The sequence below is a fragment of the Neomonachus schauinslandi genome, chromosome 6 (genome assembly GCF_002201575.2).
Source record: "Neomonachus schauinslandi chromosome 6, ASM220157v2, whole genome shotgun sequence".
Classification (NCBI taxonomy): Eukaryota; Metazoa; Chordata; class Mammalia; order Carnivora; family Phocidae; genus Neomonachus; species Neomonachus schauinslandi.
Window position 1 is genome coordinate 97,547,500 of NC_058408.1, and position 72,089 is coordinate 97,619,588.

A 72,089-nucleotide genomic window follows, 5' to 3' on the forward strand; every position below is an offset into this window, starting at 1 on the left:
TTGAGTCACCCAGGCACTCCCAAAGATTTTTTTTTTTTTTAAGATTTTATATATTTGACAGAGAGAGACACAGCGAGAGAGGGAACACAAGCAGGGGGAGCGGGAGAGGGAGAAGCAGGCTTCCCGCTGAGCAGGGAGCCTGATGCAGGGCTCGATCCCAGGACCCTGGGAACATGACCCGAGCTGAAGGCAGACGCTTAACGACTGAGCCACCCAGGCGCCCCGCAAAGATTTTTTTTTAAGATTTATTTATTAATTTGAGAGAGAGAGAGAGCACAAGTGGGAGGGGCAGGAGGAGGGACAGAGAATCCTCAAGCAGACACCAAGCTGAGCACAGAGCCCGATGTGGGGCTGGATCTCACAACCCTGAGATCACAACCTGAGCCAAAACCGAGAGTCAGACACTTAACCGACTGTGCCACCTAGGTGCCCCTAAAGATTTTATTTTTTTAAGTAATCTCTATGCCCAATGTCGCGCTCAAACTCAAAACCCACACAAGATTTGCATGCTCCACTGACTGAGCCAGGCAGCTACCCCTGAATTTTTTTTTAAGGAAGCTCTATGCCCAGCCAGGTACCCCTAAATGAAATTGCTTTTAAATTGTTTTCCAGGGGTGCTTGGTTGTCTCAGTCCATAGGGCATGCGACTCTTGATCTCAGGGCGGTGAGTTCAAGTCCCACCTTGTGTGTAGAGATTACTTAAAAATAAAATCTTTAAAAAAATAATAAATTGTTTTCCAATTGCTTCCTGATAGTGCATAAAAGTTTATATTTTTAGGGGCACCCGGCTGGCTCAGTTGGTGGAGCATGAGACTCTTGATCTTGTGGTTGTGAGTTCAAGCCCCACATTGGATGAAGAGATTACTTAAAAATAAAATCTTTGACCAGGAGGGTGGGGGGCAGTTACAAATAAAAATGAAAATAAAATCTTTCTTTTTTTTTTTTTAAGATTTTATTTATTTGTCAGAGAGAGAGAGGGAGAGAGAGAACAAGCAGGGGGAGTGGCAGGCAGAGGGAGAAGCAGGCTCCCCGCGGAGGAAGGAGCCTGATTCGGAACTCTATCCCAGGACTCTGGGATCATGACCTGAGCTGAAGGCAGACGCTTAACCAACTGAGCCACCCAGGCATCCCGAAAATAAAATTTTTTTTAAAAGTGTATATTTTTATATTTACTTTATATTCTGAGATATAAATTCACTTATAAGGCGCCTGGGTGGCTCAGTCGTTAACCGTCTGCTTTCAGGCTCAGGTCATGATCCCGGCGTCTTGGGATCGAGCCCCGCATCGGGCTCCCTGCTCTGCAGGAAGCCTGCTTCTCCCTCTCCCACTCCCCCTGCTTGTGTTCCCTCTCTCACTGTGTCTCTCTCCGTCAAATAAATAAATAAAATCTTTAATAAATAAATAAATAAATTCACTTATAATTTCTCATAGTTATGATATAGGTCCATTAAGGCTTTCTATGTAAATAATCATGTCATCTGCAACTAGAGGGAGTTTTACTTCTTCCTTTCTGATCTTTATGCTCTTTATTTCATTTTCTTACCTATGTTCACTGGTTAAATACAAGTTGTGACACTGGGCATCCTTACCTTGTACCTGATCTTAGGGGGAAAGCATTCAATATTTCACCATTAAGTATGATGCTAGCTGTTGGGGGTTTTTTTATTTAATTTAATTTATTTATTTGAGAGAGAGAGAGAGCACATGAGAGGGGGAGGGCCAGAGGGAGAAGCAGACTCCCCGCTGAGCAGGGAGCCCGATGCGGGACTCGATCCCGGGACTCCAGGATCATGACCTGAGCCGAAGGCAGTTGCTTAACCAACTGAGCCACCCAGGCGCCCTAGCTGTTGGGTTTTCATGGATAACTGTTATGGTTATCTAATACTATATAAAAACAAAAACAAACTTCCCAAACTTAGTGGCTTAAAACAACAATAATTTCTTTTTAGCTTGTGAAATTTCAATTTGAGCAGAGCTCTGTGGGGAAAGCTTGTTTCTGTTCCACAAAGCATCAGCTGGGAGCTGAAGAATCCGCTTTGAAGGTGGCTTACTCGAATGGCTGGTAAGTTGATGCTGGCTGTCAGTTCCTCTACAGAGGCTGCTTGGCTTCCTCATAGCATGGTGACTGGATTCCAAGGGCAAGCATTCCTAAAGACCAGATGGAAGCCATCTCAGCACTATGAGGTAACCTCAAAAGTCACATAGCATCACTTCCACTGTAGTCTTAGGTCCACCCAGCCAGATTTAGGAGGTGAACATAGTCTCTACCTCTTGATGGGCTGTTAATGACACATGAGAAGAGCATGTGAGATGGGACGTATTGTTGGAAAATGTAATCTGACAAAATGCCCCCTTATCAGATTGAGGAAGGTCTCTTCTGTTCTAACGTGATTAGTTTTTATAATAAATCAATGGTGAATTTTCCAAGTACTTTTTCTGCATCTATTGAAGGATTTTCTCCTTTATGCTGTTATTATTGGAAATTACACTATTGACTTTAGATTGTTAAACCATTTGGCAATCCTAGGATAAATTCAACTTGGTTATGCTATAATAAACTTTTTATGTATCACTGGGTTTAATTTGTCAATATGTTGCCTACTTTATTTTTTATTTAAAAAAAATTTTTTTTAAAGATTTTATTTATTTATTTGAGAGAGAGAGAATGAGAGAGAGCACATGAGAGGGGGGAGGGTCAGAGGGAGAAGCAGACTCCCTGCCGAGCAGGGAGCCCGATGCGGGACTCGATCCAGGGACTCCAGGATCATGACCTGAGCCGAAGGCAGTCGCTTAACCAACTGAGCCACCCAGGCACCCTATTTTTAAAAATTTTTAAGTAATCTCTACACCCAACTTATGACCCTGGAATCAAGAGTTGCATGCTCTACCAGCTGAGCCAGCCAGGTGCCTTGATTTGCTAATATCTTGTTAAGAATTTCTCCATCTTTGCTTTTGAAAGATACTGTCTGGGGCACCTGGGTGACTCAGTTGGTTAAGCGTCGGACTCTTTAATTTCAGCTCAGGTCTTGATCTCAGGGTTGTGAGTTCAAACCTTATGCTGGGCTCCACACTGGGCATGGAGCCTACTTAAAGATACTTGGTTTGTGACTTTATTTTCTTGTAACAACTTTTTCAGGTTTGGATATCAGTGGGTTTTCTTTAAGATTTTATTTATTTATTTGATAAAGAGAGAGAGCACAAGCAGGGGGAGTGGCAGGCAAAGGGAGAGGGAGAAGCAAGCTCCCCACAGACCAGCAGGAGCCTGATGTAGGACTTGATCCCAGCACCCTGGGACCATGACCTGAGCTGAAGGCAGTCGCTTAACCAACTGAGCCACCCGGGGGCCCTGGATATCAGAGTTATACTGGCATGATGAGTTAGGGAATGCTGTCTTATAATTTCTGAGAGTTTATAGATTATTTTTTTCTTAGATGTTCATTAGAATTCACATCTGAGCCTGGAGTTTCTTTTTCTTTTTTTTTTTTAAGATTTTATTTTTTTAAGTAATCTCTACACCCAATGTGGGGCTTGAACCCACAACCCCAAAATCAAGAGTCTCACATGCCACCGACTGAGCCAGCCAGGTGCCCTGAGCCTGGAGTTTCTTTATGGAAGAATTTCTGATAAATTCAATTTCTTTAATTGGCTATGCAGATTTTATTTCATCTATGGTAGTTTTGATTGTAATTTTCAAGGCATCTGTCCATTTCACCTGTTGTTAAATTCCTTGGAAAAGAATTATTAGAAATTCCTTATTATCTTTTCAATATTTGTAGTGATGTCCTCTTTTTAATTCTTGACATTAGTAATTTATGTTCTTTCTTTTTTAGCGATATTAGTAATTTATGTTCTTTCTTTTTTAGCTATCAGTCTAGCTAGGAGCTTATCAATTAGTTGATCTTTTCAAAGAAGCAATTTTGGGGTTTGTTATTTTCTCTATGGCCTTAAATTTTGTTGATTTCTGTTTTAACTGCAAGCTTTGTTGACAAAGTAGAGCAAATTTTGTAAAAACATAATCAGACAATTTTATTCCCCTGCTGAAAACCTTCAAGCATTTCCATTGCATTTAGGATAAAAGACAAAAGTATTACAATATCCTGTAGAGCCCTCCATGACCTTGCCTTTTGTCTACTTCTCCCACCCCATTTGTTGCTACTACCTCACTCACAATATTTCACTTGCAGTGGACTTTTGACAATTCCTACGGCAAGCCAAGCTTTTTCCTGAGACTATTCTCTTCACCTGGGCCATTCTTCCCCTACAACTTTGCATGGCTATTTCCTTTTTATCCTTCATGTGTCAGTTTAAAGTATAGAATATCAAAGAAACTTTTCCCTGACTATTCTAAAGTAGCTCTCTGATCCCTACATCCCACAATTATTCCATATCATGTGATCTATTTACTTACTTAATAAGCACTTTCTGTAAATTATCATTTTTGATTAGTTTATGTTTATTGACATGTCCAAATTTATTTGATGTTAGCATTTCATCTGAATAGGATACTACTGTGTTGAAGTACAGCATCATGGCGAGTTAGGCTGTAGATTCAGACTGGCTGAATTTGAATTCTAGATCCACCACTTATTGTGTGAATTTGGGCAAGTTATTTGATCTGCCTGAACCTCCATTTTTCTACCTGTAAAAAAGGGGTATTAAATAGTAGCTATCTTATAATTGTTGTAGAGATACAGTTAAGGCATCAAAAGTGCATAAAACAAACCATGGAATATAGTAAGTCCTCAGGAAATACACATGACTTTTTGTCATTGATTTCTAGAGCCTAACACAGTGTCTGTTATTCAAAGAATGGATGTGAGGAATTGTGTAAAGTGTGCAGTTGTTACTCAAGTGTGTCAGCTATCATTGGCCCAAGTCCTCAAGGCAATGCATTACTCATATAATACAGGCTTTATTATTTGCCATTCACCTTGGCTCAAATTAGCAACAAGACATTTCTATGAAACAAGCCGAATGAATTTCTTTTCAAATTGCTCTTCCCATGGACTGTTTGTGCCTTATTTCTCCCTACTGAACATAAAGTCTCCAAAAACAGGGACTGAGCCATCCTTCTTCAGTAAACATCCCTGAGCACCTATTATGGTGCCACACCGTGCTCCTTATAGGGGATGAAGGCATAGCTCTGTCCTTGAGAGAACCAACTTGGGGGCACATAGGTAAACAGGCAGTTGCCATAAAGTGTAGTACATACTCTATTAGAGAAATACCTGAAGTTAGATGCTGTAGGACATCCATATCAGACTGAAAGTACAGCTAACAGACCTCCCAAGGTAAGCTCTCCATAATGCTGATATAATGCCTGACACACAATGGGTGCTGAATAAATGGATGTTGAATACCCAGAGGAGGAATAGGGTAAGATGTAATTATATATACCCGTTAACTTTTCTTTTCTTTTTTTTTTTTTTAAAGATTTTATTTATTTATTTGAGAGAGAGGATGAGAGGAGAGAGAGAGAGCACATGAGAGGGGGGAGGGTCAGAGGGAGAAGCGGACTCCCTGCTGAGCAGGGAGCCCGATGCGGGACTCGATCCCAGGACTCCAGGATCATGACCTGAGCCGAAGGCAGTCGCTCAACCAACTGAGCCACCCAGGCGCCCGACCCGTTAACTTTTCTAACTCCATACCCTTGAGAGCTAGGAGTGGTACCTCACTTATCAATCGCTGGACCAGATCACCGTCCCATTCTATAGATCAAAGGGCTATTCCCACAAAAGGCAGGAAGACTAACAATGGAAATCAAAACAGAAATAATCAATCTTCAGTGGAAGATAACCTGGCAAGATACACTTTGGGTCATTATTCTGAAATAAATCAGATATAAATATAGTTATTATTTTAAATATTCTTCTGTTCTGACTACTTATGTTTAGCATTTGTGCTTCAATAATGTGAATATTTTTTAATAATGTAAATAGTTAAAAAAGAGAAATAATGGCCAAAATATGAATAAAATTTATTTTTAATATCCTATGTATTCTATAACAGACAAAGAATGCAAATTTTTATTTAAAAAAATATTCGCAGTCCTCTTTTATTGATAACATAACTGAGATACTTATTTCATACATTTAAATTATCTTGAGATTTGATAACAATATTTAGCTACAAGGTAGCCCAGAAATGAAGATATACAAAATAGTTTTAAGAACACATGTATTTCTACCTGTGGGTACACTTACAAATCATACAAAGATACATATTTATTTTAAAATAAAGACTTTGAAAATGAAACCAGTTCATCTAATTTTTACCAAGGTATAACAAAAAATCTTTTATGCAAACAAAATTAAAATTGAAGCAGAAATAACACCTTCAGCTTAGTTTTCTAATACATCAATTAGATGGTAACTAGACTTATTATGGTGATTATTTTGCAGTAAATACAAATATTGAATCATTACATTGTGCACCTGAAACTAATATATTGTTATATGTCAATTTTACCTCAATAAAAAAAATTATAAAGTTAGAACAATTAAAATAGTTTGCATTGATCAAGAAGAATCACATCAATTCTACAAATCACTATTTCTGAGGACAGAACTATAATTGTTCCCTTCCCATTTCTGTCATGCTTACAATAAAAGATAAAAAGTATTCTAAACACAATAAATGGACTTCTTATATTTTAAACCATTTTAATATAAAGAATAGCAATTAAATCGTGTCTTACGTTTCTAAAGGTTATATTGCACTAAAATTATTTTACATGGAAGAACTAGTTGATGTATCATGACAAAATACCTTCAAAACATTCTTTGACATTCACATCTATATTAATGGATATTTCACAGTCCACTTAAATAAATTTTCTAGTGTATACCAAATCACCTAACAAAAACAAATCTATAAGGCTAACTGTTTTGAGAGCAAAGATATTCAGTATTTATTATTACTGCCTTTGGGAAATACATTGACTTTTAAAAACAAATTTAAGTCAGTGATAGTACCTAGTACCTAGTAATAACATATGAGCAATACCTGAAAATTCTTCATTTATTGTTGAGTTTCTACAAGGCTAATTTTTAAATACAACATTTATTTTATTTAAAAACAAAAAGAAAAAGTGTCAGTCCTTTTATGCAGTGGAGCAGAATTATGAGAAGAGATAATAAGAATAATCTTCAATGCTGGCACCTAACCTACATGTTTTTAAGTTTTTTTTTTAATTTTTAGTAATGTCTATATCCAAAGTGGGGCTTGAACTTATGACCCCAAGATTAAGAGCATGCTCTTCTGGGTGGGCTAGCCAGGTGCACCCCCCCCAAGCTATGTTTTATATAACTTAAAAATTCAGTTTTCATCATTCTGCTGCAATATAACCAAGCCTATAACCAATGTTAGAGTCTTTGAAAATCATGATTATAATTAAAGCTTGGAATTAAAGCATGATAAAGCTAATGGCAACCTCCTGAATCCCATTTTAAGCTAGTTCTACTTCCAAATAACACTTTAAAACAGTTTCAAATAACCTAACTGATTAGCCAGCATCAGCTTAGGAATTTTTTTCAATGTTCTAAGGTATAACTTTTGGCATCAAAAAGCACAAGTAAGCACTTTTGATTTGTGATGAATAAAAAAAAAATCAAGTACTAAAAAACCAGCGGTTCCTGTGACAAGGCAAATATCCCCTTCAAGTAATGTTCCTCCCAAAATTAAAGTAACATTTTATTTCTCCCTCTGAGATATTATTAAGCAAAAGAAATCATGATTTTCTTTAGTTGAGGTGAAAAAACTGCTTCATAAGTTCGTATGTTGTAAAAGCCACTGCTTGAGAGGGAACACAGCGAATGTAATTAAGAGATAAACCACGATACAATCCTCTTCTAATTCCGTGCTGTCCATAGACATACTTCATAGTCTCCCACATGGTACTGAAAGACAACAGTTAAACGATGGCACTGTTATACCCACTCAAGAAGAGACAATTTCAGGATCCATAACAGAATTTTTTTAAAGATTTTATTTATTTATTTGAGACAGAGAGACATAGTACAAGTAGGGGGAGGGTCAGAGGGACAAGCAGACTCCCCACTGAGCACGATGCCCAGATGGACACAGGGCTCAATCCCAGAACCCAGAGATCATGACCTGAGTGAAGTCAGATGCTTGACCCACTGAACCACCCAGGCGCCACCATAATAGCATTTTTAAAAGAAGCCAAAATGCCATCTTGAATAGCTTTTGGAAGGCAAGTGTAAAAACAAGCTGAAAATTCACAATAAAGCAGCAATTCACTCCAAACAAGTACAAGCATTATGCACCTAATTGCCAGGTTCATTAGTACAATCTATTTTGTTTGGACTATGCCTGTAACATTTACTAGCAACACTATCTCATAATAATACCTGGACTACGGGTAAGACCGCAGTCCTATCTCCCTACTTAATTTAAACATTACATTTCCTAAAGAAAATGAACAATGACAAATAGAGAACTTACAGGCACTTTTCATATTCTGGGAGAACAGTTCCTAACTGCATTCGCCGACGAGTTACATCAAATGGGTAGCTAAAAGAAGAAAAAGGCAGAAGGACTTAAAAATGATTTTTAGTGTTCTACGCAACAATTATTTAATACAAAGCCCTATATATTATTTCCTTAGAAAAGAATGTGTTCCTATACCTTTATTGTTTTGTCGAATCTGGGAGTCACTATATAAGCACATGAATAAATTAAATAGCAATACAAAGGTCTTGCTTTTGCTTATGTGGTTCCATTGGGTTAGATAATTCTTCTCTCTCATCATTACAATATAGAGTTCTATTCATTCCGCAAGACCAAATTAAATGCCACTTTCTGAAGATTCAAACTGGGTATTTTTCATTATTGGAACCTAAGACAGGGTTTGTCAACTTTGGCACTATTAACATTCTTAGTTGTGGGGGTAATTCTTAGTTGTGGGGGTCTATCCTGTGCACTGTGGGATGTTTTTTAAGTGCATCCCTGGCCTCTACCCACTACATGCCAGTAGCATACCCTCAGCTGTGACAATCAAAATTGTCATTAAATAAATGTCCACTGGAGGCAAAATCACCCCCAGTTGAGAACCACTACTCTAAGAGTATTCAGTAAGTCCCCCTGTATACAGTAGACTAACAAAAATTTTTCTTTAAGGGCATAAACCAACAATATACATATTGCATTTAGAAGACAGAGAAAATTCTATGTAAAAAAAATTACCTAAAATGAAATATACAAAAGTAATCTCTTTTAGGAGTGGGACCCCAGGTGATTTTTTTAAAGTACTTTTATTTTGCTAATATTGACTACTTGTATTAGGTCTTATGCTAAACAATTTACATAAACTATCGCACTCCATCTTCACAACTGCATGAAGTAGGTACTATTATCCCAACATTAATAAATTGAATCTTAGAGACATTCTCCAGTGTGACAAGCTGCTTTCTACTTTCTTATTCAAAGATCTCCATGGTACATAATATATACCTAAATGATATATGACAAAAATAATGATATACTTTTATATATGTTTATATTTGCAATGAAATGTTATAATTGAAAAGAAACCATGTTTTTTAAACCGAACAGCTTAAGAAATAACATTAACCAATCACTGAAGCTCCATATGCATTTCAATAGCATCTCCAGGAATTATTTTTTAAGGAGCGTGGTAAGAGGAAGAAACTTTATGAGAATTAAGGGACAAAAACCTCAACCTGAAGGATTTGGTTTCCAAGCAGGAAAAGATGTATGTGAGTACAAGGAATTGGTTAGTAGAAAGGAGAGAACGTAAGAAGACCAGGTACAAGGAGTAGAACAAGGGAAATAATAGTAAGAAAGAAAAAGCACGCTAGGCAGTGTTCTATAGTGAAACATGGTAAGACCGAGTGATACTTGGAAATGTACAATATGAAAATTGATTCTGAGGTATTACCAGGGCTAGAAGATTAATGGTTATCAGTAACAAATAGGAAAGCTAGGAGCTGAGGATTGTCACCAAGAGGAAGACAAGAAAGTAGTATCTGAACTATGGAGTTTGCACTGATGGCAGAAGTCCAAGTAGAAACATCCAAGAACTTGCTAGAGAAGTAATGGAGAGTCAGCAATGAAGATTTAAATAGAATTTGTTATCTGTGCAGAAGTGACCATTGAAACCATAAAGATAGATGAGCTATCCTAGATATTTATGGGAAGAGCAGAGGACTAAGGTCAGGCTGGGCCTTTAACAAATCAGCATGAATAGGTAGGAAGAGGAGGATATGAATCAGCAAAACACCTGAAAAGGGAAGGCCAGAAAGGTTGACTGCCAAGAGAGGGTACTGTTACAAAAACCCAGAACTAGGACAATTGGAAGGAAGCAAAAGAACTGAGAGGGAGCCTTTGGATTTGGTAAGAGTCTATAGGTGTAGAATACAGTTTAAAAAAAGAAGTGGGAAAGATTTTAAGGATCTAAATTGGAAGTGAGTAGTAAAGAAAAAAGGCAGTAAAAGCAAGAAGAGAACCAGGTAGCTACAGGGTGATCATGTTTCTGCAAATGAGCAAGGTTCCAGAGTCAGGTTTCCAAAAGTAAACCATACACCTTTTCTTTTTAACCTTCAACCTCCTATGATCTGCTTCCACACACACCTGCTTTCGCAAAAGTGACTTTTTTTTTTTTTTAAGATTTTATTCATTTATTCATGAGAGACAGAGAGAGAGAGAGAGAAGCAGAGGGAGAAGCAGGCTCCCAAGGAGCAGGGAGCCCGATGTGGGACTCGATCCCAGGACCCTGGGACTATGACCTGAGACGAAGGCAGACGCTCAACCATCTGAGCCACCCAGGCGCCCGCAAAAGTGACTCTTAATTGTAAAATCCAATGAACACTTTATGTTTCGGTACTTATCTTACTTTGACTTTTCTTTTCCATGGGATACTTTTTTGTCTTTGTGACACTACTACTTCCTGTTTTTCAGGATACTCCTCAGTCACAGAAAGCTTTTCTTCTTCTTCCTGAGAAGTTCCTGCTTCTTAGTGTTCCAGCCTCTTTTGATTTCATCTACTCAATCTCTCTTGGGCTGGGGAATTCTTGGAAATCACCTTTCCAATTACAATATAGTAATACCTTTATCTATATTCCCACTACAACTTCTATTAATATATAATTCCATTGTATTGCTACTGTCTTAATAAGAATATAGGCTTTTTGAGGCAATAACTTTGTTTTTCCTTCAGCAAATGTCCCAAAGCCTAGTACACTGTCTGGCACAAAGGTGGCCTTCAAGATTTAGTGCAAGAGAAGTGCCTCCTTATACACACACAAACACACACAAATGGTTCAAATTTCAGAAACTCATAAAGGCAAATTCATGAGAAAATATGGGTGAACACCATACTTTTTTTTTTTTTTTTTAAGATTTTATCTATTTATTTGACAGAGAGAGACACAGCGAGAGAGGGGATACAAGCAGGGGGAGTGGGAGAGGGAGAAGCAGGCCTCCTGTTGAGCAGGGAGCGCGACGTGGGGCTCGATCCCAGGACCTGGGGATCATGACCTGAGCCAAAGGCAGACACCCAACGACTGAGCCACCCAGGCGCCCCATATTTTTTTTTAAACATTTCCTTTTTTTTTTAAGATTTTATTTATTTATTTGATCGAGAGAGAGAAGGCACAAGAAGGCAGAGCAGCAGGCAGAGGGAGAGGGAGAAGCAGGCTCCCCGATGAGCAGGGAGCCCGATGCGGGGCTCAATCCCAAGACCCTGGGATCATGACCTGAGCCGAAGGCAGACACTTAACTGACTGAGCCACCCAGGTGCCCAGGGTAAAGACCATACACAGTAATTCTTTCTAGCTTGCTGTCTTTTTTTCATTCTTTCATTTAAAAAAATTTTTTTAAAGATTTTATTTTATTTTTTTTAATTTTTTTATTTTTTAAAGATTTTATTTATTTATTTGACAGAGAGAGACACAGCGAGAGAGAGAGCACAAGCAGGGGGAGTGGGAGAGGGAGAAGCAGGCTTCCCGCCGAGCAGGGAGCCCGATGCGGGGCTCGATCCCAGGACCCTGGGATCATGACCTGAGCTGAAGGCAGACACTTAACGACTGAGCCACCCAGGCGCCCCTAAAGATTTTAAGTAATCTCTATTACTTAGAGATAATGTGGGTCTTGAACTTACAACTCTGAGATCAAGAGTCGCATGCTATACGGACTGAGCCAGCCAAGCACCCATCTTTCTTTCTTTTAAATGAATCCACAGGAATTTGGATGGGTTCAAACTAATTTGGTCAATTTGGCACCTAATTATTTATAAAATGCTTAAAGTGCTACATCTGGAAAAATGTATTCAATTACTGCTTATATTTTGCAAGGTATCTTGTGTTTTAATAATCTATTAGAAAAACTAAAATGATTAATGCTGAAAATCAAGATTGAGAAACTGCAATTTGATTGAATTAAGTTAATGAAGAAACTTACGATATTGTCTGTGCTATTGCTCCAGCAACACCACCACAAAGTAAGTTTATGTGGGTTTTCAGAACTAAGACATTAGGGTTGTCTGATGAAGGTCTGCCAAGAAGGGTAGGAGCATGGGAAAGCCCAACACTCTTTAAGGTACCAAAGGTAAAAAACGAAACACCTGAAATACAAAATACAGATTCACCACTATGCTTAACATTACATTAACCATGAAAAGACACCATTCTTCATAATAAACAATTAACTCAAGGAACAAACGATACATTTCCTGATTTCTGATGTTTGGCTTATTCTATAAGAAAAAGGTTTAATTAATGTTTATAAATAACCTAAAGATGACAAAATAACCATCTATAAAAATTATAGCTGTGGTTTTCATACACTTATACTTCAGTTTACTGAATAAAGGCAGTAGTTGAGTATAAATGCCACCTTATATATTAATAGAATTAAGTAGTTTTCTAAGGTTTCACATGAGTAAAACTTAAATTCATGATTAATAATTACAAGTAAATATGACAACTGATATTCACAATAACAATGACAGTGGTAAGATAAAAGCAAAAACTTTAGGAGTGACAAAGAATTGTTATTTTAACTCAGTGTCTAATTTTGTCTTCAAGGAAGAGTTGTGACCATGAGAGAAATGTTCATATTGGATCACAAGACACGTGAAATCTAATAAATATTATCAATAACATGCACTTGGTGCTTGCTGAACATTTACATGATTTTATAATTGACCCATTAAAGTCTCACATTAACAAAATAAAAAATAGAATTCAAGCAATCCTATCAACTAAACATTACTCAAGATAACTTGATATCTGGGGCGCCTGGGTGGCTCAGTTGTTGGGCATCTGCCTTTGGCTCGGGTCACGGTCCCAGGGTCCTGGGATCGAGCCCCGCATCGGGCTCCCTGCTCAGCGGCGAGCCTGCTTCTCCCTCTCCCACTCCCCCTGCTTGTGTTCCCTCTCTCGCTGTGTCTCTCTCTGTCAAAATAAATAAATGAAGTCTTTAAAAAAAAAAAAAGATAACTTGATATCTACTAAATTTTAAAAAATATTTAAAATATACATGATGCTTAACAAGAAATGAGCACTAACAAAAATTCAGTCTAGGAGAATACCTCAATATATGCATTTATTCATTTTTTTTTTAAAGATTTTATTTATTTATTTGACAGAGAGAGACACAGCAAGAAAGGGAACGCAAGCAGGGGGAATGGGAGAGGGAGAAGCAGGCTTTCCGCGGAGCAGGGGCCCGATGCAGGGCTCAATCCCAGGACCCTGGGATCATGACTTGAGCCGAAGGCAGACGCTTAACGACTGAGCCACCCAGGCGCCCCTATTCATTTTTTTTTAAAGATTTATTTATTTATTTGTCAGAGAGAGAGAGAGCGCACAAACAGGGGGAGCAGGAGACAGAGGGAGAAGCAGGCTCCCTGCTGTGCAAGGAGCCTGATGCGGGACTCAATCCCAGGACCCTGGGATCACGACCTGAGCCAAAGGCAGACACTTAACTGACTGAGCCACCCAGGCGTCCCTGCATTTATTCTTTATACAGAATTCTTATTATAGTATTTTGAATTGATGGTATACAATTTTAGAATATTCATATACTTTTATATTTGGGAAATCTATTTTAAAGACTTAATCTAACATCTGAAAAAGCTCACAATGAGGAAATTCATAGCAAGTTAAATATAAGTTGAAAAAATTAGAAATATATAAATGATGTGGAATAGTATTCAGTGAAATATGATGCAACTAATAAGGACATTTGTGAAGAGTATTCAAATATATGAAAAATGTTTGGGAAATGGGGGAAAATGAAGAAACAAAATTATATATACACTATAATTAGGTTAAAATATATTTTAAAAACAAAAAATTTAAAGAAGAAAATAGAGCAAAAAATTTTAAAGTTCTGCTTCCAACACAGCAATCTAGGTATTCTTTTTTTTTTTTTAAGATTTTATTTATTTATTTGACAGAGAGAGACACAGTGAGAGAGAGAACACAAGCAGGGGGAGTGGGAGAGGGAGAAGCAGGCTTCCTGCAGAGCAGGGAGCCCGATGCGGGGCTCGATCCCAGGACCCTGGGATCATGACTTGAGCCGAAGGCAGATACTTAACGACTGAGCCATCCAGGCGCCCACAATCTAGGTATTCTGAATGACTTTGTCATTGTTATTGGACTTGCAAAAAGGGTGAGAAGGTCTCCAAAAACCCCAGCACCACAGCCTTCCAAAAATATAAGCTGGAGCCCACTGGGGAATTGTGGGCCCATGAGAGAGGTGAAGTGACTCAATACAATGAAGCCAATAGCAGAAAGCTATTGAGATGGATCTTGCCACTGGGTTTGCAGAAGATGGTATCACTGGGTCTGAAACTCGGAGATTAAGATCAAGTAATGGGCTCATAATTAAAGAACATCAACCATAGAAGGAGGCAAATAAATTTATACATTTATAAAATAGTGGGTAAGGTTCAGAAAAATCAGTGAACAAGAAAGAAATTTTTGAAAACATAAAAAGAAAAGCCACAGGTATAAATCAAATAGCAAAGTATAGAAACAAGTACAAATGTTATCAATAATCACAACTATTAGGTGGGCTAATTGGCAATTAAGGATTTTACAGACCAGATTTTTAAAAATATCCAGTTATATAATGATTGCAAAAGAAATACCTAAAACATAAAGACATGAAAAAGTAGAAAATAAAAGGATGAAAAAAGATATACCAGGCAAATATTAACTTGGATCTGTCCAAAAACTAATTATGAGTTAAGGGGAGGGGGCAGGGATTTGAACCATAATATACTAGATAATATTAAGAATTCTTGGGGCGCCTGGGTGGCTCAGTCGTTGAGCGTCTGCCTTCGGCTCAGGTCATGATCCCGGGGTCCTGGGATCGAGTCCCACATCGGGCTCCCTGCTCGGCAGGAGGCCTGCTTCTCCCTCTCCCACTCCCCCTGCTTGTGTTCCTGCTCTCACTCTCTCTCTGTCAAATAAATAAATAAAATCTTTAAAAAAAAAAGAATTCTTTTTTAGGGGCACCTGGGTGGCTAAGCGTCTGCCTTTGGCTCGGGTCATGATCTCCAGGTCCTGGGATAGAGCACCATGTCTGGCTCCCAGCAGCGGGGAGTCTGCTTCTCCCTCTCCCTCTGCCTCTCACCCTACTTGTGCTCTTTCTGTCTCTCTCTGTCTCTCTCTCTCAAATGAATAAACAAAATTAAAAAAAAAAAAGAATTTGGGCGCCTGGGTGGCTCAGTCGTTAAGCGTCTGCCTTCAGCTCAGGTCATGATCCCAGAGTCCTGGGATCGAGCCCCGCATCGGGCTCCCTGCTCAGCGGGAAGCCTGCTTCTCCCTCTCCCTCTCCCCCTGCTTATGTTCCCTCTCTCGCTGTGTCTCTCTCTGTCGTAAATAAATAAAATCTTAAAAAAAAAAAAAAAAAAGAATTTTTTTAAAGTTCATGATGGTATATGGTTATGCTTTAAAAAAAAAGCATAGAGAGGAGCTGAATACTGAAATACTGTGGATGAAATAAAGTGGATTTGCTTTAAAACAATTTGGGATGAGAGTGGAGGGAATATTTAGGGGCACAGATGAAACAAGACTGGTAGTAAGTTGATCGTTGTTGAAGGTAGGTGCTAGGTGCATGGTGGCTCATTACACTATTGCCTACTTTTGAATATGTTTGAAATTTTCCACATTTTAAGCAAAAACAATAAAATAATAAACTCATGGGATGCAGCTGAAGCAGGATTTGGGGGGGGGGAAGCCTACATTAGGGGAAAAAAAACCCAAAGGTTGAAAATGAATGAGGTAAGCATCCAACTGAAGAATAAACCTAAGGAAGAAGGAGATAATTAAGAAATGAACAAGAATCAATGAAATGGAAAATAAAGGTAGACTAGAGAAGAAAATAAAAGCCAAAACTGATTCTTTGAAAAATCTAATAACTGATTAAACAAATAAAAATGAAAAAAAGGGGCATGACAATAGAACAGATTAAAAAAATATGAAGAAATAAGGGAATTCTTTTGCCAAAAAAAAAGAAAACTAATACAAAAGGGTCAAGTTTAAAATGGAAAAGAAAGGTATGAATTACCAAAAATGGTTCACAAAAGATAGAAAACCTGAATGTTCCTACAACCATTTAAGAAATTAAACCAGGATTTAAAAATCATCCACAATGAAAACTTTCAAGAAACGGATAATTCTAATTATTTTATAGAGATTATTCCTGAAGATGGAAAATGAGGAAATACTCTTCAACTCATTTATAAGACCTATATAACCTTGATACCCAAACCACACAAGGATATTATAAGAAAAGAAAATTACAAGCTAATCTCATTTAGAAATACAGATGTAAAACTTCTAAAAACAATTAGCAAACTTAATTCAACGGGATATAAAAAGGTCATGATGTCATAACTAATTTGGGTTGATCTTAGAACATCTATTAATGTCATTCATCATATTAACAGATTAACGGAGAAAACTTATGATCACCTCTGTAAATGCAGGAAAGGATGTCTGATAAAAGTCAACATCAATTCACATAAAAATTCTTACCAAAACTTCCTTAACGCCATACATCAACATTATGCTAAGTGAAGAAGTATTACAATAGTCCCTTTAAAATCATTAAGGAGCCAAAATGCCCAGTATCATCACTTCTATCCACTGCTGCATTGTAGGTCCTTAGCTATTACAGTAAACTAAGATAAACATAAATAAATAAGGAAATAAGGACTAGAATGGAAATTTTAAAAATGATATTATTTGTACAGGATATGAATTGCCCACACAGAAACCCCAAAGCATCTACAAGTAACATGGTGGCTGGCTATAATATCAATAAGTAGGATAATGGCTAGCTATAAGATCATATAAAATTAAGTCAAACAATAAACTGAAATGTAATTTTCTAAAAGACACAACACAGCTTATATGGTATCTATAAATATATCTAACAAAAATGTCCAAGACATTCAACATCCCAACAAGGGTTTTTGTGCAATATCAAAAACTGATTCTAAAATGTGCATGGAATAGCAGAATATCTATAGTTCTTATATTCCTTAAAAAAAAAAAGCAAAAAGCATAAGGTAAATGGACTTGTCCTACCAAATATAAAGACTCAGAAAACTGCACTCTATTATTTTTTTAGAAGCACCACTGCAGATCACTGGGGAAAGGAGGGGCTATTTAATAAATGGTCCTGGATCAAATGGTTATCCTTAAGGAAGAAAAAAATAAATCTAAATGGAATAGGGGCTTGAGTACAAAATGCTAAAATTTAAAAATCATTCTTAGAAAAGAATAAAAGATCAAGATTCTGCCAAATTTGAAAATACCTGCATATGGAGCCATTCCTAATATAGTGGGCATCAGGCCTCTGTAAAATCCAAGGAAACCACCTTCCTTTTGAATGAAGAAAAATTAGAAGTGAGATTATATTGTGCTTAGTATGAAAACATCAGAAAAACAAAACCTACATTCCAATGAAAAAATTATTTTGGAACCCACCCTTAAACATAGATGTGTCATAATTATTATTAATATCAACCATAAAAGAGTTTAAATAACATTCAAAATATCAGTAGAACTTGTGACTCTTGATCTTGGGGTCAAGAGTTCAAGCCCCATGTTGAGCCACAGAGCTTACATAAAAAAAGGGGGGGGCACAATATAGGTGAGAAAAGTAAATGTGAAATACCTTTGCATAAATTGTTTTGAATGCATGAATAATTCCTGTATAAGTGTGTTCCCCTTTCACCTGGAATGCTAGGCGTACTCTCACCATGTCAAGAGGGTAAGTACAGATAACTGCTGTCATACCTGAAAAAAAAGTAGAAACTTAAATGTAAAATCATATATATGTATCTTCCTATCATTAGTAGTGTTCTCAAATTACAGCGATGTTGAAAACACAATGCAATAAAAAATGATAGTTTACTGAGAATTATATCATAATATCATCAGCTGAAAAACAACCTTGTAAGCAAAGGGTCACTTTGTAAAATCTTTTCAAATTCTTCCCACTGTGAAGTTATATTATTAACAGGAAAATAGTACAGTATAGGTGGATCATGAGTATTTTTTTTAATTCTATTTCTTGTCTATTCCCAGGTAGGATACCAGAAAGAAAAAACTATCTTCTAGCACTAGGCAAGATATTTGACTTTTTATTTACTATCTCTGATCCTAAAATGAAGAGATGCTTTACTTACCAAAGGAATTTTTTTTTTTTTAAGATTTTATTTATTTATTTGACAGAGAGAGTGAGAGTGTACACATGAGCAGTGGAAAGGGAAACGGAGAAGCAGGCTTCCCGATGAGCAGGGAGCCTGACGCAGGGCTCAATCCCAGGACCCTGGGATCATGATCTCAGCCGAAGGCAGATGCTTAACCAACCGAGCCACCCAGGCGCCCCTTGGAATTTTTTTTTTTTTTTTTAAGATTTTATTTATTTGAGAGAGAGAATGAGATAGAGAGCATGAGACGGGGGAGGGTCAGAGAGAGAGGCAGACTCCCTGCTGAGCAGGGAGCCCGACGTGGGACTCGATCCCGGGACTCCAGGATCATGACCTGAGCCGAAGGCAGTCGCTTAACCAACTGAGCCACCCAGGCGCCCCCGCCCCTTGGAACTCTTATAAAAATAAAATAAAGGCATTTTTTTTTAAAACTTCAAAGCATGATCATTATTTTCTTTTTAGTACTTTGGTAAATTTGTTGTTGATGAAACATAATAAAAATATAAATGCTCATAGTCATAGAAAAATTTGTTTTAGGAATAAAAATCTGATAAGCAAATTTAGTATTAAGTTCTAGATTTTCATCAATATATAATTTTCAAATTGCATGAACTATCCAGCTGAGCTATTTTAATTAAATCATCTATTTTTTTAAAAAGATTTTATTTATTTATTCATGAGAGACAGAGAGAGAGAGAGGCAGAGGCAGAGGGAGAGGCAGGCTCCCCGCAGAGCAGGGAGCCCGACGCGGGACCCGATCCCAGGACCCTGGGATCATGACCTGAGCCAAAGGCAGACGCTTAACCAACTGAGCCACCCAGGTGTCCCTTAAATCATCTATTTTTAAAATAAATATTACCTTTTTAAAATTTTTCAGTATAGTTAACATATAGGTTAGTTTCAGGTGTATAATATAGTTTCAACAATTCTATACATTACTCAGTGCTCATCAAGATTATGTGTACTCCTAATCCCCTTTACCTAGTTCACCCATCCCCCCATCCACCTCCCCTCTGGAAACCATCTATTTGTTCCCTATAGTTTTTTGTTTGTTTGTTTTTAAGATTTTATTTATTTGACAGAGAGAGACACAGCAAGAGAGGGAACACAAGCAGGGAGAGTGGGAGAGGGAGAGGGAGAAGCAGGCTTCCCGCCAAGCAGGGAACCTGACACAGGGCTTGATCCTAGGACCCTGGGATCATGATCTGAGCCGAAGGCAGATGCCCAACTATCTGAGCCACCCAGGAGCCCCTGTTCTCTATGGTTGACTCTGGTTTTTGTTTTGGAGGGTTTTTTGGGTCTTTTTTCCCTTTGTTCCTTTGTTTCTTAAATTCCACCTATAAGTGAAATCATTTGGTATTTTTCTCTCTCTGACTTATTTGACTTACCATTATATTCTCTAGCTCCAGCTATGTTGTTGCAAATGGCAAGATTTCATTCCTTTTTGTGGCTGAATAATATTCCTCTGTGTGTGTGTGTGTGTGTGTGTGTGTATCTCACATCTTCTTTATCCATTAATCTATTGATGGCCACTAGGGCTGCTTCCATAATTTGGTTATTGTAAATAATGCTGCAAAAAACATAGGGGTGTGTATATCCTTTGGAATTAATATTTTCATATTCTTTGGGTAAATACGCAGTAGTGGAATTACTGGATCATATAGTAATTCTATTTTTAATTTTTTGAGGAATTTCCATTGTCTTCCACCAGTTTGCATTCCCACCAACAGTGCACGAGGGTTCCTGTATGTCCACATCCTTGTCAATACTTGTTTCTTGAGTTATTTTAGCCATTCTGATCAAGATGTGGGTGATATCTCATTGTGGTTTTGATTTGCATTTCCCTGATGAAAGGTGATGTTCAGCATCTTATGAGTCTGTTGGCCATCTGTATGTCTTCTTTGGAGAAATGTCTGTTCATGTCTTCTATTTTTTAATTGGATTATTTGGGTTTTTTTATGTTGGGTTATATCAGTTCTATATATATTTTAGATACTAACCTTTATTGGATATATCATTTGCAAATATCTTCTCCCATCCAGTAAGTTGTCTTTTAGTTTTGTTGATAGTTTACTACACAGAGAGCTTTTTATTATTTTTTTAACTTTTCAAAACATTTTATTAGTTGAGAGAGAGAGAGAGCGAGAGAGAGCACGAGCAGGGTGAATGGCAGAGGGAGAAGCAGACTCCTTGCTAAGCAGGGCACCCAATGCGGGAATCAATCCTGGGACTCTGGGATCATGACCTCAGCTGAAGGCAGACGCTTAACCCACTGAGCCACCCAGGCGCCATCTTATTATTATTTTTAAAGATTTTATTTATTTGAGAGGCAGAGAGCACAAGCAGGGGGAGGGACAGAGGGACAAGCAGACTTCCCACTGACCCACCACCCAGGCACCCCTATTTATTATTATTGTTATTATTATTTTTTAAGATTTTATTTATTTATTTGACAGAGAGAGAGAGCACAACCAGGGGGAGCAGCAGAGGGAAAGGGAGAAGCAGGCTCTCCACCAAGCAAGGAGACCGATGCAGGGCTCGATCCCAGGACTCTGGGATCATGACCCAAGTTGAAGGCAGACGCTTAATGGATTAAGCCACCCAGGTGCCCCACCCCAATTTATTTATTTTTTTAATTTATTTTGAAGTAATCTCCATACTCAACATGGGGCTCAAACTTACAACCTCGAGATCAAGAGTCACACAACTCTACCCACTGAGCCAGCCAGGAGCCCCAGAACCTTTTTATTTTGATGTAGTAAAAATCTTCTATTTTTTGTAAAATACCAAAGAAATGTACATCCAATGTAGAAAAATTAGACCAAATAGATAATAAATTAAACATATACATATTCATCCACCAGTAATAATCACTTAAATATATAATATCTCAAATCTTTATACATGTGTATTTACACATATGTAAACACACATTTAAAATGTGACAATAGGGGCGCCTGGGTGGCTCAGTCGTTAAGCATCTGCCTTCAGCTCAGGTCATGATCCCAGGGTCCTGGGATCGAGCCCCGCATCGGGCTCCCTGCTCCGCGGGAAGCCTGCTTCTCCCTCTACCAGTCCCTCTGCTTGTGTTCCCTCTCTCGCTGTGTCTCTCTCTGTCAAATAAATAAAATCTTAAAAATAAAATAAAATAAAATAAAATAAAAAATGTGATAATGTAATTCTGGGGCGGCTGGCTGGCTCAGTCAGTATAGCATTCACCTCTTAACCTTGGGGTCATGAGTTCAAGCCCCACATTGGATGTGGAGATTACTACAAAATAAAAAATTCAATATTATCTGGATGTACCTTTTTTTTTTCTTTGACAGACAGAGAGAGAAGAGAGAGAGAACACAAACAGGGTGAGCTGCAGAGGGAGAAGGAGAAGTGGACTCCCTGCTCCGCGGGAAGCCTGCTTCTCCCTCTCCCACTCCCCCTGCTTGTGTTCCCTCTCTCACTGTGTCCCTCTCTGTCAAATAAATAAATAAAATCTTTAAAAAAAACAATCCTCTTAGACATTTAGGTTGTCTAACCTAATTTGCTATATGCTCCATTATTTGCTATATGATATTGTAATAGCAAAAAATGCTTTGGTGAATGACCTTATAACTAAATATTTTTGTGTACCATTTTCATTATAGATAAATTCCTAAAATAGAATTATTAGGTCAAAGACTAAGGCTATTAATACAAATCGTCTTCCAGAAAAACTGTGTCAATTTGTAATGTCAGCCATTAGAATAAAAGTCCTATTTTCCTGACTGCTCAGGAGCATTAGACAATTATTAGACAATTAGAATATTCAATTATTGGATAATTTTCCCAACATTTAATGGACAAAAAGCATCCTCGCTGTTATTCTGGCTTGTTTCTTATATGACTTTTTCTTTTTTTCCTCCTTTTTTTTTTGGTGGTTTTGTAACTTTATTTGACACTCAGCTGTCAGTTCTCATCCACATTGTATAGATTTTTCAAAGTGGTGCCAGATTTTTGAAAATGGTTACCTATTTTGTATATAGGTAACCAACACATATAGCTTCTTTGATGAATCTTCATCCTCATTACGTTTTTTTTCCTTTATTTTTTAAAAAATTTATTTGAGAGAGAGAGAGAGCACAAGCAGGGGCAGCAGGCAGAGGGAGAAGCAGGCTTCCCGCCAAGCAGGGAGCCCGAGGCGAGGCTCGATCCCACGACCCTGGGATCATGACCGGAGCCGAAGGCAGACGCTTAACTGACTGAGCCACCCAGGTGCCCCATGTAGGCTTTTAACACTACCTTTTAAACATGATAAATTTGGGTGCCTGGGTGGCTCAATCAGTTAAGCACCTGCCTTCGGCTCCTGTCATGATCTCAGGGTCCTGGGATTGAGCCCTGAATTGAGCTCCCTGTTCAGTGGGGAGTCTGCTTCTCCTCCCTCTCCCTTTGCCCCTCTCCTCTGTTCATGCTCTTTCTCTCAAATAAATAAATAACATCTTAAAAATAAATAAGTAACTAATTAATTTTAATAAGTAAAGTGATTTCCATTCTAGGAGCTCCTGGGTGGCTCAGTTGGTTAAGCATCTGACTCTTGATTTCTGCTCAGGTCATGATCTCAGGGTTGTGAATTAGAGCCCCCCGAGTCAGGCTCCACTCTGGGCCTGGAGCCTGATTAAGATTTTCTCCCTCCCTCTCCCACATGGGTGCACCCTCTCGCATAAAACAAACAAACAAATAGTGATTTCCATTCTTGGGGGCCTAATTTAACTTTTTAGTTTTAAATTTTTTTTTCTGTCTAATTTTATTTATTAGACCTGAGGTATCTTACCCCATTTACTTAGCAAATGCTACTGTAATTTTGCATCCATTTTTATCAGCCCAGACCTAAATCTATACTAACTTTCAGAGCTTCCACGACTCCCTGAAAAAGTCTACATCAGTTTGCCATCCCTTGTACAGGAGGTGGAAAAGAATGTTCTTATGTTATTATCTAGGTATCTTTCATAGCATCTCTACCTGGGTAGTTATAACATTATCTGAGCTAAAAACCTAGACAGCTAATATACAGGTAATACTTCAGTGCAAACACATGCAACGCTTTGTTTTCCTTTGAGAATGACAAAAACTAAATTCCTTTAGTCAATGAAGGGAAAGTCAGTTTAAATAATATGTGAAGTAATGGAATTTAATTTTAAATACAAGCAATACTTTGGATCAAGATTAGCCTAATGATGGTCAGAACAGGTTTGACTGACGGAAGAAAAGGCTGATTTATGATTAGCTATCTGTGGTATAGCTGTGATACTTTAAACCTTCCATTCTTTAGTTTGCCCATACCAATAAAGACTATGTGCCAAGCACACCATATCAGGCACCTTACAAATACCACCTTTAATCCTCACATGCCAAACACCACCAACAATCCTACAAGGTAAAAGATGGATATTATTATTACTGCTTTAAATTTGAGAATATTGAGGTTCAAAGTAGTTAAGTAACTTGACCAAATTCATAGTTTTCTGTATCACAGAGTAGGATTCAAAACAAAGTTTTCTGGCTCAACCCAGACATACGTTGCTTTCCTGTCATTTTGTTTCCTTATTAAACATTTGCTTAGTAATTTCTAAACTTAATTTTTTATTTCAGAAATTCCATCAGTCTAGTGATTAGAACTGTCAATTCCCCACTGCAGCCAGTTTGATTTGTGAGCTCTTTATCTGTGCTATTTGTTTTTTGTTTTTTTTTTTAAGATTTTATTTATTTATTTGACAGAGAAAGACACAGTGAGAGAGGGAACACAAGCAGGGGGAGTGGGAGAGGGAGAAGCAGGCTTCCCACTGAGCAGGGAGCCCGATGTGGGGCTTGATCCCAGGATCCTGGGATCATGACCTGAGCCGAAGGCAGACGCTTAACGGACTGAGCCACCCAGGTGCCTCTGTGCTATTTGTTTTCAATCTATTCATTTTCAAACTTCTAATGGTATTCAAACCAGCCAGGTATGGCAGTCAATGCAGTGACTTTTCTAAATGGCTTCTTTTAAGCTGAATCTAAATTAATACAGTACAAAGGTGGTGTTCCTGAGACAAGGTTTGGCAATAACATTGAGGGGCGCCTAGGTGGCTCAATCGTTAAGCGTCTGCCTTCGGCTCAGGTCATGAACCCAGGGCCCTGGGATCGAGCCCCACATGGGGCTGGGCTCCCTGCTCCATGGGAAGCCTGCTTCTCCCTCTCCCACTCCCCCTGCTTGTGTTCCCTCCCTCACTGTGTCTCTCTCTGTCAAATAAATAAATAAAATCTTTAAAAAAACAAAAAAAACTACATGTTTTGAAAGTTGGCTTAATTTTTTTTACAGGCTGTCCTAAAGATTTTGCAAGGGAAATTTTTAGAAAATAAAATTAGGAGAGATTATCTATAAAACAATTCCATCTTTAATGGAATGTTTCACATTAAGAAGTGTAATGAAGAGAATCAAAAGGCTGACCATTTTAGGGCTTGATTGTGCTGACACAACATAACTTGGTTAAAATTCAGATTTTGCAGGGGCGCCTGGGTGGCTGAGTCGTTAAGCATCTGCCTTCGGCTCAGGTCACGATCCCACGGTCCTGGAATCTAGCCCCGCATTGGGCTCCCTGCTCTGTGGGAAGCCTGCTTCTCCCTCTTCCACTCCTCCTGCTTGTGTTCCTTCTCTCGCTGTCTCTCTCTCTGTCAAATAAATAAATAAAGTAAAATCTTTTAATAGATAAATAAATAAATAAATAAAATCCAGATTTTGCTAGGATTTTCCCAATTCATCACTATCCATTTTATTTTTACAACTGCTATTAATTTTTACAGCTCCTATTTTTTTCTCTTCCCTAATCTGGATCACTTTGGTCTTGCCTATCCCATTTGCTCCCACTGACTCCATTTCTTCTTCCCTTCTTACATGTTCCAAGTCTTCTAGTTGCCTTCTTACTGGCGTCAGGTGGCTTAACATGAAATAACTGTGATTTAACAAAGTGGCACATGATAAATTGGTAGAAAATGCATATGTTCGGGCGCCTGGGTGGCTCAGTTGGTTAAGCAACTGCCTTCGGCTCAGGTCATGATCCTGGAGTCCCAGGATCGAGTCCCACATGCTTCTCCCTCTGACCCTACCCCCTCTCATGTGCTCTGTCTCTCATTGTCTCTCGCAAATAAATAAAATCTTAAAAAAAAAAAAAAAGAAAATGCATATGTTCAGAAATCGGTAAAGGTACACAGGGCATTAACTTAAAAGTTGCAAGACCATGAGTCAGACAGGAATTGGCAAGACATAAGTCAGACTGAGGAACAGGCATAATTTAATTGTACATCAGAGAATGGTGAAAAATAATGCCAACGATTACTGGAATGCTAAATTTGTGACCTAGTTTCACAATATTTTAGCCAGTTTATTTTGCCATGTTTTCATATATTTCTTTTAAATTTAAAAAATCAATCAAATCGTCCTAAAGAAAAACAAAACCTGTTAGCATTTGTCAAAAAGAAACAACAGGGGAGGGCGCCTGGGTGGCTCAGTTGGTTAAGTGTCCACCTTCGGCTCAGGTCATGATCCCAGGGCCCTGGGATTGAGCCCCCAATTGGGCTCCCTGCTCAGTGGGGAGTCTGTGTGTGTGTCTCTCTCTCTGCGGCTCCCCCTGCTTGTGCTCTCTATGTCAAATAAATAAAATTTTTTTTTTTTTTAAAGATTTTATTTATTTATTTGACAGAGAGAGACACAGCGAGAGAGGGAACACAAGCAGGGGAGGTGGGAGAGGGAGAAGCAGGCTCCCCGCAGAGCAGGGAGCCCGATGCGGGGCTCGATCCCAGGACCCTGGGATCATGACCTGAGCCGAAGGCAGACGCTTAACGACTGAGCCACCCAGGCGCCCCTAAAATTTTAAAAAATAATAAATAATAATAAAATCTTTAAAAAAAAGAAACAACAGGTTTAAAAAAAAAAAAGAAAAAGAAAAAAGAAACAACAGGCCCAAAATGGAGTCATTTTGTGCTAAGCCCTTATCACCAAACCAAGTCTTAATACTTAACCTTACTTAATACTTAACTAAATGCAGTTTCAACCTTCTCCAGGAAGGTGCCCACTCTTTCTCTCTTCCCCTTCTGGTTATAAAAGCTTTCCATTTTGTGCAGCTCCCCAGACCTATTTCCTTGCTAGATGGGATGCTGCCCAAAGCATGAATTGTTGAAAAAGCCAATCTGATCCTCAAATTATCTCAGTTGAATTTTGTTACACAAGGATATAAAAATCACCAAGTTTTGTTGTTGTTTTTCAATATTCCTAAAAACACCTTAATGATTTCAATGTAATTTTAAACCCTGGAATGTAAACAGAGGATTCTTAATAATTTTGCACTCTGAAATATTGAAAACGAATTAGTGACTTTAAATGTTTACTTATTTTTGGAATGAAGGGGAGGTAAGAAATATTCTTCTGATAATCATATTTTACCCTTCACTCTAAGTATAAAACTATGAAGCCCTCTACAGGGCTAGAAATAGACTTCTACAAACCCTAACTACAGAAAAAGATTATGATGTCTTGCATTGTTCAAACTAAAAATAATATTACACTGTAAAATAAGTTTGAGGATATCCAACTAAGTTCTGATTTTCCTCACAATGACTACATTAATGCTTTTTCAAAATACCAAAAGTCCGTGCTTTGCTGGGGACTTAAGGATGGGTATAGTCTACCTGTCAAGTAATCCCGTACTAGCATTATTTTCCTGATTTGAACTTTTCTCATTTCAACTAATTTATTTTTTATTTTTAAACTATTTATTTTTGACTTATGATCAAAACTGATCAAATCGTCAAAAGAACTTAGGAGTATGGACTCTAGAGTGAGCCTGATTGAGTTCAAATTAGACTCCACCACTAACTAGCTGTGTGACCTTGAGCAAATTACTTAACCTGGGTGTCAGCTTCAGAATCTATAAAATGGATTTCACAATAAGTCATTACCCAAATTAGGGTTTTATGAAGCTTAAGTGAGTTAATATATGTAAATAAATGCTTAAAATAATTCCCAATGTATACTAAATATTATATCTAAATGTTAGCTATTATTATTCTCCCAGTCTTTTTCAAGCTATTCATTTTTTGACCCTTTCTTTTGTGAACCAAATCATTTGTCTCCTCTTTTTACCCAAATTCTTCCATTCTCAATCACTTCCTGCACATCAAGAATTCAAATAAAAAGAAAAAAATTTTGTTAATAATATAAAAAGAAAAAAAAACAATCAGAGGTTTATTGGAGAGGAATATGTAACAAAGTGGGAACTTAGCTTGACTGCTAGTAATCAGACTGACATATATATCAGTCATCCATATGGTGACTGGGATTTTTCAATTCATAAACCTAGTGTCTCCCATTTTGGCCTTTTTTCTATACTCACATATCTCTCCCTTACTATTCTAACTAGCACTGCTTTACAGAGAGGCCAAAAAAGTCTTCCAAGTGCAATTAAGGGAAATCAGAAACTACCTACCTCAAACAGTGGTGGTGGTAGTTTTCTTCTTCCCCATTTTACAACCACAATCCAATACAGAAAGCAGTATATCTTCACCTACCAGGAAGCAATGAGACTCAATCAAGTTGAGATGTGCCTGCAATTTTTGTGTATGTGCAAACTTCTCTTTTCCTCCCTTAGTCAAGAAACTGAGGACTTAATGATGAATCCAAACCGATTGAGATTGCTTTTTCCCTAGATTCTCACCCTCTTATCGTCTCCATAGTATAGAATCCAGGAATTGTTGCAGCCCAAGAACATACTTTTTTTTTTTTTTTAATATTTCATTTATTTATTTGACAGAGAGAAAGAGACAGCGAGAGAGGGAACACAGCAGGGGGAATGGGAGAGGGAGAAGCAGGCTTCCCGCTGAGTAGGGAGCCCGATGCGGGGCTCAATCCCAGGACCCTGGGATCATGACCTGAGCCAAAGGCAGACGCTTAACGACTGAGCCACCCAGGGGCCCCTCAAGAACATACTTTAATCAGCAATTAGATTTTGCTGATTTGCAAAGCTTTGAAGAGCTCAACATTACCTCATAATCACTGTATAAAATAAAAAAATCCTATGATTACAAATTATATTTGTAACCACAATACCAAAGACAGATAATTCTTGGTCATTAAAACTTCACAGATCGGGGCACCTGGGTGGCTTAGTTGGTTAAGCAACTGCCTTCGGCTCAGGTCATGATCCTGGAGTCCCGGGATCGAGTCCCGCATCGGGCTCCCTGCTCGGCAGGGAGTCTGCTTCTCCCTCTGACCCTCCTCCCTCTCATGCTCTCTGTCTCTCATTCTCTCTCAAATAAATAAATAAAAATCTTAAAAAAAAAAAAAAACTTCAGAGATCATATTCTGAAAATACGGCAAATATGAATTTTTTATTCTGCTCCAGCAAAAAGCATAAAGAACTTCTTAACAAAGGAACTTACACTATAAGGCAGAGGCAGTAGAGGGAAGATGAAAGAGGACTTCAACCACTTCCATTTTGACCTCAGTCTGTACTTTCTAATTGCTTAAGTTCTTCTTTCCAGCTTACCTCTTAACTCAGGCAAAAGACCAAGTGGTTTAGACTTGCTGCAAAGCATCCTGTGAGCATCCCTCAAGCAGTAACAACTGCCCTGAGCCAGCAAGACCCCGTAGGGTTCACCTCACAACAATGATCAACCTGAACTTTACTGCCCACTTGCATGTACCCACCGACCTTTGTCCCACATTTTCCTTATATCAACCTAGAAGTATTTTCAGCTCTTTGAGACAGTCTTTGAGACGTTAGTCCACTGTATTCCGGGTAACGGCCTCACAGAAATAAATTCCTTTCAGGCGCCTGGGTGGCTCAGTTGTTAAGCATCTGCCTTCAGCTCAGGTCATGATCCCAGGGTCCTGGGATCGAGTCCCACATCGGGTTCCCTCCTCGGCAGGAAGCCTGCTCTCCCTCTCCCACTCTCGGGGCTTGTGTTCCTGCTCTCACTATCTCTGTTTCTGTCAAATAAATAAATAAAATCTTTAAAAAAAAAAAAAAAAGAAAGAAATTCCTTTCTTATTTTACCACCATCCCCCTCTCTACCTTTGGATTTTTTCCATAGCGAGTGGCTGAACCTGGTCTGTTTGGGAACCACAAAGCCAGGTGCCCCTGCACCTCTGAGCCCCAGCCACAATTCTGGTGAGCCAGTCAGTAGCTGTACTTCTGATTCATCCAGCCCCCTCAGGATTCCCCAATATAGAGCAGTTAGCTGTGGCAGCACCCCACAGCTCCCTGTTTGTTTCCCAAGCTAGTGGCTGTGATAGGCAGGAGTCAGCTACCTGTGGCTAGCTGACTCTAGACAGGGAGCTGCTGAAACCTGTTTCATTTTGAGGACTTTCTTTCTTGCTTGCCCATAACTGGCACCAATTGCCTTAACTGCTTTTGATGAAACAGAGAAACACATTAGAAATAATGGGCCCTAGAAATTTGGCTTCTGGTAAGTTCCCCCCGATAAATGCATATGGACTGTGTACTTCTTTAGTTCCCTGCTGTTGGGTTCTTTTGAACCATTTGTCAGGTTTTCATAGCCTATTTCTTCAGGCTTGCATAGCTTGGAGTTGTGGCAGGGGCCACTGAAATTTGTGAAGGTACTGACGGAAAGAGGAACGATGAGAGGTAAACAGGAAGCTAGGGTACATATTTGGCAGGATCTCTGTTGGAATTTGTGTGTATGTACAAGATGGGAAGTACTATTTCTAAACCCTTTCAAAGGCCCCCTAGGAAGAATATTGGCTGACTGGTCTACTTTTAGTTACAAACCTATGAGTGAGAAGAAAATGATACTTACGGTAACACCACCTGGCCTATGTATATGTTAAGCTCTGAGGAAAGATGGCCACCGAATGGCTCTCTTGAATTCCTTCCTCCCAATCGGTTGCCTCCAAATAGGGGGTTTTGGTTTGGCTCTCTTAGCTTGTCTGGGAAGCCATCTGGTTCAGCTGAAGCTCTGACTTTTGGGGAGAACCAAAAACTAAGAAGCCATTTGGTTCAGCCAGTGAAACCCCTAACTTTTGGGGAAGAATGAATACTAACAGAAGTACTTTTGGTTTCATTTAGTTATCATTTTGTTTCTTCTGTGTTCTTTCTGAACTTTTGCCTAGGAAGATAGGGAATACTCCTTCTGTTCCCAAAGAGAGTCCATTAGGACAGATTTTGAATAAATGGTGCAGAGGGCTGAAAAACAACCAGAGAAAAAAGCCTGGTTTGCAAGAAGGAAAGACAGGAGACAGAGGTAAAGGAATGTTAGTCCAAACTTTCAGTCTGTCTCTGGCCTTGGCAGTGGCTCCCTTGAACCTCTGCCTCTGCCCCCCTCTCCTCCAGCTCCTGCATACCACTGGCTAGCCAGCTCCTGTTCCACCCCCAGCACCTCCAGCACCATGGGCTTCCGCTCCTCCTACCCTTGCTATCAAGAAGCAAAAGGGGGTGCCTGGGTGGCTCAGTTGGTTAAGCAACTGCCTTCGGCTCAGGTCATGATCCTAGAGTCCTGGGATCGAGTCCCACATCGGGCTCCCCGCTCAGCGGGGAGCCCGCTTCTCCCTCTGACCCTCTCCCCTCTCATGCTGTTTCTGTCTCTCTCTCGTTCTCTCAAATAAATAAAATCTTTAAAAAAAAAAAAAAAGAAGCAAAAGGTACCCCAAGCTGTTCAGCTACCTCCTTATGAGGTGCAAACTGAAGCACCTCCCAAGTCAACATGAAGGGGCCCAGAGGTTCCCCTGGACTTAAACCACCCACTTCAGATTTCCCCACAGAGCCCCAGGTAAAACTGACAGTGGGGAACAAATTAATTGAAATAGACATGTCTTTAGAGATACCAGTATTAAACATAAACTTTGATTCTACCAAGGTTTACTAAAAGGTCAAATAAATTCATGTTATCTCTGTTGCAGTTTGTCAGCAAAAAGATGACTGAAAATGGTCGATTTTGTCTATCTCAAAATTTTCATGGGTAACTGTTAAGAGCAAGTAAGATGAATAAATAAAATGGTGCAAGGAATGGGAATACACTTTTGTTGAGGGAAAGGAACGTAATTTTGTCCTACAATGAGAATGTCCTACAAGAGACAATAGATTTCTCTTATTTAGAGAAAGAAAGCTTATGACTGAATTTGAATGTAAAAAGAAAGTTGTAGGTTTGTGAAGGGGAATCTCTGGAAAAGAATTTTATGCATGTTCAGGACTGACTAAGATTGGAATGAATGAATTTCTTTGTTTTTCTGGTGGGGGATAGGGAGGAGGCAAGGGGAAAGGGAGAGAGAGAATCTCAAGCTGGCTCCATGCCCAACACAGAGCCAGATGCAGGGCTAGATTCACAACCCTGAGATCATTACCTGAGCTGAAATCAAGAGTCAGAAGCTTAACCTACTGAGCAACCCAGGCACCCCATGGAATGAATGAGTTTTAAAAGTGCATTGGTAGGGGCACCTGGCTAGCTCAGTCAGTAAAGCATGCGACCTCAGGGCTGTGAGTTCAAGCCCCATGTTGGGAATAGAGCTTACTTTAAAAAAATAAATTTAAAAAGTGCACTCTTTAAAAAAATAAATAAAAGTACATTGGTGTAAGACTGAGATTCGGCTTTTCTCTCTGTTAAAAAGATAGTTTTCTTGGATTGTTGGTCTGGTCTTGATAAGAAATTGTAAAAAGGTTTTTTCCTTTTCTTTTTCTGCCCAGAAAAACCAGTTTCTTTCTGAGATTTTACTTATTCATTTGAGAGAGAGGGAGAGCACACAAGCAGGGAGAAGGGGCAGAGGGAGAGGGAGAAGCAGACTCCCCACTGAGGAGGGAGCCCGACAGAGAGGATCAATCCCAGGACCCTGGGATCATGACCTGAGCTGAAGGCAGACACCCAACTTACTGAACCACCCAGTGCCCCAAAAAACCAGTTTCTATATTTTGTCATTATCAGGTCTTTGATTACTTAGGAAAATTAAAAATTCTCAATATTAAAGGAGCTAAGTTTCGTTAATAACTATACAACCTTCTATAGAATCTTTTATTGCCATCTTGGTTAAACAGATAATTAAATACTTAGTTTTATAACAATTTGTAATCTTGTTAAGGCAACTGCTTTAAAACCTTCTGAGGTTTTTGGGGTGTCTGGCTGTTCAGTCGGAGGAGTGTTTGACTCTTGATCCCAGGGTTGGGAGTTTAAGCCTCATATTGAATGTAAAGATTACTTAAATTAAAAACTAAGTGGGGGATGCCTGGGTGGCACAGTCAGTAAGGGTCCGACTTTTCTTTTTCGCTTAGGTCGTGATCTCAGGGTCGTGAGACTGAGCCCCATGTTGGACTTTGCACTCAACACAGAGACTGCTTCGGATTCTCTCTCCCACTCCCCTGCCCCTCACACTCGTGCTCACACACACTCTCTCTAAAATAAATAATAAATATATTTAAAAACCCAAACAGGGCGCCTCGGTGGCTCAGTTGGTTGGGCGACTGCCTTCGGCTCAGGTCATGATCCTGGAGTCCTGGGATCGAGTCCCACGTCGGCCTCCCTGCTCGGCAGGGAGTCTGCTTCTCCCTCTGACCCTCCCCACTCTCATGCTCTCTCTATCTCATTCTCTCTCTCAAATAAATAAATAAAATCTTTAAAAAATAAAAAATAAAAAAAATAAAAACCCAAACAAACAACCTTCTGAGGTTTTTAACAAACTTCCCAAGATTCAAATTCTAAATAAAGTTGTTTTGACTAATTAGGCTTGTTTACTCGGCATGTTAGGTTACATGGGAAGCACTGTCAAACAAATGTTGATAACCTACTTAGGTTATATTGTATGAGTAAATGCTATAAGTGTTCTAGAAATTATATGAAATCCCTGAAGTTTTTTTGTTTGTTCGTTTTTAAAGATTTTTTTAAAAAAGATTTATTTATTCATTTGACAGAGAGAGAGAGCACACAAGCAGGGTGAGCAGCAAGCAGAGAGAGGGAGAAGCTGGACACGGTGCTCGATCCTAGGACCCTGGGATCATGACCTGAGCGAAGGCAGACGCTTAACCAACTGAGCTACCCAGGCATCCCTGAAATCCCTAAAATTTTAACATGTCCTGGTATAAGGTCATCACTTGACATTCTAGTTATTGAAATGTTGTGTGTCACAGAAATAACTGCATTTCCTTGTCAACCGCACTATAATGAACTGTCATCCAGTCTTTAACCATGGCCATCTTTTAGTCTTTTGTTATTTTTTTTAAGATTTTATTTATTTGGGCACCTGGGTGGCTCAGTTAGTTAAGCAACTGCCTTCGGCTCAGGTCATGATCCTGGAGTCCTGGGATCGAGTCCCACATTGGGCTCCCTGCTCGGTGCGGAGTCTGGTTCTCCCTCTGACCCTCCCCCCTCTCATGCTCTCTCTCATTCTCTCTCTCAAATAAATAAATAAGATCTTTTAAAAAATCTCTCTTTAAAAAAAAAGATCTTATTTATTTATTTGAGAAAGAGAGAGTACAAGCAGGGTATGGAGCAGAGGGAGAGGGAGAAGCAGACTCCCTGCTGAGAAGGGAGCCCAAAGTGGGGCTCAATCCCAGGACCCCTGGATCAAGACCTGAGCTGAAGGCAGATGCTTAACCGACCAGGCACCCCTAGTCTTTTGTTATTTATAATTATTGTTCTGATGCTCTTGAAAATGTGTTTCATCTTCAAGGAAATTCATGAAAAGGACTTTTTGACAAATACAGGTTTCTGACATCTTTAAAATCATAAAACTAAACTGGGTAAGAATTTCTGGAACTGGGGGGTGGGAGTGATGGGGTGGCTGGGTGATGGACATTGGGGAGGGTGGGTATATGCTATGGTGAGTGCTGTGAATTTTGTAAGACTGATGAATTACAGACCTGTACCCGTGAAACAATAATACATTGTATGTTAATAAAAAAAAAAAATTTCCGGAACTAATGGAAAAGCTGCATTCAATCAGAACAAGAATTAGTAACGTGGGCCTAAATGATTTGAGAAAGATGATTAATAGTTTTTATTACTCTTCTTTGAAACATTGCTGGTTCTAATGTTTGCTCTTCCAGATTTAAGGAAACTTATTCTCAAGATATCTATGACTTACAGAAATATGATAAAATATTCCTTTGTGAACAAATTGAAACATTTATCTTTACTGCCTACCTGAACCCTCCAAAATTCAGAAACTTTCAGTGAGTATTCTTTCTTTGATGGCAATTTTAATTATTTGCATAAGTTCAGTAAGAATCTGTTCCCCTTCTAACAGGACACCATTGGAAACATTGGTTACTTTGCCAAGACTTTGAGTGGAAGGTCATTAGAGAAAGACATGCATAGATTCAGATATGACCAGACAGCTTTAAAGACCTAAGGTTGACTTTATGGAGCCAATAGAACCCCTTGGAAATGCTGGCCTGACATCTTGCTAACAGAGTTCCCAGCAATCTTACCAGGTGAGTAAAGAATGTCATTTCCTGGAAGATGCAGAAACCTCAGGATATTTGGGAGACTCTGAGAAGAGGAATTCACTTAAATTTACAACTATTTTAGGCAAATCTGATGGCAAGAATTTGGCTTGGCCTCGGGCCTTGCAAGGCTATTAAAAGTTTAGTATAAAATTCCTTATACGAAAAAAAAATTCCTTATAGGGGCGACTGGCTGGCTCAGCTGGAACAGCATGCAACTCTTGATGTCAGGGTTGTGAGTTCGAGGCCCACACTGGGTGTAGAGATCATATAAATAAGTAAATAAATAAATAAACTTTAATATATATATATATAATAAACTTCCTTATGCAAAGTTCCAGCAAAGCAGATTTAAAAGAACTAATTCAGGGGCGCCTGGGTGGCTCAGTCGTTAAGCACCTGCCTTCGGCTCAGGTCATGATCCCAGCGTTCTGGGATCGAGCCCCGCATCGGGCTCCCCGCTCGGCGGGAAGCCTTGCCTCTCCCTCTTCCACTCCCCCTGCTTGTGTTCCTCTCTCACTGTGTCTCTCTCTGTCAAATAAATAAATAAAATCTTTTAAAAAATAAAAAAATAAATAAAAGAACTAATTCAGTCACAATCACTGTTCTTGCTGTGCTTATGTAAATAATTAGGCCAAGTTTGTTAAAACTGGACTTGCTTTACAAATTGGTCTTCATTTGGCTATCTTTGATGGAAATGAGGATGATTTTATTTTTTTTTTTAAAGATTTTATTTATTTATTTGACAGAGAGAGACACAGCGAGAGAGGGAACACAAGCAGGGGGAGTGGGAGAGGGAGAAGCAGGCTTCCCGTAGAGCAGTGAGCCCGATGCGGTACTGGATCTCAGGACCCTGGGATCATTCCCTGAGCCAAAGGCAGAAGCTTAATGACTGAGCCACCCAGGTGCCCCAATGAGGGTGATTTTATTTTATTTTTTTATAGATTTTATTTATTTATTTGACAGAGAGAGACACAGCGAGAGAGGGAACACAAGCAAAGGGAGTGCGAGAGGGGGAAGCAGGCTTCCCTCTGAGCAGGGAGCCCGATGCGGGGCTCGATCCCAGGACCCTGGGATCATGACCTGAGCCGAAGGCAGATGCTTAACAACTGAGCCACCCAGGCGCCTCCCAGTGAGGATGATTTTAAGGAGAAAAATTATGTTTCAATAACACACCTTTGAGGATGTTAGACTCCAGTTCTGATTAATTGTCCTTAAATGTTGATTGTTTGCCTAAGCTAGATATTTTGAGGTAAACTTCAGAGAAATTGCCACAAGAGCCCATGTATATATAGACAATCTTCGTGCCTGTTACTCTGTGGGAATAAAAAAGGACCCCATGGGCATAGGATTATTTGAACAGCTGGACAATGGAATGGACTCCCCAACAACTGTGTAACTCAACTATCACCTTGACCGATTCTATGGCTGGGATGGCAAAACTGCTCCTTAAAAGCCAGAGCGGGGGCACCTGGGTGGCACAGTAGGTTAAGAGTCTGACTCTGGTTTCGGCTCAGGTTATGATCTCAGAGTTATGAGATCGAGCCCTGTGTCAGGTTCTGTGCTCAGCATGGAGTCTACTTGGGATTCTCTCCCCCTCTCCTTTTGCCACTCGTGTTCTCTCTAAAATAAATAAATAAATCTGTAAAAAAATTAAAATAAAACAAAAGCCATAGCATACCCCACTCCATGGGGTTAGCTATGGATTTATGAAAACAGTAGATGGCCCCACCTTCATTATGACTGGATTGGACAATGCACTCAGGGACGCCCATATCTCCTGGGATGAGTCATCTACTTGCCAGCAATTCCTCCTAATTATGATATTGTTAAAGCTAGACATCAGGCAAAGAGGGCTTCTTGGTGATTTTATCCCTTAGCCATATTTGTCCCAGGAGTCACCTATACCGATGTAGAATTATAAGTAGAAGCTTTAGCCAAGCATGCAGCAGCCACTCTTAATCAGACCTGGCATGGAGTCACCCTTCTAAATGATGAAACCACATAGATTCAAAAAGTGGTCCTCTAAGGGGCACCCCAGGAGGACCTCAGATCTTTCAGAATATTTTCATAGCAATTCTTTGACCTTCAGCACAACTCAGAAAGAGAGAAAGTTGGGCAAACACAAGCTCCATTTTAACAAGTGGAGAGTGAATTACGGAAGGTTTAAATGATCTGCCCGGGCTCCTGGGTGGCTCAGTTGGTTAAGCGACTGCCTTCGGCTCAGGTCATGATCCTGGAGTCCCGGGATCGAGTCCCGCATCGGGCTCCCTGCTTGGTGGGGAGTCTGCTTCTCCCTCTCCGGCTCCCCCGTCTTGTGCTCTCTCTCTCTCACTCTCTCTCTCAAATAAATAAATAAAATCTTTAAAAAAAAATTAAATTAAAAAATAATAATAAATAAAAAAATAAATGATCTGCCCATGGTCAATGTAATGTAATGGAAGCCATCCAGGATCCAGGAAGTGTTCTGTACATTTGACCTCCCAGCCTTGAGCCAAAACACCAAACTGGAGTAGTCCAGAGAAGGCAGCAAGCAGAACTCAGCTTATCACTTCTAGTTTCTAACTCCTCCCTCTTTTTTCTCTTTATCCCATCAGTTTTAGTTCCAAAAGAACTGGCAGACCAAGACTGATGTCAAACAATTGAAACATACAGAAGGAAAGACCTATCTTAAATACAAACCCTGATTCTCAGTCCCTACGTTTTCCTTTTTCTGGTTGACTGAGGTTCCACATGTACTGGGCTATAGTTGTAGGATGAGGGAAAATGCTGAAGTTCAAAAAAGCTTTAAAATAAGCTCTGTTGGAGCGCCTGGGTGGCTCAGTCTTTAAGCGTCTGCCTTCAGCTCAGGTCATGATCCCGGGGTCCTGGGATCAAGCCCCACATCAGGCTCCCTGCTCCGCAGGAAGCCTGCTTCTCCCTCTCCCACTCCCCCTGCTTGTGTTCCCTCTCTCGCTGTGTCTCTCTCTGTCAAATAAATAAATAAAATCTTTAAAAATAATAATAATAATTAAAATAAGCTCTGTTGAAATGATTGTGAAAAACACACCATTTTTCACCTTGCCAAATATAAAAATTTCCAAACTTACACTCAAAGGCCACTGAAGGTACAGGAGCAAAGATACCTGATGTAAATAAAATTAACTAGAACATTCATTTCAACTATTTACAATCATAGAAACAAAATGTAAATTGTAATTACTTAAACATGGTAGTAAAAATATAATCATTGAATAATGGAAGCACTTGTCTTATGTGTAATTGCTAGCAATTTTAAAAACTTTTTTTTCCTAGAAATGAAAATTTATAACTAAAGCTCCTTTTAGTTATTATTGTTTTCTAATATATACTGAAAACCTGATGTTAACATGTCTGTCATTTCAGAAAAATGAAACTAGAAATACAATTTGAATGAATAATGTTATTCAATAATCAAATGCCGTGAAAAGGAAATAACACAAAGTCTTCAGGATTTAACTCATATTCATAATCCAACTTAATCTTTCTTACAATGTTCAAAGAAAGAATTTTGATCAGTCAGTTCTAAAGTTGAATTTAAAAGAAAATTTAAAAAGTGATGTACACTTTTTAAACACGCCTGGGTGGCTCAGTCGGTTGAGCGACTGCCTTCGGCTCAGGTCATGATCCTGGAGTCCCGGGATCGAGTCCCACATCGGGCTCCCTGCTCAGCGGGGGGTCTGCTTCTCCCTCTGCCCTCTTCCCTCTCGTGCTCTCTGTCTCTCTTTCTCTCTCTCTCAAATAAATAAATAAAATCTTAAAAAAAAAAAGTGATGGACAAAATCATAAATTTTATAATTTAGGGGGAGCCTGGGTGGCTCAATTTGTTAAGTGTCTGCCTTCGGCTCAGGTCATGATCCCAGGGTCCTGGGATCCAGCCCCACATTGGGCTCCCTGTTCAGCAGGGAGTCTGCTTCTCTCTCTCCCTCTCCCTTTGCTCCTCCCCCTGATTGTGCGCTCTCTCTCTCTCAAATAAATAAATTCTTTTTAAAAATTGTTATAATTTAGGGGTCCCTGGGTGGCTCAGTCGTTAGGCATCTGCCTTCAGCTCGGGTCATGATCCCAGGGTCCTGCGATCCAGCCCTGCATCAGGCTCCCTGCTCAGCAGGAGGCCTGCTTCTCCCTCTCCCACTTCCCCTGCTTGTGTTCCCTCTCTCGCTGTCTCTCTCTCTGTCAAATAAATAAATAAAATCTTTAAAAAAAATTGTTATAATTTAGAATCTTATTAAAATTTCTCTTCCATAAAATGAAGATAATCATAGCATTTTCCACACAGTATTTTTCTGTGGACTATGTGTCAAGTGCCTGAAGATACATGTCAAGTGCTCAGGTCTATCTACGGTACACAGTAAGTAATCAATACTTGTTAGCTAATGTTACTCACCAGCACTTTCATGCCAGTATAACATACGGAAATATTTCTATACCAGTTGGCAAACAGCTGTTGTTCCAACTCCCTAACATCCCTCCCAAAACTCTGGTAGCCCTCTCCCCCTACCAAAACTCCCACCACCACTACCACCACATACTACTCATGCATCAATCACTAACGAGTTAATTGGAAATGTTCAGAACCTGTCCTATTTATTAGTACCTCTACAGTTGTATTGTTAAATATTTTGAATATTATTCCTGGTTATTTTTACTACTTATTGAACTTGGATCAGCCATCAAGTAGTCAAGAAAAGCTAAATAAACCCTGGATAAGGCAAAACCATAAATGAGGACTATATATCTAGGTAGAAGGGTAAGGCTGAAGAGTCATTGGTTTCAGAGCCTGAAGTTGTATCTGGAAAGTCTCTAAGACCTGTCATCTAAGAACAAGCCTGTCATCTCAATAACCAGGAAGGTAGATGATTATCTATAGCCATAGTGTCTCCAACATCTATCCAGGGTTTTTGTTTCCTTTTGGGGCCTACATGCTCAACACATCTGTCTACCACTCTCCCCAACCACACCACACATGCAGATCTCAAGGGTTTTAGATATTCTGATACATGGAATTTTTTTTACCACTCCTTTATAGCTACATATTTAAATGACCTTTTGGTATGATAAACAAAACTGCAATGAACATCTCTGTTGCTAAATATCACTGTATACATCTTTACTTCTTCTCTTAAATAAAGTTACTGAGGGGGGTGGGGTATGGGGTAACTGGGTGATGGGCATTATGGAGGGCACGTGATGTAATGAGCACTGGGTATTATAAACAACCGATAAATCACTGAACTCTACCTCTGAAACTAATATTATATGTTAATTAAATTTAAATAAATTAAATTTAAAATAAAAATAAAATTACTGAATTTAGTATATGATAGAGGTGGTACTTAAAATCAGAAAAAAAGGCAAGTTATTGAGTAAACAATGTTGGCATAAATGACTAGTCATTTGGAGAAAAATTTTATTCAATCCCTACTTCATTCTTTATATAAAAATAAATATTAAAGGGGTGCCTGGGTGGCTCAGTCATTAAACGTCGGCCTTCGGCTCAGGTCATGATCCCAGAGTCCTGGGACTGAGCCCCACATCAGGCTCCCTGTTCCACGGAAAGCCTGCTTCTCCCTCTCCCACTCCCCCTGCTTGTGTTCCCTCTCTGTGTCTCTCTCTGTCAAATACATAAATCTTTAAAAAATACATAAAATAAAAATAAAAATAAATAAAATTTTAGAAAACATGATAAAATGTTTTTATCTTAGAACGAAGAAGGCATTTCTAAAAACAACACAAAATTTTGAAGGCACAACAAAAAGACTAACCCATTAGCTATGTAAAACTTCTATGGGTGTGGGGGTGTGGGGTTGGGTGTGTGGGTGTATGTGAGAATTTTGAATGACTCTTCTTAAAAAATATTACAAGGTTAAAAGACAAATCTAAAACTGATAAACTATTAGCAATATCTGACAGAAAAAAAGCAATGTCCTAATTCCCAAATTCATAAAATAATTTTTTATAGATTTTTTAAGCAAAAATGATATTTAAAAAATAGAAGCAACTCAGACTGAAAATGAAAGAAACACAAATGGCCAATAAACATTGGAAAGCAGTCCCGTTTCCGTAGTGTAGTGGTTATCACGTTCGCCTCACACAAACATTGGAAAGCTGATCAACCTTACTCATAATTAATTGCTAAATATTAAAAATTTGGTAAGACCCAGTATTGGTATGGTATGTAAGGGAAAAAGTCATTAAAAGCATTATGAAGATCAGCTTGACAATGCCTATCAAAATTTAAATGCACATATCCCTTGATAAAGTAATTTCCCTTCTCAAAATTTATTCTACAAATAAAATAACACAAGTACAATGTGTTACTTGTGAAACAAAAATTGAAAATATTCCAAATGCCAGTCAATAGGAGACTGGATTAAATAAATCATGATACATTCATAGATTAGAATTTAACATCAGGTCTTTAGAAAAAATAAGAAAGAGCTCTGTATTGATATAGAAAACAGTCTTGAGATCACTGTAAAACAAAGGTTCTGGGTGTCTGGGTGGCTGTTGGTTAAGCATCTGCCTTTGGCCTAGGTCACAATCCCAGCATCCTGGGATGGAGTCTGGCATCAGGTTCCCTGCTCAGCAGGGAGTCTGCTTCTCCCTCTGATTCTGCCCCTCCCCTCTGCTTGTGCTCTCTCTCTCTCATGCTCTCTCTCTCAAATAAATAAATAAAATATTTAAAAAAATAAATAAAATACATCCGTCCACTCCTCTTACCTGCCATGGATCCAGCCATTAATCTGTGCACATGACCGGAAACTCCCAGCTTTGTAGTAATTAACTAGAAATCAAAAACATCAAATTAAATGGAATATTTTTAAGTACTTCTCATTTCACTGTTTCGTAATGAAGAAATTTCAAAACAGAGTTACAGGACTAGTAAGAAGAAAATTAGTGTTAACCATAAGTGAAACAAGTGCAACTGTATAAAGGTGCGCAGTTATAGCACATGGTGAGTAGGTAAGGTATTTCCTCTGTAGCCTTCTGTTCTAGCTCTGCACTTTTACAATCTTAATTTAGAATTGCCAAATATACTATGTTGCACATTGACGACTACATATATTTAAAGAGTGAGTGGCAATAGTACAAATAAAATGCTACTACAGACAATGAAGTCTTGATATAATGATGGCATCAATTCTGACTGATGAGCTTAGAATGTTGTTCCCATCCCATTGCTTACATTTCTTTTTAAGATACCCTATGAAATTTAACATACTTAACCATTTTCTACATTAAGATGTTTGAGAGGATAAACTTTCAGTCCAACAGAGAAGAGAAAGTCAATCAATAAGTAGGATAAGAGAAGTTGTTAACTGATAGCATTACTCAAGAACAGACTTTCAGCATATGATTTCACTATTTTATTTAGTAAGAAAATCTAAAGCCACAACGTTCCTTTCCTACAACTGAGAAACAAAAAGCACATTAAAAAGCTATTAAAATTTTACGGATTTATTATTATCTACTTGAAGTTTATTTTGGCTCTTCCTCATAAGTGTGTACATAAACAATTTGCTCAAAATTGACTAGCAATTCTAGAATAGATAACTCCAAAACCAAGTTACATTTAAAAATTTAAGCTATCACAAGTCTTTCTCCTTCAAAAAGGCATTACTTTACCCATTCATCCAAAGTAATTTTAAAGGCCAAAGCAAATGCCTTTCAACTAAGTATGATATTCAAGGACACAAAAAAGAAAACAATATAAAAGTTCAAGTACCGTTTTATAATGCTCAAATGCCATAAACTGGATTGCACCATAGGGAAAGATTCGAATCATCATTGCACCATTCCCTTTATATAATCCAAGGTATCCCTCCTTCTGGGGAACAGCACGCAATGCAGAAAATACTCCTATTTTTAGAAAAATGTTTAGAAGAAAAATACTATTAAAACAGAGAAAACTATCTAAATTCAAATTTTCATGACAATCACAGAAAAGATTACTATGCCATCATTCATGATATAATTTTGCCTGAGGAATTACATAAATAATAATTTATGTTTAGCAGTTAACCCTACTTAAAATACTAAGTCCAAATTATACAAACATATCTCATGTAAAAATATAAAACATATTTTAGCAAAAACATAAAAAACCCCAGCCATACATTATAGTAAATTATATTTTAAATTATCACAAATTATATTAACTTACAGCAATCTAAAAAATATTAAGAGAAATATATTCAAGGACCAGATACTGCACTGCAGATGAGGGACTCTGAAAGGATAAAGGAAGGTTTCCCAGACTGACCTAGATACATGTGTGGTTTGTTTACATAAGGAAATTGCTAAATAAAAGAAACAAATATTATTTTTTTTAAAAGATTGTATTTATTTATTTGAGAGAGAGAACGCAAGCATGCGTGGGGGTCAGAGGGACAGGGAGAAGCAGGTTCCCCACTGAGCAGGGTGCCCGACATGGAGCTCAATCCCAGGACCCTGAGATCATGACCTGAGCTGAAGGCAGACGCCCAACCAACTGAGCCACCCAGGTGCCCCAACGAAATTTTAAAAGCTATTAAAACTAAATTTGGGGGGGAAATTTCCATTAGGACACTTTAATTAGGAAGACTGATAAAGGCCTGAGTTCTAATCCTATATATTAATGTGTTATTTATTCTATTAATGTCAATCACTACTCTGAAGTCTGAAGTACAGACTTCTCATAAACAAATCACTACTTCCATTATTAAATTATTCAAATTCAGATTCATTTCCAAATTTTCAAACAAAAATTTGATCAAATACAAAAGTAAATCACTAGCCTCACTTACAATTTTAGAATGCAAGCAATCTTTTGATCTCTTCCCAGAAATTAAAATTGTAGGTACTTATTAACATCCAAAAAAAGATATCCAGAAGCATTTTTTAATAAGTAGATATCTAAATGGACTACTAGTCTATTAAAAAGAATTCTATTGGGGCACCTGGCTGGCTCAGTCAGTGGAGCATTCAACTCTCGATCTCGGAGTCTTGAGTTTGAGCCCCATGTTGCGGGTAGTGATTACTTCAAAAATGGCTTAAACAAACAAACAAACATATAAAGCAAGCACCTGTATAACTCCCACCCTTTAAAGAAAAAAGTCACCCTCAATCTTAAAAAAAAAAAAAGGGGGGGACGCCTGCGTGGTTCAGTTGGTTAAGCGTCTGCCTTCGGCTCAGATCATGATCCCAGGGTACTGGGATCGAGTCCCATATCGAGCTCCTTGCTCAGTGGGGAGCCTGCTTCTCCCTCTCCCTCTGCCTGCTGCTCCCCCTGCTTATGCTCTCTTTTGCTCTCGCTCTCTCTTTGGCAAATAAATAAATAAATAAATCTTAAAAAAAAAAAAAAAAAAAAGAGGGGCACCTGGGTGGCTCAGTCAGTTAAGTGTCTGCCTTCAGCTCAGGTTATGATCTCAGGGTCCTGGGATCGAGCCCCACATCGGGCTCCAGGCTCAGTGGGGAGTCTGCTTCTCTCTCTCCCTCTGCCTCTCCCCTCTGCTCCTACTCTCTCTCTTTCTCAAATAAATAAAATCTTAAAAAAAATTTAAAAAGAATTTTATATTCTTTATATATATAAATATATACATATATCTATATACAGCTATGTGTATAATATGTAAAAATTCTCCTAAAACACATGAGTAATGAAACTAGATATACTTCCCCATGCGCCAAAAAAATTCTCTTGCCAGAAGAGGGGGCAAAGGTTAAGCTCTGCTTAATTTGATTCAAATGTGCTTATAACAATTTAAGAATAATCGAATTTAGAACAATGGCTACCTAGTAGGGACAGGAAGGCTGATGATGAGAGAGAAGTAGAGGTTTCAACTGTACCGGTAATGTTTATTTCTGAATCTCTGCGTGGATCCACATATGTTTACTACATTAGTCTTTAAAACTCTTTATCACAAATATTTTGTTAAAAAGGATTTTAACAGAAACCACTAGTAGAAGGGAAATAGGTATAGTATTTTCAAAAAAGGAAATCCAGGGCGCCTGGGTGGCTCAGTTGGTTAAGCGACTGCCCTCGGCTCAGGTCATGATCCTGGAGTCCCTGGATCGAGTCCCGCATCGGGCTCCCTGCTCGGCAGGGAGCCTGCTTCTCCCTCTGACCCTCCCCCCTCTCATGTGCTCTCTCTCTCATTCTCTCTGTCTCAAATAAATAAATAAAATCTTTAAAAAAAAAAAAAAAAAAAAAAAAAAAAAAAAAAAAAAAAAAAAAAAAGGAAATCCAGAAAACAAAGTGGGAGAGATTGCTGGAGAGGACAGAATACAAGAAAGCACAATAAACAAAAAACATTATGATGGTGAGTGAAAAAAAATCAATGATCACACACACACAAAAAATCAGAATGACAAAAATTCCTCTATTAAATGCCAAAGATTCTTAAATTCTGTTAAAAGTCCATATCTAGGGCGCCTGGGTGGCTCAGTTGGTTAAGCAACTGCCTTCGGCTCAGGTCATGATCCTGGAGTCCCGGGATCGAGTCCCACATCGGGCTCCCTGCTCAGCGGGGGGTCTGCTTCTCCCTCTGATCCTCTTCCCTCTCGTGCTCTCTGTCTCTCATTCTCTCTCTCTCAAATAAATAAATAAAATCTTTTTAAAAAGTCCATATCTAATTTATAAAATTCTTACCCAAAGCAAAATAACAGAGAAAGAGCAAGAATGGATGTTGAATGTTTTCAAATGGCTTTTAAATATCCACTGAGATGATTATAGATGATTGTTTTTCTCCTTTAACCTATAGTCTACTATTTTTACTTTGGGAAATGAATGAATGAAGGCTTTCTTTATGGCATAACATTGGACCAATTCTTTTTTTTTTTTTTTTAAGTAGTTTCCACACCCAATGTGAAACTCACAACCTTGAGATCAAGAGCCCTATGCTCTACCAAGCCAGCCAGGTGCCCCAACACTGGACCAATTCTTAGAAATGTTACAAGCATGTTTGGAAAGAATATGTATTCTCTGTAGGGTGTAAAGTTCCTTGTGCATCTGTTATATCAAGCTTGTGTGTTATTTAAATCCTTCTCTGTATCTTTTTTTTTTTTTAAGATTTTATTTATTTATTTGAGAGAGAGAGAATGAGAGAGAGTACATGAGAGAGGGGAGGGTCAGAGGGAGAAGCAGGCTCCTCACTGAGCAGGGAGCCCGATGCGGGACTCGATCCCGGGACTCCAGGATCATGACCTGAGCCGAAGGCAGTCGCTTAACCAACTGAGCCACCCAGGCGCCCCAATCCTTCTCTGTATCTTTACCTATTTTAACAAGATAGGATTAGAAGGAAATAACATTTGGTAAAATATAAGCATGTTTGTCTATGTATACATCAGCTCTGAAAGGAAATGGAAGTAACTCGAAAAATGCTAATTCCAAGGAGGAAATAAGGGAGGGAACAAGATGTTTGTTTTTATACTTTTTGAATTATGAACTTGTGACATCATACATTCAAGAAAACTATAAATAAAAATATAAAAGCAATAAAATTAAAAGTAGGGGCGCCTGGGTGGCTCGGTCGGTTAAGTGTCTGCCTTTGACTCAGGTCATAATCCCAGAGTCCTGGGATTGAGCCCCACGTCAGCTCCCTGCTCAGTGGGGAGTCTGCTCACCCTCTCCCTCTGCTGCTCCCACAGCTTGTGCTCTCTCCCCCATCTCTCTCAAGTAAAATAAATAAAAAATCTTAAAAAAAATAAAAGTAAAGATTTTTAAAGAATCCCATTATGATTCACCTACCTATTTTTACATCACATTTGACTGTAAAAAGCTAAATGAGATAAAAGATTTTCAATATATTACAGAAAAAATTATTTATGCAAAGTGGGGGAAAGAAAAATTCTAATTGTACTCCTTGCTTTTCATTTGGCCAGAATAATTTTGCTTCAATATAAAAAATACTTTCTGATGCCTTGGAAGTAAAGTTACACATTTTTTAAAAGAAGCTAAAGTAGAAGTTTTACTCAATAGCACATTTTCATCATCTTTGTGAATATTCATGTTTGAAAAAGCAAAATTTGGGGCGCCTGGGTGGCTTAGTCGGTTAAGTATCTGACTCTTGATTTCGGCTCAGGTCATGATGTAAGACTAAGCCCCGCGTCGGGCTCTGAGCTCATCACAGAGTCAGCTTGGGATTCTCCCCTTCTGCCCCTCCCCCTGCTCATGCTGTCTCTCTCTAAAATAAATAAAATCTTTTTTTTTTTTTTAAGATTTTATTTATTTATTTGACAGAGAGAGACACAGCGAGAGAGGGACACAAGCAGGGGGAGTGGGAGAGGGAGAAGCAGGCCTCCCGCTCGCTGACCAGGGAGCCTGATGCAGGGCCCAAACCCAGGACCCTGGGATCACGACCTGAGCCAAAGGCAGATGCCCAACAACTGAGCCACCCAGATGCCCCAATAAGTAAAATCTTTAAAAAATAAAAATAAAAAAGCAAAATTTTACAAACTACTTTATGCATGTATATAAAAAGAGAGGCATCTAGAATAAAATGCCCAAAAACATTTAAAAAGAAAATTAAAAGCCATATATATAATTTTTTTGGCTTATATATTTTAAAGATACATGAAACTCCATATACTACACCAATAGTTCATTGTTTCACTCCAGGAATTCCATTTCAAATTTTGCATGTCTTGTAGGGTAACACTGTAACCCATGGCATGTAGCCCCGCAGAGCATGAAATCTAATGTGAATATGTAATCTACTGACTACAAATCAGGAAACAAAACAACATAAACCAGCATGGGGAGGAGGTTAAAGGAATAAAACAATCCTGCTCAAACATTCCTATGTTGGGTTATGGTAAATACCCTGAGATATAGGGTAATATAATTCATCTGCTTTTTAACCCTTAATTTGGACAATGAAAGAAAATAATTTCCTTCCTTTCCACTTTTATATACTGTCTCAATAAGTTCAAAGGTCTGATTCTATGTATGAGCAGCACACTGTGCTCATTGCTGGACAAAGAAATGGCAGTAATTTTTTTCTTTCAATTTTAACTATACTTACTTAGTATTAAAAATATTGACAAGAAAATGAGCTATAGTTAATATATAACATAAATATTCATTACATTTTTTGAGAAAAATCACATTTTAAAAACACCATTGGAAAAATAATTGATTTTTTTTTTAATTGAAGATAGCTGACACAATGTCACATTAGTTTAGGTGTACAACATAGTGATTTGACAACTCTATACATTATGGAAAAAAGAACTGGCTCTTATTCACTCTGTAGAACATCTTTCTTATACAGAGATGCTGCATAGGTCATGCAGAGCACACATCATTCCTATCTACTGAAGCATGAACCTATAAAGCAATGGAGTGCTATGAGTTAGTTGCCTTTACCTAATTTCTTTCTTGGTCTCTGTCCACATTAATTTTTTTTCTTTTAAATCTTTTTCCCTCTAATTGAAAAAGTAATATATGTTCAATGGGTATTAATATTATCTTAGGGGGAAAAATTACCTTGAATTACACCATTGAAAATTAACCACTTAATGTTTGTTTTTCCAGCCTTTTGTCTAAGCATGTTTATTTACATAAAATGCAATATGATTAAACCATTTTATATGTTTTCAGTTATCTAATACATCATGAACATTGTTCCTAGTCAATTAATATGCTTTTTTTTTTTTAAAGTAAGCTCTATGCCCAACATAAAGCTTGAACTCACTAACCCAAAATCAAGAGTCACATGCTGGGGCGCCTGGGTGGTTCAGTCCTTAAGCGTCTGCCTTCGGCTCAGGTCATGATCCCAGGGTCCTGGGATCGAGCCCCACATGGGGCTCCCTGCTCCGCGGGAAGCCTGCTTCTCCCTCTCACACTCCCTCTGTTATGTTCCCTCTCTCGCTGTGTCTCTCTCTGTCAAATAAATAAATAAAATCTTAAAAAAAAAAAAAGAGTCACATGCTCATGGCACCTGGCTGACTCAGTCTGTAGAGCATGCCACTCTTGATCTTGGGGTTGTGAGTTCTACCCCCGTGTTGGGCATAGAGATTACCTAAAAAAAAAAAGAAAAAGAAAAAAAGAGTCGCATGCTCTACTGACTAAGCCAGCCAGGCACCCCCAGTTCATATTATTTTCAGTTTTTGTGTGACTGGAAAATAGCCTACAATATGGATTTATTTATTCATTTAAATTATACTTATTATTTAATATAGCCAATTCCCTACTATTGAACATTTTGGTTTGTTTGTTTTTACTAACATAAATATAATGTTTTGATCCTTGCATATACATCTTTGAGCACATTTCTGATTAGTTCCTTACAATAACCTCCTAGAACTAGAATTGCACACCCAAAGAATATGTATCTTTTCAAGATTTTATTTATTTATTTGACAGAGAGAGAGAGCACGAACAAGCAGGGGGAGTGGCAGGCAGAGGTAGAGGGAGAAGCAGGCTCCCCTCAGAGCAGGGGGAGCCCAATGTGGGCCTCAATCCCAGGACCCCGGAATCATGACCTGAGCCGAAGGCAGTCACTTAACCAACTGAGCCACCCAGGCGCCCTCTTTTTAAGAGTTTTGATGCATATTACCAAAATCCCCTCCAAATAGGCTATAAAAATTTCTTACTCCCACCAATGACATATTATTAGAGTATCCATGTTACTTAAAGTGGCTGATTTTTATGTTTGCAAGGAACAAACAAGGGCTTGATATTCTTTAACAATTTAAGTTTATCTATATATACTAATCGCATTGAATTCTGTTTACACTAAGATTTCTAAAAGGCTTGTTTAACTAGGTGTTTGAAGGAGTAGGGTGCCTGGCTGGCTCAGTCAGTATAGCATGCAACTCTTGATCTCAGGGTCGTTAGTTGGAGCCCCACGTTGGGTGTAAAGATTACTTTAAAAATAAAAAATAGGGGCCCCTGGGTGGCTCCATTAAGCGGTCAACTCTTGATTTCAGCTCAGGTCATGATCTCCGGGTCCTGGGATCCAGCTCTGTGTCAGGCTCCATGCTCAGTGGAGAGGATTCTCTCTCTCTCCCTCTGCCCCTCCCCGCCAACTCATGGGTGTGCTTTCTCTCTCTCAAATAAATATAGAAATCTAAATAAATCCTTAAATAAAGAAATAAACCTTATCTCCATCACTAATTGGTTTTTTTTTTAAGATTTTATTTATTTATTTATTTGAGAGAGAGAGAGAGAGAGAAACAGCATGAGAGGGGATAGGGTCAGAGGGAGAAGCAGGCTCCCCGCTGAGCCGGGAGCCCGATGTGGGACTCGATCCCAGGACTCCGGGATCATGACCTGAGCCGAAGGCAGTCGCTTAACCAACCGAGCCACCCAGGCGCCCTAATTGAATATTTTTTAAAAATCAGGCTGAGCTGGGACACCTGGGTGGCTCAGTCAGTTAAGCGTCTACCTTCCGCTCAGGTCATGATCCCAGGGTCCTGAGTTCAAGTCCCACAGTGGGCTCCCTGCTCAGCGGGGAGCCTGCTTCTCCCTCTGCCTGCTTTGCCTGCTCTGCCTGACGCTCCCCCCGGCTTGTGTTCTTTCCTTCTCTCTGACAAATAAATAAATAAAATCTTAAAAAAAAAAAAAAAATCGGGCTAAGCTGTTATGTGTCTGGAAAGGGCATGACTCTTTGCTCCCAATAAACAAATAGTACTTATTTCAGTGATTCCAAGATTTTGGTTTAGAGAATATCAGTATCCTAAAATGATAATATATTTAACCACTATTGCAAATGAAAAGGTTAAAGTAGATAAGAGATAAATCTCTTGCAAAATTTGTTCCCAAACTTGAACTCCCTTTTGTATACTCTTTCCACTATAATTCACAACCGGAAACAAAGCCAGCAGATGGATAATGTTTTCATTCACTTTTACCTTTAGCATCCATTAACTCACCTAAATGTTTGTAATGGTGATTGTGAGCTTGTAATAAAACCTTTACTCGATCCAAAGGAGCAACTGTTGTTTTGGCACAGCATCCGGCAATACCTAAAAAATTTTTAAACAGTCAGGATGAAATTGTGTACCATTTCTTTCCACATGGAAACTGTTATTTATTCAGCCAGCACACCTTCTGATTTCTAATTTGGTCTCCATGGGTAGAACTGCCCAGTTGCAGGGATATGCAGATGACTGGCCCCCGTTCCCTGTAACTTAATAATTGAGTATGTCAGACTTAAAAATAAATTTGAAGAGCGTAAATCTTCCCCCTAATACCTGATGAGCACTGGCAATCTTGCTAAATGTAGTTATGGAGACAGACACTTGAAGGTTTTTACCCAGCTATGAGGCTCTGTTTCAAGTAACCTCTTCTTCTGGATGACTCTATCATTGAAACAACCAACTTTTACCCATAACAGTCAGCATACCCATATATATTCAGCAATTATGTATTTGGTCCCTACCACGTGCCACTGTGCAGACACACAGATGACAGTAATGTGTGCACATGGGCTTTAGTGTAGGTCAGAATCCAGGGCAGCCCTACTAGCTTGACTTGCTTCTTCTAAGACAATAATATATGAAGACTCTCTGCTATAGACTGTGTCCTCCCAAATTCATATGTTGAAAACTAATTCCCAGTGTGATGGTATTTAGAGGTGAGGCTTTTGGGAATTGCTGAGGTCAGCAGGGTGGAGCCCTCGTGAACAAGATTAATGCCTTTATAAAAGCCCAGAGAAATCCCTGGTCCCTTCCACCATGTGAAAACACTGAGAAGGTACCACCATGTAAAAACACAAAGAGAAGGTGCTGTCTATGAGGAAGCAGGTTCTCACCAAACACAAAATCTGCTGACACCATGATTTGGCTTTCCCAGCTTCCAGAACTATAACAAATAAGTGTCTGGAGCTTCCAGGTTGATAAAAAGGAAGTAAGAAAGAAAAGAAAGAAGGAAGGAAAAAGTTGTTTATAAAACACCCAGATTTTGATATTTTTGTTTTAGTAGCCCAAACAGACGAAGACAATTTTGTAAAGTACCTTACATGTTATAAGCACTTGATAAAATAGGCTGTTACATTATAAAAAGGTGGATAAAAAGTCTCTGGTGTCTTATTATGATTACATTAAGCTCTTCACTACTGCATATTTGATCCAGAAGGTATGAGAGGACTGGGATTTTGTGGGTCGCCTTTATTACTATACAGAGACCAGTACAGAGCCTGGCACGTAACAGGCACTCAGTGTTATTTAATGAATGAATGTAGGGGCGCCTGGATGGCTCAATCAGCTAAGCATCTGCCTGCAGCTCAGGTCATGATCCCAGGGTACTGGGATTGAGCCCCACATCGGGCTCCCTGCTCAGCAGAGAGTTTGCTTCTCTCTCTCCCTCTCCCCCAGCTCCTGCTCTCTCTCTCTCTCTCATTTAAAATACTTTTTAAAAAAAATGAATGTAGAGTTTTACTTCACAAATTTTTTATTTTTTATATTTTTTAAATATTTTATTTAGTTATTTGGGAGAGAGAGAGTGAGCGAGCGAGAGAGAGAGCACACGAGCAGGGGGGCAGAGGGAGAGGGAGAAGCAGACTCCCCTGCGGAGCAGGGAGCCTGACATGGGGTTCAATCTCAGGACCCTGGCTGGAATCATGACCTGAGCCAAAGACAGAAGGTAGGGGCGCCTGGGTGGCTCAGTTGTTAAGCATCTGCGTTCGGCTCGGGTCATGATTCCAGGGTCCTGGGATCGAGCCCTCCATTGGGCTCCCTGCTCCACGGGAAGCCTGCTTCTCCCTCTCCCACTCCCCCTGCTTGTGTTCCCTCTCTCGCTGTGTCTCTCTCTGTCAAATAAAAAAACAAAACAAAACAAAACAAAAAAAACAAAGGCAGAAGGCAGACATTTAACAGATTGAGCCACCCAGGCACCCTTACAAACTTTTTAAAATGTGAGACAAGGGTCGCCTGGGTGGCTCAGCCAGTTAAGCGTCTGCCTTCAGCTCAGGTCATGATCCCAGGGTCCTGGGATAGAGCCCCGCATCGGGCTCCCTGTTCAGTGGAGAGCCTGCTTCTCCCTCTCCCTCTTGTGCACTGTCTCTCTCTCTCTAATAAAATAAATAAAATCTTTAAAAAAAAAAAGTGAGACAAAATCACTCAAAATCCACACACATTTAATAGCCTACCATGTAACTAATATTAATTAAAATTCATATTCTGAGATATCCAAAAATAAAATGCCTATTCATATTCAAATATTAAATCCACATGTAAGTTTCTATATCAAGCTTCTTTTATCTGAACTAATGAAAATCATAGTCATGACTACTCAAAATTGAGAAGAAACTACAAATAATTTGCATTTGGGTATATTTGGTTTCAGAACATTATATTATTTTCTCAGTCATTATGAACTAACCACATAATGAAATTATTTAGAATGTGTTCATTAAGTAGTTTCCTTTGATAGTATCTTAACTCACTTAATCACATTACTTTATAGCTCAATTAATCATTACAACAATCCACTGAGTTAAGTCATGCAGCTTTTATCTTCCTTTTGAGCAAATGAGGTTAAGATAGTGGCCAAGGCCACTGCTAATCAACAATAATAGTTAAGTTTTGAGTATTTACCTTGTACCAGGTACTAGGCTAAGAGATTTTTTTTTTTTTTAAGATTTTATTTATTTATTTGACACAGAGAGAGAGAGCAAGAGCAGGAACACAAGCAGAGGGAGTGGGAGAGGGAGAAGCAGGCCTCCCGCTGAGCAGGGAGCCAGATGTGGGGCTCGATCCCAGGACCCTGGGATCATGACCTGAGCCAAAGGCAGAAGCTTAACGACTGAGCCACCCAGGCGCCCCTAAGAGATTATTTTTTTAAGATTTTATTTATTTATTTGACAGAGAGAGAGAGCACAAGCAGAGGGAGTGGCAGGCAGAGGGAGAGGGAGAAGCAGGCACCCCGCCGAACAGGGAGCCCCACATGGGGCTCGATCCCAGGGTGACCTGAGCTGAAGGCAGACGCCCAACTGACTGAGCCACCCAGGCGCCCCTAGGCTAAGAGATTCAACTCAGAACACTATGCCAAGGCTTTTATGGATACTATTTCATTTAATCACTACAATCTTCTAAATAAGGAAATCTTTTCCCATTTAAAGGATGTGAAGGGGTGCCTGGGTGGCTCAGTCATTAAGCATCGGGTCATGATCCCAGGATCCTGGGATCAAGCCCCGCATTGGATTCCCTGCTCCACGGGAAGCCTGCTTCTCCCTCTCCCACTCCCCCTGCTTGTGTTCCCTCTCTTGCTGTCTCTCTGTCAAATAAATAATTCTAAATAAATGAATGAATGAATGAATGAATAAATAAATAAATGATGTGAAAACTGAGGCACAGGGAGGCTAAAGTAACTTGCCCAAAGGTATTTTGTTATATCACTTGGACAAGGAACTCGTTCAAAATTATTCACACTCTCCAAAAATCTGAAGCAGCACTTTACGAAGAGACACAAATGGCCAAAAAGAATATGAAAAGATACTCAGCATCATTAGTCATCAGGGAAATGCAAATTAAAACCACACATACCTTTAAACACCTATTTAAAGAGAAACACACAATTACACAAACACAGAGGACACAAACTCTGATAACAGCAAGTATTGACAAGATAGTGGGGACACAAAATGGAACAGACACTTTAGAAAAGAGTTTGGCGGGCGCCTGGGTGGTTAAGCGACTGCCTTCGGCTCAGGTCATGATCCTGGAGTCTCAGGATCAAGGCCCGCATCAGGCTCCCTGCTCAGTGGGGAGCCTGCTTCTCCCTCTGACCCCCCCCCCCCCCCCTGCGCCCGTGCTCTCTCTCTCATTCTCTCTCTCTCAAATAAATAAAATCTTAAAAAAAAAAAGAAAGAAAAGAGTTTGGCAATTCCTACTTCACTCCAAATAAAACTTGGAATCTTTACGATTGTTTGGGAAGCCCTTCATTCAGCCTCCTATCACCTCTAACCTCCTTCCCCCATCAACACTTGGCTCCAGCTACATAGCTTTTCTTAAAGCCTGAAATGCTCCTCTTGAGACATCAACTTGCAAACTCCCTCACTACTTCAAGTCTGCTCAAGTGTCATTCTCTCCAAGAGATTTATCATGACTGTCCTAATTAACATTACACCCACTCAGCCTCTGCATTTCCTTGCCCCATTCTTTTTACTCCTTCCCATTGCATTCATCACCTTCTAACATACTATATAACTTACTTTCTCATTTTACTTACTCTCTTTCTCCCCTCAACTCTTCAATCAGTGTAAACTCCAGGATCTTTGTTTTGTTCCCTGATACACACTGAGCATGTAGCAGGCACTCATATTCCTTGTATAAATGAATGAATGCCGTTTTTATCAGAACAAAATAAATTCTTAATACTACTGCACCCTACAGATATTCTTTCTAAAAGCCCTTATAATGTGGAATTTTAAAAATTCCCAGCTTAACAAGTAATTAAGTGTTGACAACCCAATTAATTAAGAGAGGGTAGAGATTGAAAACACTTCTTTATAGGAAGGCAGAGGAAGTTTCTGAGAGACAATTATGAACTTTCTGGCCTCACAGTGACACGGATAGAAGGGCTGCCCCAGCTACCCGTCATGTAGCTATAGAACACTTTCCTACAATCACTGGAACCAGTTTTGGTTGTAGACAGTTTTACACAATTTCCCAGTCAACTTTAAAAAGCTGACCTCCAATATTTGCCTTCTTTAACGCAAAAGGCAAAATCCAATTCTACACTGGGTCATTTATAGTCTTTATAAAAGAAAGGAGTTCCCAGCATGTTTCACGGAAACCCTGGAGTCTTGGCAAAGGACTAGGCTCTTTTCCCTACCATCCAACCCCGAAGAATGGGTGCTTGGTTCAGCCCGTCCACCTCCCCAGCGGCTCCCTGACAGCTCGAGGCCCTTCCTCACCAGGATCCTGCAGTCAATAATCAAGTGATTATTAGAGCTACAACAGGTCAGGGCAAATAGCCAGCCGAGCATTGAAGCAGCCAGAGTCCAAGAATGTCACTGCGGCCGCAAGCACCGTATATACCCCGGATCCCGCCCTGCCACCCCAGCACGGCCGGGTCCCCCCGGCTGACACCCACCTCCAGCCAGAAAGGAGCGCAGCCAGTAGAAGTCCCGACGGGCGGTGGGCCCTCCGGCTCCTGCCGCCTGCGGCATCGCGGGAGGGGGGTCGGCCGCTGCCAAGGCCGCCGCTGCCGCCATCAGGACCAGTGTCGCGTCGGGAACTCTGGTCGCCAATTTACAAGCCACGGGCTGGGGCCATGGCCACAGCGGGCGGTGACAGAGCACCGACCGCCGCGCGGGCGGGACGGAATAACACCCGGCGGCGCGGCGCAGGCTGATGGCGTACGCCAGGGGGCGGGGCCTGGGCCCGGGTCCCAAGTGGGAGTCACCCGCGCTCGCCACCTCCCCCACCCAGCGTCACCCCACGACCCTACTCCCGGCCTCGTTTTCCAGGCCTTTTCTGTTCTAACGGAGGAGAAGCGTGGCCCCGAGGGAGGTCCCACCAAAATCCCACCACCTCAGAGAGCTCTTCCCGGCCCATTGACTTGTAACTGCCCATCGGGCTGTCTTCTGAACTACGTCAGATGAATCCTTTCCAGAACCAATCTTTGGTTCCGCTCTGCTCTTTCCAGGAACCTCTGAAATTGCACCATCTCCCACCAAATCAGTTCTGCCTTCACAGAGCTTCTCACTGAACCTCAGTTCCTGCCCTTCTTAACCACCTATTAAGCTTCCACTCCACCCCATCACCTTTGTCAAAGAAATGTTGCTAAAGCAGATTGTTCTTTCTTTGGGGCCCTACAAATAACACAAATACTTTTGCCTTGTCAGGCCTTTCTGAATCTGTGCCTTGTGCTTAGCTCTCAAATCCCACCGAGCTCTACTCCCCACTCCAGTCTCAGCCCTAAACTCTTAGAAGCTCCCCAGTTCCTTCTCCCTTCCCCCATTCTATTCCAAGACTCTATTACTTAACTACTCTTTAGGAGCACAATTCTCTTACTGTGAGCCCCTCATCACTTCCAGGCTGGGCAAAATCATTCCTATTCTTTATAACCAAAGTTGTTCTGAACTTGTATCGTCTCTTTCAGAAACTATCTTTTATGATTTCCTCAATACTTATTCCAACCTTTCCTATTATTGGCACTGGTCTCTTCTTTCTCTTTCTGTGGATATGCTTCTGCAAGGTGTTTCTAGCCTCATGTAGTCTCTAATGATGAGTCCAGATTTAAATTTTATATTTCCCCATGTTCCCAATTTTTTATTTCCACTGGAAAATACAGACTCATATAATGGTGTCATTATTTATATTTTACATGTCTAATGACAGGAATCAAAAGCTCCCCAGAATAGAATGATTGTACAACATTGTAAATGTAACTAAATGTACCACTAAATTGTACAATTAAAAATGGTTAAAATTGTAAATTTTAAATGAAGTGTATTTTACACAAGAAAAAAAATTCAAAGAGGGGCGCCTGGGTGGCTCAGTCGTTAAGCATCTGCCTTCGGCTCAGGTCATGACCCAGGGTCCTGGGATGGAGTCCCGCATCGGGCTCCCTGCTCAGCAGGAGGCCTGCTTCTCCCTCTCCCACTCCCCCTGCTTGTGTTCCCTCTTTTGATGTCTCTCTCTCTGTGTTAAATAAATAAATAAAATGGCTAAAAGAATTTAAAAAGTTGCTGCAAACTTTTTTGCTAGAGTGATTAATGGACTTGATGGTATCATCAACAGAATAGAGAAGACAGAAAGAGGGAGTAGTTTAAGGCACAGAAAGGGGTTAGAAATGTTAGTACAAACAGTAAAGATGAAAAACAAAAACAATAGCAACAAAAAGCCAAAATAATTTTTAAATAAACACTGTATAGGCGTACTTGGGTGGCAAAGTTGGCTAAGCAGTCCATGCTTGATTTCAACTCAGGTCGTGATCTCCAGGGTTATGGGATCAACAGGCAGGCTGTTGCAGGCTGAGGCAGGCTCCACGCTAAGTGCAGGGTGTACTTGGGATTCTCGCCCTTTCCCTCTCCCTCCTCCTCTGCCCTTCCATCGCTGGCATGCACCCTCTCTCTCTCTAAAATAAATAGATAAAATCTTTAAAAAAAAAAAAAACCCGAAACTGTAAAGATGATGAAAACATGCAAAGTGCCAAAGAACAAAGTTTGTTTTGTTTTTAAGTAAGCTCTACCCTCAAAGAGGGGCTTGAACTCACGACTCTGAAATCAAGAGTAGCATGCTCTACTGACTGAGCCAGCCAGATGTCCCTTGCAAAGGACAAAGCTTTGGCAAAGCTTTTTTTTTTTAAGATTTTATTTATTTATTTTTGGGGGGGAGAGAGCACATGAGAGGGGAGGAGGGGCAGAGGAAGAAGGAGAAGCAGACTCCTTGCTGAGCAGGAAGCCTGATGCAGGACTCGGGATCATGACCTGAGCCAAAGACAGACGCTCAACTGACTGAGCCATCCAAGCACCCCAGTGCTTTTTTTTTTAAATATGGACTATATATGAACGCCATATAGATCATATATAACAATAACTACCTAAAAAGCCTTCTTCGTGGGGTGCCTGGGTGGCTCTGTTTGTTAAGCTTCCAACTCTTGATTTCTACTCAGGTCATGATCTCAGGGTCCTGAGATCAAGCCATGCCTAGGGCTCTGTGTTGGGCATGGGGCCTGCTTAAGATTCTCTTTCTCTCTCTCCCTCTGCCTCTCCCCACCTGCTTGCACTCAATCTCTCTCTCTCTCTCAAAAAAAATAAAAAGCCTTCTTTGAAAACGTCCCCATCCCCATATGTACCCCCACATTTCGTGAAACATGGAGGAATCAGTGTGCCATTTTAAGATGATTCATTTATTTATTAGAGAGAAACAGAGAAAGAGTGGGGGGGGAGAGGGGATTGTGGCCTGCAGCAGGAGAAGGACAGAAGCAGACTCCCTGCTGAACACAGAGCCTAAGAGGGGGCTCAATCTCAGGACCCTGAGATCATGACCTAAGCCAAAATCAATTAACCAACAGAGCCACCCAGGCACCCCTCAGTGTGCCATTTTAATAAACATTGTCATGGATCTTAGCTATCTTCAAGTCTTCTATTAAGTAGTATTTTAGACCACAGATTATTAACTTTTACTTACTTATATTTATCAGGAATAAGCATCATAGGGACGGGTCGGGGTGGCTCAGTCAGTTAAAGGTCTGCCTTCAGCTCAGATCATGATCCCAGGGGCCTAGGATCAATTCCTGCATCGGGCTCCCTGCTCAGTGGGGAGTCTGCTTCTCCCTTTTTCTCTACTTCTGCCTGTCCCCCTGCTCATGTTCTCTTGCTTTCTCTCTCTCTCTCTCTGCCAATAAATAAACAAAATCTTAAAAAAAAAAAAAGGAATAAGCATCATATATCACAGATGCCTCATTAATTTCAATAATTTTGAAGTTATAGATAACTTACCCTATACATAAGATCTTTGCTCCTTTAGTATAGAATTTATCCATATACAAAATTTAAAATATTTTATTTTATTACTTTTTAAGTTTTATTTATTTAAGTCATCTCTACACCCCATGTGGGGCTTGAACTCATGACCCTAACATCAAAAGTCGCATGCTCCTCTGACTTAGCCAGATGCTATGCAACTTCACATGAAATTGAACATCTGCATTTTCTTTTATATACATACAAAGTGTGGTATTTTAGGGGCACCTGGGTGGTTCAGTCAATTAAGCGTCTGACTCTTGATTTCAGCTCTGGTCATGATCTTGGGGTTGTGAGATTAAGCCCTGTGTCGGCTCTGAGCTGAGTGTGGAGCCTGCTTAAGATTCTCTCTCTCCCTCTCCTGCCCCTCTCAGCTCTCACTCTCACTCTCTCTCTCTCTCTGTAAAAAAATAAATAAATAGGGACACCTGTGTGGCTTAGTTGGTTAAGCACCCGCCTTCAGCTCAGGTCATGATCCCAGGGTTCGGGGATGGAGCCCCATGTGGGCTTCCCTGCTCAGTGGGGAGTCTGCTTCTCCTTCTCCCTCTGCCTGTTACTCCCCCTGTTTGTGCTATCTCTGTCTCTCTCAAATAAATAAATATATAAAATCTTAAATAAAAAAAGAAATAACATGAGAGAAACATAATTCTTACTATTTTCAACTCTAGAAATAAATATATATTCTGAATTTATGATACCAGATTTCCATAGCTAAGATGCAATTGGCAGTTGAGAAGTTTGCGGACATAAGGTAAAGGTAAATAAGGAAAACAGGAATTTTAGGAAATTGCCTCAGATTTCACTTTTACTTTGGCTTAAGACATCCTGTATTTAAAAAATGAAAACTGAGGGGCGCCTGGGTGGCTCAGTCGTTGGGCGTCTGCCTTCGGCTCAGGTCATGATCCCGGGGTCACTGGGATCCAGCCCCACATCGGGCTCCCTGCTCAGTGGGAGGCCTGCTTCTCCCTCTCCCACTCCCCCTGCTTGTGTTCCCTCTCTCGCTGTCTCTCTCTCTGTCAAATAAATAAATAAAATCTTTTAAAAAAAAATGAAAACTGACATTTTCTAGGTCAAGTCTTTTACTAGAACCCATCAAATCTGCACATCAATTTTTTCAATTAGAGTATAGTTGTTGAACATTAACTTCTAGCAACACAGCAGAGTAAGAAAGAACAAAAGCATTGAATGCTTGCTTCTCTACTTAATAGATAAATGATCTTAAGGACTTACTAAAATATCTGATCTTCAGTTTCTAATCTTTAAAATGTGAGTGACATCCACACCCAATATGATGTGAATATCAAATACGATCATTGAGCCATAGGAGCTCCCACAGTGCTCAGCACATAATAGGTGCTATATTTCTCTCACTTCCTTAGGATGTGCACTCCTAGACCTGCAGAACACATCATTATTCATTCAGTCATTATACATTTACTTTCTACCTACTGTGTTTTAAAGCATTATGTTAGATGACCAAGATATAAAGGTTAATAAGACAAAATTTCTACAAAGTCTTTTGTAAGAGAGCAAGCAGCTACAAAAAAGTGAGTACAATTTGTTGGAATTAGGGGTGTGCATGGAGTACTATAAGGTAGAAAGAAGGGAGAGACCAATTCTATAAGAGGAGTGGGGAAATTAAGAAAGAAAGAGACAAGCTGAGCCTTGAAAAATGAGCAAGAGTTTTCCCGGCAGTTGTAGAAGAAAAAATATTTCATAAGAGGATCTGAATCATCTAATGTTGTTACAATTAGATATAGCAATGAACTAGAAATTGTTTACAGGACTGACCTAATTTATTCTTTCATTCATTCAATAGGTATTTCTTATACAGATGATAGGCATCATAGATACAATAGTAAATAAAAACTTGGTCCATCTTGATCTTGGGGTGGTAAGTTTGAGCCTCATGTTGGATGTAGAGATTACTTAAAAATAAAAGCTTAAGGGGACGCCTGGGTGGCTCAGTCCATTAAGCGGTTACCTTCTGCTCAGGTCATGATCTCGGGGTCCTGGGATCGAGTCCTGCATTGGGCTCTCTGCTCAGTGGGGAGCCTGCTTCTCCCTCTTCCTCTCCCCCTGCCTGTACTCACTCTCTCTCTCTGACAAATAAATAAATAAAATCTTTTAAAAAGTAAAAATAAACAAGACAAAACCAAAACAAACCTAGTCCATGCCCTTCAGGGAACTTATACTCTAGCAGGAAAGACAAATTTTAATCAAATAATCACAGAAATTCATGTCAAATGGAAACTGAGATAAATGCTTTTAAGAGGAGGCTTAGTGCATGGTGATTAAGACCGTAAAACAGGAATTTGACCTAAACAAGAAGTTTAGAAAAGGCTACCTTAAAGAAATGTTGCGGGGCGCCTGGGTGGCTCAGTCATTAAGCGTCTGCCTTCGGCTCAGGTCATGATCCCAGGGTCCCTGGGATGGAGCCCGCATCGGGCTCTCGGCCGTTTTAATAAACATTGTCATGTTTATTCTCCCTCTCCCACTCCCCCTGCTTGTGTTCCCTCTCTCGCTGTGTCTCTCTCTGTCAAATAAATAAACAAAATCTTTAAAAAAAAAAAAAAAAAGAAGAAAAGAAATGTTGCTTGAATCCAGAGGTGAAGGATGATGACTAGGGTTTAGCTGAGGAAGGGAATAAGAAAAAGCATTCTAGAAAAAGGAAACAGAGCCTCTGGTGGGAGAGTTTGGTGGTTCCAAAGTCTGATCACTATCTCAAATGCATTACTGCACTATGTACTTTAAGGGTCAAGAATTCAGATGCCTTCCAGGGATCAGGCAGGTCACTTACAATGATAAATGTATAAGACGATAGAGGGAGCTGCTAGACGGGAGAAGTGTCAAAATGTTTGTTCAGCCTAAAATGAAACTTGTCTGCAAATGAAATTTACTGGTTTACAAGAACAGAAATATTGGTTTGCAAGCCACTGTGGCTGGAATAGGAAGAACCAGGAGGTTTGTGATATAAGATGAGATACAGAAATAGGCCAAATCTTATAGCCTCTAGCAACCTTGTAGCCACCGTGGAGGTCTTGTCATCATCCTAAAAGCAACATGAAGGGGCGTCTGGGTGGCTCAGTCGTTAAGCGTCTGCCTTCGGCTCAGGTCATGATCCCAGCATCCTGGGATCGAGCCCCACATGGGGCTCCCTGCTCCACGGGAAGCCTGCTTCTCCCTCTCCCACTCCCTCTGCTTGTGTTCCCTCTCTCGCTGTGTCTCTGTCAAATAAATAAATAAAACCAAAAAAAAAAAAAAAGGCAACATGAAGCCAAAGTGTTAAGCTGTGGTTGACATGGTCAGGTGTACATTTCAAAAAGATCCCTGCCCATGGCTTGGATAATGGAATAGGGACAAAAGTAGTTATGATTAGACTATTGCAAGATGTGGCACTTGGTCTAGAGTAAAGGCCATAGGGATGGAGGGAAATGGACGGATTGGAGAGACACTGAAGTGATAAAATGGGTGAGACTTGGCAATGGATTCAATAAGGGCAATGGGGAGAGGGAGATGTCAAGGATAATTCCTAGATTCCTGTTAACATAAATGTATGGATTCACTGAGGCAGGGAGCACTGAAAGAGGATCAGTTTGTTATTGGTTTAGAGCAAGATGGAAGGACAGAGGGAAGGATGAGTTGCTTGGTTGGAACATATTGAGTTTGCAGAGGCCCTAGAGACATCCAAGTGGAGATATTAAATAGTTGACTATATAAGGAGCAGCTTGGGCTGAAGATATAACTTCAGTAAATCAAAGCTAAGAACAAAATGAGAACCCAGAATTCAGTCGTGGTTAATTGCAACACTTAAGGGCTAGCTAGAGAAAGATGGCAAAGGAGACAAAGAAGTAGCTACAGATGTAGAGGGAAAAACAAGAGTTATAGAAGCCAATGGAAAAGAGTGTTTTAAGAATAATATAGTATTGGGTGATGAGTACTGAGTAACATATGGAATTGTTGAAGCACTGAAACTAATATAACACTGCATGTTAACTATGTTGGAGTTAAAATTTAAAAATAAATAAATAAAATAAAAATAAAGACAAAAAACTTAAGTGATTAGAACGTTAAGAGAGAGAGAGAGAGAATAATATGGTATTGGAAATATTGAGTTTAGGGACACCTAGCCGGCTTAGGCAGTAGAGCACATGACTCTTTCAGGGTCATGGGTTCAAGCCCCATGTTGGGCGTGGAGCCTATTAAAAAAAAAAGAAAGAAAGAAAGTTGAGTTTAAAGGTCTGTGAAGGATCCAAGTTGAAATAATCTGGAACTCAAAAATGGACTCTAAGGGGCTCCTGGGTGGCTCAGTTGGTTAAGCATCTGCCTTTGGCTCAGATCATGATCCCAGGGTCCTGGGATGGAGCCCCACATAGTTCTCCCTGCTCAGCGGGGAGCCTGCTTCTCCCTCCACCAGCTGCTCCCTCTGCTGGTGCTCTCTCGCTCTGTCAAATAAATAAATAAAATCTTTTTTTAAAAAATGGACTTTAAGTTTAGAGAGATAAACTTGGCGGTTTGCAGCATTCAGGTTACAATTTAAGCCGTACTTATTTAGGGAGCAGAGTTTTTTTTTTTTTTTAAGATTTTATTTATTTATTTGACGGAGATAGAGACAGTGAGAGAAGGAACACAAGCAGGGGGAGTGCGAGAGGGAGAAGCAGGCTTCCCGCTGGGCGTGGAGCCCGATGCCGGGCTCCATCCCAGGACCCTGGGATCATGACCTGAGCCGAAGGCAGATGCTTAAGGACTGAGCCACCCAGGCACCCCGGGAGCAGAGGGGTTTTTTTTGTTTGTTTGTTTGTTTTTAAAGATTTATTTATTTATTTGAGAGAGCGAGAATGAGAGAGTACATGAGAGGGGGGAGGGTCAGAGGGAGAAGCAGGCTCCCCGCTGAGCAGGGAGCCCGATGCGGGACTCGATCCCGGGACTCCAGGATCATGACCCGAGCCGAAGGCAGTTGCTTAACCAACTGAGCCACCCAGGCGCCCCCGGGAGCAGAGTTTTAATGTGTAAAGATAGTACTCATACTCCATCACAGTAGCAATTACTATTCACACACTTAAGCAATAGTAACACTGACGGATTTACTTACTGTTTTTCCTGCCAGAAGATAAAAACACTTTGGACAATTATCCAATTGCTTCTGTCAGACAATATTTGGCCTGTCAGTAATATTTATTATTATTAATACAGTATTACAGTATGAAGTCCTATACAAAGATAAGATCCAAAAGAAATAGAAGATAACAATCTTATCCTGAAGATAAGGGGGAATATATGGGAAAGAGACCTACAGGGCCCCTGCTTTGTGTGGGCCTGTTGTAGGTGCTTTACACTTATTGTCATGTTTAAGGTATTGTGACACCATGAAGCTTATCACGAAATTAGTCTTGGGGTACCTGGGTAGCTTCGGTCAGTTAGGCATCTGACTCCTTATTTTGGCTCAGATCATGATTTCGGGGTTGTGGGATCGAGCCCACCATCGGGCTCTGTGCTCAGAGCAGAGTCTGCCTGTCCCTCTCCCTCTGTTCCTCCCCCAGTTCATTCTCTCTCTTTCTCTCTCTCTCAAATAAGTAAATGAATAAAATCTTAAAAAAAAAAGAAGAAATTAGTCTCAGTTGTGCAAACATAGAATTGCTGGATTGCAGCCATAGAGTTTAGATCGGACCTCAGAGAGGTATTTAACAACAACAACAACAAAAATTTTAACATTTAGTTATTTATTTTAGGGAGAAAGAGAGAGGGCATGCATGTGGGGTGGGGAGGGGCAGAGGGAGAGAATCTTCAAGCCGACTCCCCGCTGAGCCCAGAGCCCTACGCAGGGCTCAATCTCATGACCCATGAGATCATAACCTGAGATGAAACCAAAAGTCAGATGCTCAACCTACTGAGCCATCCAGGTGCCCCAACAAAATTTCTTGAGCCATTTGGTGTCCTCTATGAGCCAGACACTGAGCTAAGCACAGGGAATCAGATAAGCCCCTTGCGGGGCATATGGCTTAGCAAGTGGAGTGGAGTGTGTGAGAGGTGCTATGATAGAGATGTGGAAATGCTGCAGAAGCAGTATGGAAGGAGCTGTGGCTCTCCTAATTCTGCCTGGGTTGTTTCGGGAGGCTTCATAGACAAAGAGCTCTGGGAGCTGGGCTCTGAGGGAGGAGGAGAAGTTTGCCAGATTGACAAGAATAAGAGTAATAAAGAGGAAGGAGAGACAGAAGAGGAGGGAAGACATTCCAGGCAGAACTGTATCTGTTCCAACCTTCCATCCCTTCTATTCACAAAGCCAGAGAAAATGTGTTTGTTAGGAGAGACTCACCCAGTAATTAAGATAGCTTTGAATTCTCACTAGGGAGGAAGAAAATGTCCAGAAATAGTTCAGGCAGTTGCTTTTATTTTATTTTATTTTTTTAAAGATTTTATTTATTTATCTGAGAGAATGGGAGACAGAGAGCATGAGAGGGGAAGGGTCAGAGGGAGAAGCAGACCCCCTGCTGAGCAGGGAGCCCGATGTGGGACTCGATCCCGGGACTCCAGAATCATGACCTGAGCCGAAGGCAGTTGCTTTTAAAGTGCCCAATAGGGGCGCCTGGGTGGCTCAGTCCATTAAGCGTCTGCCTTCAGCTCAAGTCATGAACCCAGGATCCCGGGATCCACAGGTCAGGCTCCCTGCTCAGCTGGGAGCCGGCTTCTCCCTCTCCCTCTGCCCCTCCTCTCTGCTCAGGCTCTCGCTTTTGCCCTCTTTCAAATAAATAAATAAAAATCTTAAAAAAAAAACAAAACTGCCTAATAAGTGGAGGTCACCACGTGTGACACAGAGAAACATTTGCATGGAACAGGCCCCAGAATGCTTCAGGTAAAAATGAAAGGAAAATAGATCAGGAATATTGCCCATGGCTTCCGAGGTGAGAAATTAGGGGCTGGAGTTACAAAGCAAAATATTCTGGGCTGGATTCAGCTTTGGAAGTCTTCTGCTGGATCAGAATCCTAAAGTACTTGCAGTGCTGAGAGAACTCTGAAGAAGAGAGAGAAGATGGTGACAGCATTTTGGCTGGACATGTAAGACAAGAACCAGGATGGCCTACACGTGTCACAGAATTCCAGGATGGAGGCATGTCAAAAGTAATGGTGGGGGGAAGGAGCATGAAACTGTGCTGGGAATGTGACTTTGGGAGAGTGGGTCAGCAGGCTCGGGAATAAATAGATGTTATAGGAACAAGAAACAGCAAGAAATAGAATTTGTCATGCGGAGAAATGGCGCTGAAATTAGATGGGAGAGCAAGATCAGGTAAAGGGATGACCTGGGCATGCTAAATATAAAGACCTCTAGAATGCAGAGAAGATGGAGCATTGAAGAAGAGACTGAGGATGCTAGAAAGAAGGGCCCTTAAAATAGTAAAAACAGCTTAAAGTAGCATGGACACTATGGCCTCCAGAGCAAAAGTTACAGAGTAGCCATATAACAGAAGAAACTTCAGCAAAGGAAGGAAATACTACTGCTGAAGAAGGGTGGGAAAGGTAAGTAAGAAAATCTATTGCTTGGGGCACCTGGGTGGCTCAGTTGGTTGGGCTTCTGCCTTCGGCTCCCGTCATGATCCTGGGGTCCTGGGATCAAGCCCTGCAATGAGCTCCCTGTTACAGGCTCCCTGCTCCGTGGGGAGCCTGCTTCTCCCTCTCCCTCTGCTACTTCCCCTGCTTGTGCTCTCTTATGCTGTCAAATAAATAAATAAAATCTAAAAATTAAAAAAAAAAGAAATCTATTGCTTGAGGGTCCCACTTGACAGCTTTGGCTATGAGCAGCTTTGGTGGTGAGAAAAATGAAGGCTTAGAACAGGTCCCATGGCAGAAAGAGGCTAAAAATCTCCCCAAAGAGGGAGTACTGAGGAGCAATAAAGACTTCAGGCAGATTTAGGTCTTAAGATACTGAAGCTGGCTAAGGCTCTAAGAGAATTCTGCTGCTTGCAAGCAGTAGAGAAAATGGATGATGGTAATATAGAGGTCAAGGGAGGGTGCTTCCAAGTTGAGTTTGGGAGAGGTTAAGAGAACAATTGAATTAGTGGATTGAAAAGGTAACCCATGACATTGCTGGACAAGGCATAAAAGGAGAAAATGGCCTAATCTTGTCCTAAGTAGGGAAGGAGCTTGCACCAAAACAGGCTCACTTTGACCACATTCAGATAGGTCTCCATTGGAAGTTTGGTCCTTTTGGAAGTTGTCTATAATATAAAAGATCTTGTTTCATCTTCATATGTCTTCATGCTTTACAATTACTGTGAAGACATGCCAATCCTACTTCCTTTCAAAACAATTCTGGAAATACCAGTTTTTTTTGTTTTTTGGTTTTTTTCCTTCAGAATACCAATTTGATTTCCTTTCTTCCACCTTCTTCACTGAAATGTCTTTTGGTTTGTACCTACCATGTGTTGTACGGACCCTGTGTATTCTTGACAATCTTTGAATTCAGTTTAGAAACTTGAGAGAGAAAAAGGTTGTAGGTCTGTGTCTGCCATTAAATGAACCAATAAATGCCCTAAATTCCTGCAAACTTGCTCAGTGCAAATTCTCCAGTAATTCCCTTGAGTCTTTTCTACTCTAAGTTTTTCTTGCTCTCTTGAACTTCTGGCAGAATTGACAGCATAAATGTTTTTCTATTTTTTTTTTTTAAGATTTAATTATTTGAGAGAGAGAGAGAGCACAAACGAGCTAGTGAGCATGAGCAGGAAGAGGGAGAGGAAGAGAGAGAATCCCCTCTGGTGACCATCAGTTTGTTCTCTATAGTTAAGAGTCTGTTTCTTGGTTTCTCTCTCTCTCTCTTTTTTTTAAATTTTGCTCATTTATTTTGTTTCTTAAATTCCACATATGAGTGAAATTGTATGGTATTTGTCTTTCTCTGACTGACTTATTTCACTTAGCGTTATACTCTCTAGATCCAACAATATTGCAAATGGCAAGATTTCATTCTTTATCATGGCTGAATAATATTCCATTGTGTGTGTGTGTGTGTGTGTGTATCATATCTTCTTTATCCATTCTTTTTTTAATTTTTAAAAAGATTTTATTTATTTATTTGAGAGAGAAAGAGAGAGTGCACACGAGCAGGGGGAGGGGCAGCAGGAGAGGGAGAAGCAGACTCCCCACTGAGCATGAAGCCCCAAGGCAGGGCTTGTCCCAGAACCCTGGGATCATGACCTGAGCTGAAGACAGACACTTAACCAACTGAGCCACCCAGGCACCCCTTCTTTATTCATTCTTCTATCAATGGACGCTTAGGCTGTTTCCATAATTTGCCTATTGTAAATAATGCAGTAAACATAGGGGTGCATGTATCTTTACAAATTAGCGTTTTCATATTCTTTGGGTAAATATCCAGTAGCAGAATTACTCGATCATATGGTAATTCTATTTTTAATTTTTTGAGGAAACTCCATACTGTTTTTCTCAGTGGCTATACCAGATTGCCTTCCCACCAACAGCGTAAGAGGGTTCCTTTTTCTCCACATCCTCGCCAGCACTTGTTTCTTGTGTTTTTTTATTTGAGCCATTCTGACAGATGTGAGGTGATATCTCATTGTGGTTTTGATTTTCCTTTCCCTAATGTTGACTGATGTTGAACATGTTTTCATGTGTCTATTGGCTATCTGTGTATCTTCTTTGGAGAAATGTATGTTCATATCTTCTGCCCATATTTTCACTATTATTTGGTTTTTTTGGGGGGTTGAGTTGTATCAGTTCTTTATATATTTTGGATACTAACCCTTTATTGGATACGTCATTTGCAAATATCTTCTCCCAGTTAGTAGGTAGTCTTTTAGTTTAGTTGATTTTTTAAAAATTATTTTTATTTTTATTTATTTATTTTTTTAAGCAGGCTCCATGCCCAATATGAGGCTTGAACTCACGACCCTGAGATCAAGAGTCACATGCTTGGGTGCCTGGGTGGCTCAGCCGGTTAAGCATCTGCCTTCGGCTGGAGTCGTGATCCCAGGGTCCTGGGATCGAGCCCCACGTCGGGCTCCCTGGTTGGCGGGGAGTCTGCTCCTCCTTCTCCCCCTGCCCCTTCCCTGGCTTGTGCTCTCTCTTGCTCACTCTCTCTCTCAAATAAATGGGTAAAATCTTAAAAAAACAAGAGTCATATGCTTTACCAACTGAGCCAGCCTGGGTGGCTCAGTTGGTTAAGCATCTGCCTTCAGCTCAAGTCATGATCTCAGGGCTCCCTGCTCAACAGGGAGTCTGCTTATCCCTCTCCCTCTGATGCTCCCCCTGCTTGTGCTCTCTCTCTCTTTCTCTGTGTGTCAAATAAATAAAAAAAAACTTTAAAAATAAATAAATAAAAAAGAACAAAGAACAAAGGTGAAAAGATTATCATGAAATAACAATATCCTGGCATTTGTCAATTAACTGAAATGATTAATTTAAAAAGTATTGAAATCGGAAAATCACACAAAGATGTAGAAAAATGTCCATGGTGGGACACTTGTGTGGCTCTGTCGGTTAAATGTCTGCCTTCGGCTCTGGCTCTGGTCATGATCCCACGGTCCTGGGATTGAGCCCCTCATTGTGGGGGGGGGGTCCTTGCTCAGCAGGGAGTCTGCTTCTCCCTCTGCCCGCCACTCCCCACTGCTTGTGCTCTCTTTCTCTGAAGAGACAGTATTGCCAAATTTAAAAATTTTTGCCAATCGAGATTATATTCTTTAGGAAAGAAACTGTGAGAGTGCGTGTGTGTGTGCATGTGTGTATGTGTATGTGTGTGTGTATTTGAGGAGAGTATATATTTTTTTTCCTAGGGCACTGCCTAAGGTAAATTAGTAAGCAGGTAAGATGAAATTAGTTATATCTTGGGGCGCCTGGGTGGCTCAATCAGTGTGGCTCAATCAGACCTTCGGCACAGGTCATGATCCCAGAGTCCTGGGATCACTTTCTTTTCTTCTTCTTGGGTAGACACTTAATGTTATTGACTAGTTCCTTATGAGTTGATCAACCTTTTAGTTTCTGTTAAAAACATCAGACCCCTTTTCTGATAGGTTCAGATGGACCTGGTGATGTTTGGTGAGATGTTTAAGACACAGATACCAATGTGGATGTAAATATCATGTACATGTGGAGGTGCCTGGTGGCTCAGTTGGTTGTGTCTGACTCTTTTTTTTTTTTTTTTAAGATTTTATTTATTTATTTGACAGAGAAAGACACCGCGAGAGAGGGAACACAAACGGGGAGTGGGAGAGGGAGAAGCAGACTCCCTGCCGAGCAGGGAGCCCGATGCGGGACTCGATCCCGGGACTCCAGGATCATGACCTGAGCCGAAGGCAGTCGCTTAACCAACTGAGCCACCCAGGCGCCCGGTCGTGTCTGACTCTTGATCTCAGCTCAGGTCTTGATCTCATGATCGTGAGTTCAAGCCCTGTGTTGGGTAAATAAATAAAAAAATAATAAATACGATCTGCATGCTGATGACTCTCAATTTGTTTTTCCAAATGAAACCTCTTTTCCGAATTCAAAATTGTCCCAGACTTGGCCAGTGGGAGCGATCTATACTTTTTTTGACATATAGAGTTTCCAATGTTATACTGTTGTGAAACACAGTGAAATTGTTGTGTTGCCATAAACACAATCTCACCTATAGGGCCTTTGCACTTGATTTTTCCTACACATAAAATCTCCTCCAGCTCCCTCCTTTATCTTTTTCAGATCTCCTTAACGAACTCATTGCTGTATTTAAAATTGCAGCTTTAGGGGCATGATCCCAGGGTCCTGGGATGGAGTCCCAAGTCTGCTGCTCCCTCTGCCTCTCTCCAACCTGCACCTCCCACCCGACCCTCTGCTCTCTCTCGAAAATAAATAATCTTTAAAATTGCAACTTTCCCCAGCACTCCCTGTCCCCTTCCCTGCTTTTCCCCTCTTCCCTCTAACCATCACCATCTGACACACTATATATATTCTGCTTATTTACCTTCTTTATTTTAGGCCCTACCCACCACTCCATGATGGAATGGAAGCTCCACAAGGGCAGAAGTTTCATTTTGCTATTGCTGTTTTCTCAAAGTTTAGAACCGTGCCTGACATGTAGTATGGATTCAACTAACATTTATAGAATGAAGGGAATGAGCGTTACCATGGACATTTTTTAAAAAGATTTTATTTATTTATTTATTTATCAGAGAGAGAGCACAAGCAGGGGGAGTGGCAGGCAGAGGGAGAAGCAGACTCCCCGCTGAGCAAGGAGCCCAATGCAGGACTCGATCCCAGGACCCTGGGATCATGACCAGAGCCAGAGCTGAAGGTAGACATTTAACCAACGGAGCCACCCAGGTGTCCCACCATGGACATTTTTCTACATCTTTGTGTGATTTTCCCATTTCAATGCTTTTTAAAGTTAATCACTTCAGGTAATTGACAAATGCCAGGATATTGCTATTTCATGATAATCTTTTCTCCTTTGTTCTTTTTTCTTTTTTATTTATTTTGAAAGATTTTATTTATTTATTTGACACAGAGAGAGAGAGCACAAGCAGGGGGAGC

At 40.0% G+C, this 72,089-nt stretch overlaps 1 protein-coding gene across 1 annotated transcript; it reads right to left on the bottom strand.

Moving 5' to 3' along the window:
- Nucleotides 1-5,959: 5,959 nt before the first annotated feature.
- Nucleotides 5,960-56,448, bottom strand: SLC25A16 (solute carrier family 25 member 16). The gene is made up of 9 exons (XM_021699652.2): nucleotides 56,201-56,448; nucleotides 51,037-51,129; nucleotides 42,905-43,038; nucleotides 41,899-41,962; nucleotides 18,178-18,299; nucleotides 17,816-17,882; nucleotides 12,442-12,604; nucleotides 8,467-8,535; nucleotides 5,960-7,898 (listed from the first exon to the last, which is right to left on the bottom strand). The coding sequence occupies exons 1-9, from the start codon at nucleotides 56,319-56,321 to the stop codon at nucleotides 7,742-7,744; spliced, it is 990 nt and encodes a 329-aa protein (XP_021555327.1). The 5' UTR covers nucleotides 56,322-56,448; the 3' UTR covers nucleotides 5,960-7,741.
- Nucleotides 56,449-72,089: the final 15,641 nt, after the last annotated feature.

Coding starts and splice junctions, on each gene's coding strand:
- SLC25A16 (XM_021699652.2), bottom strand. CDS start 56,321: ATGGCGGCAGCGGCGGCCTTGGCAGCGGCCGACCCCCCTCCCGCGATG. Junction 51,130..56,200: donor GCGCTCCTTTCTGGCTGGAG/GTGGGTGTCAGC, acceptor AAAATTTTTTAG/GTATTGCCGGATGCTGTGCC. Junction 43,039..51,036: donor TCACCATTACAAACATTTAG/GTGAGTTAATGG, acceptor TTCTAAAAATAG/GAGTATTTTCTGCATTGCGT.